The sequence below is a fragment of the Parus major genome, chromosome 3 (genome assembly GCF_001522545.3).
Source record: "Parus major isolate Abel chromosome 3, Parus_major1.1, whole genome shotgun sequence".
NCBI lineage: Eukaryota > Metazoa > Chordata > Aves > Passeriformes > Paridae > Parus > Parus major.
This window is the reverse complement of record NC_031770.1, coordinates 18,295,715-18,367,226: the sequence shown is the minus strand read 5'-3', so window position 1 is coordinate 18,367,226 and position 71,512 is coordinate 18,295,715. Positions and strand designations below refer to the sequence as shown.

At 38.7% G+C, this 71,512-nt stretch overlaps 3 protein-coding genes across 8 annotated transcripts in view; 1 reads left to right on the top strand and 2 right to left on the bottom strand.

Moving 5' to 3' along the window:
- Window positions 1–13,972: 13,972 nt before the first annotated feature.
- On the bottom strand, window positions 13,973–51,974 carry EPRS1 (glutamyl-prolyl-tRNA synthetase 1). 6 transcript variants are annotated; one of them, XM_015620744.2, is made up of 35 exons: window positions 51,868–51,974; window positions 49,484–49,568; window positions 44,907–45,006; window positions 43,018–43,174; window positions 41,721–41,860; window positions 40,997–41,097; window positions 39,566–39,692; window positions 39,174–39,366; window positions 38,630–38,801; window positions 37,890–38,123; window positions 36,781–36,865; window positions 36,373–36,432; window positions 36,067–36,087; window positions 33,844–33,954; window positions 32,194–32,330; window positions 31,287–31,494; window positions 30,692–30,804; window positions 29,949–30,066; window positions 29,476–29,847; window positions 28,409–28,639; window positions 27,487–27,735; window positions 26,681–26,911; window positions 26,066–26,331; window positions 25,017–25,068; window positions 23,975–24,184; window positions 23,765–23,837; window positions 22,928–23,007; window positions 22,500–22,601; window positions 21,693–21,848; window positions 21,376–21,573; window positions 20,846–21,019; window positions 18,468–18,628; window positions 16,964–17,042; window positions 14,621–14,685; window positions 13,973–14,343 (listed from the first exon to the last, which is right to left on the bottom strand). In XM_015620744.2, exons 1-35 carry the CDS (start codon window positions 51,911–51,913, stop codon window positions 14,193–14,195), a joined length of 5,058 nt encoding a protein of 1,685 aa, XP_015476230.1. In that variant the 5' UTR covers window positions 51,914–51,974; the 3' UTR covers window positions 13,973–14,192. The 6 variants fall into 6 exon arrangements, with proteins under 6 accessions (XP_015476230.1, XP_015476232.1, XP_015476231.1 ...); XM_015620746.2 differs by lacking the exon at window positions 28,409–28,639; XM_015620745.2 differs by lacking the exon at window positions 36,067–36,087.
- A 3,286-nt stretch (window positions 51,975–55,260) lies between these two features.
- On the bottom strand, window positions 55,261–65,415 carry BPNT1 (3'(2'), 5'-bisphosphate nucleotidase 1). Its single transcript, XM_015620757.3, has 9 exons — window positions 65,182–65,415; window positions 61,892–62,016; window positions 61,204–61,308; window positions 60,838–60,945; window positions 60,246–60,294; window positions 59,160–59,251; window positions 57,984–58,181; window positions 57,013–57,118; window positions 55,261–55,845 (listed from the first exon to the last, which is right to left on the bottom strand). The coding sequence occupies exons 2-9, from the start codon at window positions 62,006–62,008 to the stop codon at window positions 55,697–55,699; spliced, it is 924 nt and encodes a 307-aa protein (XP_015476243.1). The 5' UTR covers window positions 62,009–62,016; window positions 65,182–65,415; the 3' UTR covers window positions 55,261–55,696.
- Window positions 65,416–65,516: 101 nt separating this feature from the next.
- IARS2 (isoleucyl-tRNA synthetase 2, mitochondrial) overlaps window positions 65,517–71,512 on the top strand; it is a 26,550-nt gene continuing 20,554 nt past the window's right edge. The window contains exons 1-10 of the mRNA XM_015620755.2: window positions 65,517–65,735; window positions 66,231–66,353; window positions 67,188–67,344; window positions 68,320–68,468; window positions 68,556–68,605; window positions 68,702–68,811; window positions 68,897–68,987; window positions 69,321–69,436; window positions 70,498–70,667; window positions 71,429–71,512. The exon at window positions 71,429–71,512 is cut by the window's right edge and continues 7 nt beyond it. Of these exons, the coding sequence (XP_015476241.1) occupies window positions 65,532–65,735; window positions 66,231–66,353; window positions 67,188–67,344; window positions 68,320–68,468; window positions 68,556–68,605; window positions 68,702–68,811; window positions 68,897–68,987; window positions 69,321–69,436; window positions 70,498–70,667; window positions 71,429–71,512 (1,254 nt within the window). The 5' untranslated portion in view covers window positions 65,517–65,531. The remainder of the gene's footprint in view (window positions 65,736–66,230; window positions 66,354–67,187; window positions 67,345–68,319; window positions 68,469–68,555; window positions 68,606–68,701; window positions 68,812–68,896; window positions 68,988–69,320; window positions 69,437–70,497; window positions 70,668–71,428) is intronic.

Sequence of the window (71,512 nt, the reverse complement as noted above, 5' to 3'; positions counted from 1 at the left end):
CTCTGCAGTGTGCTTGGCATCCGCCTGTGTTTCACACTGACTGGACATTCAACAGTAGAATGTTATGATTTCACTTGCTCATCCACTCCTGAGATGGCCTGAACAAGCTACATATTATTAAACAAAGAAGAGGCTTAAATATCCCAGGCTCTCCATTTCTGACTATGCTGAGTTGGAACAAGTTCTTAGGAGGTACAGAAAAGATTGTCCAGCACCTCAGTTTTCTGAATGATTTGCCAACTCTACTTTCAGCTACAATGCTGCTAGAAAAGTTGCAGTTTCCTCATCCTAACCAGGAACAGAAATTAGAAAAATTCTTCAGATGTACTAAAATTATTAGAAATGAGGAAACTTCCCTCCTGAACCCCAAAGATGCAAAGCTGTAAACTTCAAGATCTCTGTGTACCAAGCTTTCAAAGTACTCAACAAAGCAATTTTTAACACATAGTCATGGGCAGCCAAGAGGCTGTCCCCACTTGTGGCCATAAGGGGATGCTTAGGTAAGAATAAAGCAGGGTAAGTATATATTATACTTTCCCTTAATACTCTTTTATTCTTCAAGTATTTTCAGTCCAAGTGAGTTTCTGAACTAGATATCTGTATCTAGTAGCCCTCAATGGATTTTTCTTTCATGTCCTAGTCCAGCCTCTCGCTCAGCAATGAAGACTTCAACATTGGAAAAAAGCTCCACACATCACCTCTCATGGTGTGAAGAAACAGGATGATTAGTTTGGAACCTCCCTGCCACAGGAAGAGACATGGACAGGTTGCTCAAAGCCCCATCCAACCTGCCCAGGAGCACTTCCAAGGATGGGGCATCCACAGTTTCTCTGGGTAATGTATTCCAGTGCCTCACCACCCTCAGAGTAAAGAATTCCTTCCTAATATCTAATCTAAACCTACCCTCTGCCAATTTGAAGCCATTCTCCCTTGTCCTGACTTGTAAAAAGTCCATCTCCTGCTCTCTTGTGGGCTCCTTTAGATAATGGAAGGTGCTTTAAGGTCTCCCCAGAGCCTTCCCTCCTCCAGGCTGAACAACCTCAATGCTCTCAGCCCATTGCCTTTCTTCTCCTTGTTTTGAATCTGAATCCTGCTAGTTTCACTTAACATTCTTGTTTCAGAAGACAGGACAAGCATTCAATGGTTACTGACTTGCCCTGTGCCACTCTTGGTTTTGCAGGGTTTTGCCACATCCTCCTTATTAATTTTCAAGGTGGTAGGTAAAAATGTACTTCATTCCTTCCAGAGAAGCCATCACCAGACTTTGAAAGTAGGGTATCTCTGTAATTATGAAATATGACAACAATAACAGCAGTAATGGTGGGAATTTTCTTCTACAGCTGAATGAAAATAAGGTCACTCATAGTCTTGTGCTTCTGTAGAATTTGGATAGCAAAAAGAATCATGAAAATAAGGAAGTATTAACATTAACGCTAAGAGAGATCTCTTTCCATTCTGCTTATCAAAGTCCTGTCAGACTTAACTTTTCAACCCATCATAAAAATTATTTACAAAAGACATTTCAGGAATGACCTGGAAGAAACTAGAGAATAAAAGAAGCCAATGCCCAGACACTGCTCTACAAATTGAAGGAGTTATGCTTCTTTAAGGCTGTGGGGAGGAAAATATCATATTTGTACTAAAAAGCTGAGGCTGATCCTGGGCACGTGACATTTAAAGGCAGCATCCCTAGCCTGAAACTAGGTGGACTAGTCCTAGGTGGACTTTAAATTTCATTCCAAGAAGACCTGGTGACAGCCTTGACTGTGAAGCTTATCAAGTTTGTTTCTCCAAATTAGGAATTATGGACCAAATTAATAGCAAATCTAAATGGAAACCATGTGGTTGGCTTCTGCCACAGATAAATTCAACTACAAAATGAAGAACAAAATAAACACCTGACAACAGACCTAGTTGTAGAAGGTAGTTTGTTCCTCATTTCTTGCTCATTTTATTTGTGTTTCCCTCTCACACCTGGAAGAGGAAGACGGGGTTTCTCGGCATAGACTGAAAGGTGGAGTGGCTGGGAAGTCGCTAGGTCTGCATCAATCCAGGGAGCAGAAGCCTAGACTGGCAAGACTTCAGTAGTGTTGGGAAAAGTTTTATCAGTGTCCTTGGCAGAATACAGAGGTGAATGTTCCTGGATTTTTAATCACAGCTGTGACTCTTCATGACAGTCCTGAAACTGTACTGGGGAGAAACTCTGTACTGGTATTTGGCCTGAGGATGTATTTTTCACACTGTCCAACATTTCACTTGAATATACTGGTGGGTCAATCTGAAATGATGAGACTTTGGGATTATTTAATTCCTAGGCTGGAATGTCTCTGTTATATTTTTTCTTATTTTAAGATAGTTGTTCAGTGTTTTCAGTTAAATATCACCATTCTCTGCACTTAATACCCAGCATAAAAAACTTTTTGCATACTTTAGGACATATCCAGTCAGTCTCTGCTCTGTCACGTCGATAAAGTTTCCCAAAACATTTCAAATACTTCACTTGTTTAAAAAGTGTAGTTCTGTTACATTTCTCATATAAATGTACATGTGTGTATATTTATATCTACATATGACCTTTTCCAGGTAGCATGGCACATTGCAAGAACATGATGATGAGAAAACCACTCATCACTGTAAATTGCATTGAGTCTTACTGCAAAAGCTTCATTTTCTGTATCAGCAGCATTTATAGACTGAAACTGATACCAGACTTATGCCTGTGTCAAACTGTCTGCAGAATGTCCAAATAAAGCAATTGCAGTTAATGTATAAAGCATGTCAGCCTTCAAAACTCTATTGTATTGAAACAGTTTATGACTTTGAACTCAGTCATCTTAGAGTCCTTTTATTTCCTTACAGCTCACCCCAGATATATCATTCCTGTGATGTAACTCAGAGTCTGTCCATGCCCTTACTAAGAAATTGGTTCAAGGTTGAGAGTGAATGTAGGCACCCAAAGTTCAGCAGCGCTAGCACTGTTGGAATCTAGGTTCAGAGAGTTTAATATCACCTTTATGGTGTTGCATAAAACATCCAGGTATGCTTTGCTTGCTTTACCCAAAGCCTTCAGTTTTTCATTCTACACTTTCCATTCTGGACACAACATAGCCCTAAAACATTTCATTTTACTCACTTTGATGCACATTTTTCTCATTGACAACTAATCTTCAGATCCTCTTCTTAAGTTTCTTTGAAGAGTACCCAAAATTCTGAAGGAAATTTAGTGAAGAACATTGCTAAATTAAATTTCACAGTGTGTTGCCTTTTCTTTTTTAAAAGACTTTTTTTAGAGCTCCACTGAATATAAGTTAACACAAATCTGGTTACCTTTGCAGTGGCTGCTCAGAAAAGCTTTGGAAAATTTTGGTGAGCACTATTTGCCACACTATTAAACTAAAGAAGATCTTCAGATAAATATGTGTCCAGTCTTAGGCATTTGATAAACACTTAAAAATATTTTGAGAGTGTCCTTTGGCCTTTTTATTCCATTTGAGAGGACTACATCCAGCAAATCCATAAAATCTAAATATTTTGTTACAGTAGGCTCTGTTTACCTGCATGCCAACACATTAACACCTGTGGGATTTATGGAAATAAATGCATAAAGAATACATTCCTTCATTTATGCATAAGATAAATTTAGGAGTTGGATGTCACAGTGCACTACAGAGACAACATAAATCCTGTGGAAGAGAATGCACTGTGTGACAGAACTGTCTTTTGGCAAATTCTGGTGCTGTGCATTCTGCAGTCATCTGTATGAATGCAGCCAGGGGATGAATTGGCATGAAGGGTTTCCTGAAGGGTTTCCTGAAGGCTTTCAGGGAAAAATAAAATAAACCTCATGAAAATACACTCAAAAGAGAGGAAGCACAGAATGATGTTGATCTTGAGGAAAGGATTTTAGGCTTTTCAGGTGTGAAAAGCAAAGCCAAAAAACAAAGAGGTTTGTTGTTACAAGTGTTGATTCTAATTCCTTTGAAGGTGTCTGAGTCACCATCACCTGGCAAAGCCTGTCACACTTTCAGCAGTGCATTTGAGAAAGAAAAGTTATTCCAAAGAGGGAGCTTACTTTGCTCTTTTAAATGGGGTTAAATTAAGTCATTAATTCTTCAGACTGACAACCTAAGAAACTGAAATCCTTTGCCCTGGAAATTTAATTCCCAGGCCATTTTTGCCACCTGCAGTATGCATTTTTGCAACCATTGAATCAGAGAGCACAGCTGCAAGTACAGTTGTTTTTTGATACCTGCACATTTTAGCTCGCCAGGTCTCCACTGGGAAGGTCTGTGACATCAAAATACAGATTAAGCAGCTATTTATTCACTTATTTTGTTCTATAAATGTTCTCATTTCCCCTGTGATCAGCATGTTTGCACCAACAGATGTGAATATTTAGTTCAGCAACAAAACCTTCCCAAATCACCCAGCCAGTAAAGGTGAGTGCCTCTCTTCATTCACACGTCTGTCCCCAAATCTTTCCTGCTTACAAAGCCTGGAAAAAAGATTTACCTCACAGCAAGCCTCAGAATAAACAAACTCACTCTGCATAGGTCTGGAAGGAGAAAAGAAGGGATGTTTTTCATTTATGTGACTGCTAGCTTACTCTCCAGCTCTTATCTGAGAGGCAGGCTGCTGGTGCACACTGAAAGAGGAAAATCAAGATCCAGCAGTGATGCCACACCAAAAGCTCACATACCTGCTAAATTGCACAAATAGGGACATTAAAAGCAAAAGGCACTTGGTTGCTAACACAGAACGTGATTTATTTAATGAGTTATGCAAAGGCCATGGGGTCTCTCATGAGAAGATGAGAGCTGTTTCTCCCCATCTGAGAGGTTTTGTGAGTGGCTCAGTGTCAGGTGGGTTAGGCTGGGTGACATCTTTATTTCCTACTTCCCTCCCCACCTCCCTGTACAGATCACAAGACAACAGAACAAATGTTTTCTCCAGGTTAAACCTTTATTCATTTTCTCAAGACAAACAAGAGAGAATTACTATGATCAGACTAATATGGTGTTTTTTCAAACTGTGATTCCTGTAACAGTTTAAAACTGTGTATAAATGAGTAGAAGAGACAATTGCACTGACCTAGATAGACTAATTGGGTCTCTGTGTGCAGTAAAACAGGCTTCTGTATTTTTATGACTGATTGTAAGGTGTATGGCCAGTATTAAAACTGTCTGGTATTTATTATGAGAGCATGATGGTTTTTTATTTTCATCTGTTTATTACTCAGTCACGTTCTTCATCTTTGTGCCAGAACTTTCTGCATAAGATACAAGACCTCAAAAGTGTCAGAAAACCCTAGCTGAAGGTGCTGTTGGTTGTCCAACAGCAACAGCAAGAAAAGTCTTCTGTGAATTTCAGTTTCTGGGAAAAGCTTTAATATTTCTGTGTTTTAACAAGTATTTCCTGGATTTTAAGCCAAAGTACCAATTAGTCCATGATATCCTTTGCCATGGGTGGTCCAGCTGGCTCAAGCTCCCTGACACAGCACTTCCTTTAGAGGGTATAGAAATACTTTTATACCTGTAGTAGCTGGTCTGGGCCAGCATCAAAAGAAAGAACAGGAGCACAGGGGCAGGACCTCCCTGTTCTCTTGCTGACCTCTAATCTTAGTCCTGACTTGGTGTGGGGAACTGCACTTGTGTGAATCAAGTGCAAGGATGGACCTAGAGGACAGAGAGACCTTAATTCAACCTGGTGGGAAGAGAGGGATGTTTACAGCTGGGTAGCTGTAATTTGAACAACTGAGAGAGAGAGAGGCAAAGGGGAAAGGGAGCAGAAGAAGACTTAGGGGGTAGGACACAGAGCAGAAGGGTAACAAAACACAGAAAAATGAAGGGTGAGGGATTGAAGAGTTAGGAGTGAGAAGCAAAACAAACCTAGAAAATGGGAGAAGGAGGAATATGGATCTGTCTGGGTAAGGAAGGATGGAAACTTGGAAAAAATAAATTTATACTTGCTCAACAAGAATATTCACAGTAAGATGAGCACTTGGGCGGTGGATGTTGCAATGAGTTAAATGAGGGGTACAGCTGTAGAGAAAGGGAAACCACGGAGAGCTGAGTTGGTGCCTGTAAACAACACCTCCCTCAGAGTCCACTGGGCTCATGTCGTGGTTTTAAACCAGTAACTAAAGAAATTACTTATTTCTTGTTGTGAGGAACTCCATAGATTGGCAGAAAGAGACTTCTGTTTCTCTACAAAGACTGATGAAAAGACTCTAACAAAAATTAAGACTGTTTTTTTTAGCCACCAGAGTTCTAAAGTTATTTGTCTCTATGTTATCATGTCATGTGTACAAAGAAATGGTCAAAAATGTAAAAGAAGGGGTTTTCTGGAAATTTACTCTAGTGTTCTTATTCTTGTAGTTTGTTAATAAACTGTCTTTATTCCTTTTAAGTTTTAAGCCTGTTTTGCTCTTGTTTTAATCCATATCTCACAACAAGAAATAAGTAATTTCTTTAGTTACTGGTTTAAAACCACGACAGCTCATTACAGACACATCTCACTCTGCCCCTGCTGTCAGCAGCATCCAGGAAACCCACCAGCTAATTTTTCCATCTCTGATGGTAGGCCTTGCAACAGAGGAATGAGATGAGCTGCTGCCTGTGGTGATGAATTGTGGCACTAATCCACACAGAAGAATTTACTTCAGCGGATTCAGATGCTCCCATTGCCCTCAGCACACACAGTTCAGCACTAGAGCATGGACCTGCTCTCCTCAATTTTTGCTTTGGTTTTTTCAAAGTGGTGCAAACAAAAGAGAAGAGGGTGGTTTAAATCCATTCCCTGCCTGGGGAAGAGAGGTGTGAAGGCAATTGTCCCCTTCCCCTAGAAAGCTTAAGAGGTAGAGAGCTACTCTACAAACCTTTACCTTCCAGCAAACCATCACTGGTGTCAGGAACCTGCCCAGGTGTCTCCAAAGGTGTTGCCTGTGGACAGCTGGAGAGCACCAGCACCATGTTTATCTGCTTGAATTTCTGCTAGTGGTGCTGACACACTGAAAAGTTCACCTTGCCTCCCAGCTCCAGAAAGAGCATATTTTCCTCATATGAAAGATGACAAGAGGCAGAGAGATGGAATACCTCTTTTTTCATAGTTTTTAATATATCCTTAAAATATATGTAAAACATACAAGTATACTTTTCAGACTACAGCTATCTGTTCTTTCTTTTGAAAGAAATGTAATAGAAATCCCACTCAGGTTGAATATAGAGAGGATTAGAGGAAATAAATGTGAAATTTTACCCAAGTGGGAATTGCAAAATTAAGTCCAGAAGAAAAGAACATCCCCTCTACTGTATAAAAGAGCATTATCTTGCCTGCAGGCACTACTGGAAGCAGAGAAGTTTCTCTGTACCAGAAACAGAGAGGCAAAACCACCAGCAAATCTACAAATTATATTTATGGGATAGTACAAAATTCACTCCTGGCTCATGCAACTTAAATTCAGTTGAAAACAAAGTCTGGTTGCCAGGTGTTTGGACATGAGTCTATTGGAGGGAGAGGAATGGTTGTATTGTCCCAGAAAATCATTAGGTGCAGGATCCTGGAAATTGTCAGATCATCATTTAGCTACACAATTGTCATTAATTTTAGTTAATTCCTTTGTAAGTGCTGATGTGCTCCTCCCCTCTGACTTCACTCGGAAACATAATTTCAGAAGCTGCCTCCCGAGAAGTCATCATAAATAGAGACTTAGTCAGGAGTTGCTGACAGTTCCCAGCACAAAAGCCAATCAAATCCCCCAGAAAATTGCATATCACCAGAAATTTAGACTAAGAGCAGCTCCAGTTTTAAACAGGGAGGCATATAAACAAGCAGGCACCAAAATCAGTTATGCATCTGGCTTTAATGTCAAACTGCAACGAAGTTAAAGCTTAAATATGATCTGGAGATGCTTTAATAATGAACAGAAATATTTTTCAATTTAAAAGTCCATCAGAAAATACATTAAACACTATAACAGAAACTAACAAAACTTTAATTTTTAGTTCCAAAGCCCTGTCCAGCCTGAAAGTCAAACACCAGACTTACCTCACCTAGAGCAGTACGTAACAGCAGCTGCTTTTTCAGACAGGCTCTCAGCTTTCCCCCCAGCACATTCAGTTAACACTTTGCAAATATCTGGCTCCTATCTCAACTGAAATGTTTCTGGTTTTAAGAAATGCATTTGTATGTGTGTATAAAAACATTCAGAGAGAGAAAAAGGCTTCATGTTATCTTACATCAAATGAAGAGAGTTTCTCCAGGAATAAAAAAATCAGTCCCCATCTCTCCTCCCAAATGTAGAAATTTTAAAATACTATGCTAAGAAAAATAATGTGAAAGGTAAAAACTCTATGCACTGAAGAGAACCTCCTGCAGAATGTTTCTGTGGTCAAGTATGCCTGTTTCTCCTCTGCATGCTCTCCCAGGCACGAGTTAACAAACATTAAAGAATCCTCCGCACTGTAGTCACAGTTTTTTTCAGTCAAATATTTTCACAACATATTCCCAAATCAAGAAAGGGTGAGACTCTCCATTTGCCCTTACCAATTCTTTTGTCTCCTGCAAACAGTGAAGATAACCTGCTCTAAAGATAACCACGTCTCTGATAAAAATTACAGCAGAATTACTCAAATATTGAGAGGTGGAGATTGGGGAAGACTGGTATTTCAGGATTAGGTATTTCGTAGCAAGTATCTCCTTAGGAAGGTAGCACACTTAGTCCTGTTTTTGGCCAGCCAGTGGATTAGGGAGGAAATTTCCCTTGCAGATCACTGTGTGCTTTTGGAAAGACAACACTTAAAATGCTTGGCAGTTACTTATTGATAAACATCTGTGGCCATAGCTGGAAACATGCATGGGCTCAGGCATAAAATCCATCACCCTTGCTGACAAAAGAGTGAAGAAAACTACATTTCCTCGCCCATGCCAGAGAAGCAGTAAAAAGTCTCTATAACCAAGCAGAGGTGCAGAGGGGCAGAGCAGCCACATGAGGTTATTTACCTGTTTCGGTGTCTCTGGGGGGTGCACGGCAATAGCAGCACTCCATGAAGATAACGTAGTTCAACAGGTTGAAGAACAGACCTGCAACCCCAATAATGAGGACGAGCAGCGCTTTCTCAGTCTTCTGAGGGTTGATGAACCTCTTGACGGCCTCCACGAAGATGCTGAACATCAGCGCGGTGGCAAAGACAGAGTTGCCGAAAGCCCCCAGCACGTCTGCCCGGCTGAAGCCGAAGGTGCTGGCCTTGTGCCACCTGACGCGGCTGAAGCGGACGCCGAACAGCCCGATGATCATGGACACCAAGTGGGAGAGAACGGCGAAGGCGTCTGAGGCCAAGGAGAGAGAATTGCCCACGTAGGCAACCGAGATCTCAACGGCGAAAATGGCGAGGCTCAGCACGCACATGAGGACGAGGCGGCTGCTGCGGCCCGAGTAGCGGCCCATTCCTGCGGCTCCCTGCTCCTCGCTCCCGGGATCTGCGGACACAGCGAGGAGCAGCTCCCTGCCCGCGATCCTGCCCTTCAGCTGTCACTGCTGCTCACATGTGGGAGCCACTTTTATAGGAAGCAGTAAAACAATAAATCAGTTTAAAGGGCAGTTCAGCGAGATTTGTCATGTGAAGACACTGTGAGGGCTCCAGTCCTGCAGGTGTCCCACCCTCAGGAGGCATTTTTTCCCACAAAACACACAAAAATAAACTGAGGAAGAGTACTGGGAGCAGCAGCACTTGCTACTCTACTCAGTGTCCTAAAAAACTGAATAAAGCCCAGACAGGAGAGCATAAGAAGGTTGCTCAGAATTTTAAGTGATTAGAAAAGACCTCTCTTTTGCAAAAAGCTCTCCTCTCATGCCTGTTCCTGCCATTTGTTGTCAGTAATTTTAATATTGAAAAAAATCTTACTATAAACCTGTGGAAAAAGACATTTGAAATCCATGGTGGACGTAATTTTTAAGAGCACAATCAACATGTACTGCCTGAAAGAGTCACTGAAGATGTTGTCCATAGAAAAAGCTGCAAAGATAATTGATCTTCCATTTTAGCAACTTCAAAACAACCGTACAACAACTTCTTGTAATTTTGGCACATTTTAACTCTGCTCATGGAAATGGAGAAAATTTGGAGGCCATTTTCTAAACAAACTGCCAGTAGACATGAAAGCTGAGGCTTAACAATAAACCCAAAGCACATTGTTTCTTTCCCATTTTGAAAACCCTGTCTCAAAATCTCAAAGTAATTCTTATATGCTCGCACATCAAAGTCAGAGTTGAGGAGACCACAACAGGAAGTTCAAGCTGCTGAAATCCTAGCTTGTACTTTGTGCCATTTCTGGAAAATGGATCCTGAAGCAGTAACACTTTTTGTCACTCACTGCAGCACCTGTTGAGCTCTGAGTGTCCCCATAGTTAACACAAACTCACAAAATACCGCTAATGGCACACCAGGCAGCATGGGTGTCTTCCTGGAAATATTGATGATCCAGCTTTTCATTTAAAGTGCCCATCTGTGTACATAGATGCACACAGTTAGTTATGAGATAGGACAGAAGGAAATTACATGAATTATGTGCAATACAGCAATGGAGAGATAAGATAATATTGATAACCCGAGCTGACCAATTGTCCCTGCTGGCCTTAGGCTTCCCAAGGTGAATTAACTTTAGGTTAAAAACAAACACCGACCCCAACATTTCATCTGGATTTTTGCTCACAGGGTTTCAACAGCCAAAATATTTATGTTTAAAGTCCAGTTTGCTAGAAGCCTTGCCTGCCAACATACGTAATCTTTAACATTTGGTCATTTGCCTACCTACACACTGCAGCTGCAACTCAAGGGTTCCTCTCCTCCTGCCATTTTAACAACACCATTTAGCCTGGAAGGGCGGATTGCTTCAACTAATTACAACACTGAAAACACTTCTATCTCAGCTATTTCTACAGTGCTTTTTTCCTTCCTGTATTTAAGTGATGTTGAACTACTTATTTTATTACCTGAACTATGGAGCATGAAAGATGAGAATTATTTTTCAAGTTATTCTCCTTTCAGTGGGTACAAACCAAGGTCAAACTTCAGCGGTCTCAAAAGCCCTGCCTTACACAAGGTTGTGATTACCAAAACAATGGTAGATAAATGAAGCACTCCCTTTGCAGCAGAGCTAAAATGTTCACCTGTGCTCTATTTCCAATAAGGAGCTGCTAGCATGATGTTAAGGCACTTCCCTTATACCCTCCTTCCTTACAATTTAACCCAAATCTATCAGTATACAAGAACTAAAGAACACCAGGAAGTTTGCAGTGCATTATTCCCATTCATATACCTATTTTTCTAACAGACAGAATCTACTCAGGGTCTGTAAGCTTTTTTCTATATTGCTCCACAGATAGCTCAGATTGTGCTTTTGGCAAAAGGATGACATGGATGCTGTCTCTCCCAGCAAACATTAGCCTCTTTGTGGAAGATCATCACAGGGATATCTGCATGTGAGGTATCAATATTTCAGACCCTTCAAGCCTTATTATGACCAGGAAGAAATATGTTCAGGAAAAGTACGAGATAAAAAAAAAGAAAAAATTACTGCTGGCCTTCTGTGAAATCTGTTTTCAAACAAACCCATTTACAGGCTCAGAGCAACTCATTTCTAAGAAGTGTGTCAACATATTTACTCGAGGATTTGATCCAGTCAACTGGTTGAAGGTTGGCTGTTTGTTCAAACTGATAAGGTCAGAGGCTGCATTTAGTTTTGCCTTTCCTTTGTTCTGAGTTACTAACAGCTTCCACATCTTATTTTTAAAATATAGGTGTTGTAAAGAATTTCAGTGGGAGCTGAGAGTGCTCATCTATTCTTAAAAATCTGGTTTGCTCTGCCAAAAAATCTGGGCACGTTTCTGCCTCTTATACCTGAGGACATTGAAGCTGCTGGTTGCTGCTTTTCCCCTTCCCCAGCACCAGAGAGGTGCCATGGCCAATCCCTCTCCAGACTACTCTTAGTCACCCACCATTTCAGGCTGTGAAAACATCACTCTGCTGTTATTGCTCACCCTCCTTCTCAAAGTATAATCCCAGCCAGCATTAGAAGCAGCACACCAGGACAGAGACCTTAGGGCTGCTCGTCTGGTTTGACAGCTGAATCTAAAGATAAATTCATGCACAGACACATCCTTCCCTAAATCCTTTGCTCATTACAGCACCTGAGAAAATACCTAAACAAATGCAAGATGGATGATTTTAAAATGCATTTGAAGCAATCCCTTCAGGACTAACCATAATCTAAAGAATATTACAGAGAATTTCCAAGTTTCAAGTATTCTGAGCATGCTGATCTGAAATATTTAATAATTTTTGCACTTTTCTGTGGAAAAACTGGGGTCTCATCACAAGGCACATGATCCTAAACTGGACAGGCCAGGTTCAAATTTTAATATTAAAAATCTTGACTAGGAAGGCTGACCATAGGAATCTGAGGAAAAGCAAACATTCTGCATGCCTTTGAAAAGCAGAGATCTGGCAATAGCACTCTAAGTCTTCTGCGTACTTAAGACTATGGCTGCTATATAAAACCAGATTTTTGGGAACAGGCAGACATGTAGTGTTGGCCCAGGAAAAGTTTGGAGAGGATCTTACTGGTCCAACTTTTTAATTGCCAAGTTTTTACTATACTTTTTTCAGAGAAAGGTGTTCATGCATAACATATAGGAGGAAAAAAATAAATAAATCAAGTGTATGTCATCTAACCACTGTTTTGTGCCAGGGCCACCTCTTTATTTTTTAAAGCCAATCTTGCACTCAGAGTGGAAGTAATGTTATTTTTAAAATGATTTCACAACTCTGTAACATCCATCCTCCTCTGCTAGAGCAACACTTGGTAAGTGTAGGAAAAGCAAAAAAGGTTTTATGAAACTTGCTGTAGATATAACCAGAGGCTAAAATCTCTAGCACTGAGCTTAACTCTCTTCAGATTGCCTTTGCATTACTCATTGCAATATCACTGCCAGACAGCCATAAAGGCCAGTTTGCAAAATATGGAAAACAGAACTTGGCAAAATATCTGCAAAAAATGACCACCACCTGCACCTTGCTACAATGTAGCATTTAATCTTTCAAACTTGCTTTACAAGGGGGTGAAAATCTGGGAAGTGATTCTTTCCCTCTACCTCTACTCCCTGAGACTGGAGTGCTGTGTCCAGCTCTGGGGCCATCACCATAAGAACAATGTAGAGCTATTGGAATGAGTCCAGAGAAGGGTGATAAAGAGGCTCAGGGGGCTGCAGCACCTCTCCTGTGCAGACAGGCTGAGAGTTGGGGTTGCTCAGCCTGGAGCAGAGAAGGCTTCAGGGAGACCTTGGAGCACTTTCCAGTACCTAAAGGAGCCTACGAGAAACCTTAGAGGGACTTACAAGGGCAGGCAGTGATAGGACAGGGGGGAATGGCTTTACAGTGGCAGAGGGCAGGTTCAGCTGAGATCTTACGAGGAAGCCCTTGACTGTGAGTGTGGTGAGGCACTGGAACAGGTTGTCCAGGGAAGTTGTGGATCCTCCATGCCTGGAAGAGTTTGAGGACAGGTTGGATGGGGCTCTGAGCAACCCAGTGTAGTGGAAGGTGTCCCTGTCATGGCAGGGGAGTTGGAACGAGACGATCTTTAAGGTCTCTTCCAACCCTTCCAAGCTATTTATGGTTTTATGTTTTTATGAAAATATTCCTCGAAAGAGTGGGCTTCAGAGGGGAGTTTTCTAAAGGTAGTAATTGCTACACCTACAGGTTAGCAGCAAGTTTCTACTGAAAAACTTGAAGGCAAAATAAAAAGCAGATGTTTTATCTAGAAAGTATATGTAGTTTTTATGACATTGTCTCCAACTTTTCAGGCATTTTCTCAATGTACAAGGAAATACATGCACCAAATCAGAAAAAAAAGACATATGCAAAGGATACCTACTCCTCCCTACTGAGCAATATGGAAAAAAACCCACCACAGCATGTTACAGCTCACAATACATCTTTATTATTGGAGATGTTTACAGAAAAGTCTGAATTACTGCTAGCCTAAGACTGACCATTGGGGAGCCAGGTTATGGTTTATGGCTTTGTCTTTGAATTATTTAAAAAGGTCACAAAACTGATTGAAATTTAAGGGGCTATTTCAGTCTTATTAAAAAAAGTTCAATTCACAGATAAGGAGAAGGTTCTTTCACTAGTGATTTAGTAGCTACGACCAAAGAGGGTGTAGAACTTGGCAGGGTTTTTGCCGCACACACATCTTGCTCCAGGCTGGAGTTCACAGAGAGGCTGGAAAGGTATGCAGAGGCTTTTTGCTCCCATGGATGGGGCACCAGGCTCAAGATCTTGATCCCTGAAATAAAAGGATATAAATAAATAAATATATTAATAAATAAATATTTCTATTAAAAAATAAAAGCACAATAAAGTGTAGTACACATGAAATTTCAAAACAGCATTAATTACTCTGAAAGTTCCAGAGCTAAGGGAAGTAAATATATTGAATTATGTAGGAGAGCAAGAGTCTGTAAGTAAGTGTTATACCCAAAGGCACATTGCATTCCTGTTTTATATTCAAAACATTTTGATTTTGATCTTGTTAAATACTCTCCAGTTCAGTTATATTTTACCTGGCAGTGGTCTTCTTGATCCAATCTTCACACTCAATTTCCCCACAGAAAGGGATTTGTACAATCTGAAGGGAGGGGAGATGGGGAGAGAGAAAAACCCAACAGTTACACACCTAAAAAAAAATCATCTTTGTCTTTGGAAGTTTTCTAAACCTTCAGATCTCATATATAGATCTCAAATTGGGAAAAGTTCCAATTGTTACAATTGAATTTCAATAGCTCTTTTTCATCAGATAAATACATAAGCACAGTCATTCCTCCACAGTGCAGTATGGAAAATCCTACACAAACCCAAAGCACCATTTAAATTTAAATATTTTTTTTTAACCAAATACAACTTTCTTCCGTGTGAAGTATAAACACTGTTTTCTCATTAAATGTTCTGTTCTTCAGGAAAAGTTTAAAATTTCCAAACTACTGAGCAAATGCTCACCTTACACACTGCAAGACAGTGCCCTAATTAAGTTCCCATTTTAATTTCACTACTATGAATTTTCATTTTTTCTTAGCATACATTATTTTAAGAAAACAGAACTGCCAACAGCACATTTTTTGGGGGTGTGGCGGTGGGTATGCAGCCTTCTGCTATTTCCTTAACTTAACTGAAGAAAATTGAGAGAACAAGGCTGAAAAGACAATGTCACACACTCCTCTCTGTACTACTCTTAGCTATTGCAGCAGATCTCTTGCCCCTAGTTTTATATTCAATTTAACTGACTTTTTTTTGTTTGTTTTTAACGGAGTTCCACAAAGAAAATCCAGTTTGATACCAAGAGGTAGCATTACTGTTAGAAAGACACCTCCTACACACATTAGAACACTCATGAAATGCTGATAGCTGAGGGCAACCTCACCTACTAAATTCAGCCTTCATTCATTTTAATTCTATCCAAACTGTGAATAAGGTTTACTCAGTGCATCTTTCATTCACCTAATTTACATTCTTACTGCAAAATTCTCCATTTTCCACTAACAGGAGCACACCTTTATTAGACTTCACTTCATAGCTGCACTTTCTTGCAACTGAATAAAGGAACTATTACCACTCTACTACACCATTCTTCCATTAATCTTTTGTAAGTGAAACGAAAAATATTCCACATTTTTAAACAGCTAAGAGTCTGCAAATCCATTAAGGGAAAAACAGCAGCAGGAATTAAACAGGAGCACTTACTTAATCTTAAAAATATTCTTCCTGAACAGTAGTCAGTGCTAGCAGAGTGTAATTTCAAGTAATCCAGAATACATATGCTATAAAATTATGTTAATACAACAAAAGTAGATAAAGAGTGAAGCAAACACAAAATGGCATATTTTTTCATTTTTTTTTCGATTCAGATATGCAGCTCATAATAAATTCATACAACCTAAGTACCAAAACACTGGAAGTATCCAATGTGGAATGTAAAATTACTTGTTCACATTTCCAACCTTCACAACATTTTGATTACATTAGAATTCTAAGCATTATAAAAACAGCCTAATTCTCTTTGTCATATCTAGAATCTAGCTGCACACAACAGTGAATACTGGACATTATTAAATCAGTCCCTCCTCAGAAGTTCATCATTATTCCTTTAAATTTTGTTCTAAATTGAATTTAAGTGCAATAGAAATACAAGAAAATAGCATAATGGAAGGTCAAGCCTAACCAGGAATAACTTAAAATTATTTTTGAAATTCAACAGAGTATTTATAGATTCTTGGCACTTGTACACTTTTTGTCAGGAATCTTGAAATATTTAGAGTGGATCTAATTGGTACACAACCCCCCTGTCTCTCTCTATAAAATACACAGCCTTACTAACTAATGTTGAGGATCTTATGTCTTGAACACACTAATCCAAACACATAAATGAGTTCTCAACCTGATCTGTGACAGAATTTCAGGGTTAAAAAATTCTGTCACCATTCTTTGTAAAAGAAACAGCAGCTCAATTCTGTGCTGAAGGCTTAATCTCTCATCTAAACTTCCATGTTTTTTCACAGATGTTCAGATCAGTAGAGCTCACTCATCCACACGATGGGTTATTGTTACTATAAATCCAGGGAGGTTTCTGACTTGCAGTAATTCTTAATGAACCCAATGGCTTCTACTCTGGTCATAAAGGTAAAACTTCCTTGACGTAAATAGCTTGTACTTTAAACTCTTACCTGGACCTTTATATGAGACTTAATAAGTGTTTTGTCACTGCTTGCATTAGAATAATGACAATGAGGTTATTGTAACCTGAATTAAATGTTTACATCACTCTCTCTTAAAAGCATTTCCTGATAAAACCATTATGTGTAAGGGATAAAAAGGGTGTGAAGCACAAGAATAGAAGTAGTAAATTCCCTCACCTTTCCTGAATCAAGCTCTTTTTGAAAGTCCTCCATATTACTGGCCACCACCATATGACTTTTTAGGTCCTTGGATGCTCTAAGAAAAGGAAAAAAAATCAGCCAGGGCAGATTTATTCACATAAACTCACTGGCTCAATGAGCTGAGTTTTCAGAGCCAGTCAAAACAAAACATTACCAAAAGAACTATATATTCATTAACATCTTCCTAATCAGGTTATGTCCTTCCACCACTGATCCTCATGGAGGTGAAACTTTGATTAATGGCTGAAGGGGTGTTCTCCAGGTTGCTGCACATTTCACCATGTTTGTTCACCCTGTTGTGCTAAACACTGACCCAAAGCAGACAGAAATAAATACTACAGATGTATACTCCTCTTTTTAAATTATCCTCTAAATCTAAATCACAAGATGCTGTTTAACTAAATATTCTGCCTGTAAACAATTTTGATCACCAGAGAAGGAAGTAGAAAAGCTCAGCTACCACAGGGCTGTGTCAACACCCTGTTCTTGTGGACTTATGAGCAACAATCTGCAGTGACCAACCTGTGAGGGATTTTGGCATTTGTAGTAAGGGCAAAAAACATTTTCAAAAGTATTTGATTGCTTACAAGAAAATCCTATGAAGGTCAATAGGGTCTTAAAATACACTTCTGAACACAGAACTTCAGCTGCTGAAGTTTCTTGGACAGCTTTGTGTCTTTTAAAATTCTGCACCAAAAGCATCTTTCACAAGTGAGTCCTGTACATAGGATCATGGAATTTTTTAGGCTGGGAAAGACCTCATAGACCATTGACTCCATCCACTAAGCCAACACTGCCAGGCCCACCACTAAACCATGTCCATAAGCACATTCATGTTTTCTGAACACTTCCATGGATGGGTATTCCACTACTGTGCTGGGCAGCTGGCAGTTTCAATGCTTGACCACACCTGCAGTGAAGAAATTCTTTCCCATGCTCAATCTAAACCTCCCCTGGCTCAACCTGAGATTATTTCCTCTTATCCTGTCACTTGTTGCATGAGAGAAGAGACCAACTCTCACCTGGCTACAGCCTCCTTTCAGGCAGTTGTAGAGTGATAAGGACTCCCCTGGGCTTCCTTTTGTCCAGGATAAATATCCCCTGCTCCCTCAGCCACTCCTCACAGGACTTGTGCTCTACACCCTTCACCAGCTCTACTGCCCTTCCTTGGGCAGTGTTAAGGTCATTGGGATTTATTTACGGTGTGTCTATGGTGTATTTATTTATTAATAATACATGTGAATTCACTGAAGTATTTTTTAAAATAAGTTCACAACCTTTTACTTTCCATTTCACAAGAACAGGCAGCTTCTATCGCTGTACGTGAAGGAGTTTAAGAGGCAGAAAATTACATGACACAAACAGGAAGATAAGCCTAACCTGTCTTTCTCCACAGATAAACCATTCATGTGAGAAGTTCTTCTGACAGGAAAAGGGCCTCTGTGATTAGCAGAGCCATTTACTGTAACTCTCAGTTTACCTGCTGTAAAGGTTTGCATGGATGTCCTCCAAGATCTGCTTAAGTTTCTCTTCTGCTTCATGTTCAGACAACGTCAGCTTCTGCCCTGTGTCTCTTCTAACAGCTACAAACTGTTGGCTCTTCATGTCTCGTGGTCCCACCTCAACCCTGATTGGGACACCCTGCATGGAAAAAAAGATTTAGAAGTTATGATGAAGAAGTAATTCTCAGAAGAGTTCATTTTCTCTCTCCCTCTCTCAGGCATTTTGTTTGTTTTCAAGTCCAGTCTTAATATAGATTCACTTTATACACTTAAGTTTCTTGGAAAAAAAAAAATCACCATATATTCCAAATCTTTTATGCATTTCTGTGTTTCCCATCCACATTCTCTTCACTTGTGCTTTCCACCTTCACCAGCTTGGAGACTGCATCAGTGCCCACATGCAAGTAGTACTGAAGCACCGCTGAAACTGCACTAAATTATCCCACATACTGCAAATCAGATTTTTTAAGTCTGAACAATTAAGACTTCTATAGCAATTGTAACATTCTAGTTCACCCAATAATCTATTTAATTCTGTTTTTACAGAATGTTTTCAATAGCATTCAACAGGTATTGTTTAAAAGTTCTGTTAAATACAATCCTAATATCAAATTAATTGCATAGGATATTTGACTACAAAGAGCTAATTGCTTTAGCAAAGCTTTTATGCTTTATAAACTTTGGTGATAAGATGTAATTTCTCATCCTCCCCATATACCATCAGACAAAAAGATTTTCCATGTTACTGAAAAGAGTCAGTTAAGAGTCTACCGTGTAACATATTTTCTCTCCATCCTAACATGTATCCCAGAGTGTACACATACACAGGAAATGAAATGAGTGAATGCAAATACATTTTGGAGGATTGCTTCCCCCCACTCCCAAGGAAATTGAATCAGTAACTTTATAAGCTAAAACCATTCCACAATGTGCAAGAGACAAAATTAAGAGAATTAAAACCTGTACCCAAGCTTTCTATGCATTGTGTTCTCTGGAATCTCCTCAAGTTCACAGCTTTCAAATGATTCCCTACACTCCCTCTGCCCCCACTACCTTAACTATGCTAAAAAGGTATAATAATACCTTTTAATAATACAGTAAAATCCACCTGATCAATGAACTATTACTGCTGCAAAGTTACATAAAAAGCTATTCAAAACTGTTATTAACAAGCAATTCAAACTGAACATTCTACTGTATGACCCACAAAACATTGTCTGATAATAAAAACTTGAGAGTATCCAGTACCTCTAGTTGTAATACTACTAAGTGAAAGAATACCTCATGGTCCCTCAGGAACATTTCCCAAGAAAGGAATGGAATTAATACCAGACAATACAAAAGAAGTACCAGTGACTTGGTTTTTTTTAGGAAATAACATCAGAAATCTGCTATGCTGCAAAAGTACATAAGGAAAAATATTTTCCAGCTAATTCTTGTACTTCTTATTCCAGCACCTTTGTATTTTTTACCCTATGAAATTCCATATATACTCAATAAAAGGAGTGTATTGCTCCTGCAATGAGCCTGAAGATGCAGCTTAGGTATTATGCTGGACACATTAGTAGATTTTATGGAAAACATCAAGTTTACCCCGTGCTGTGTGCCTCCTAGAAAAACCTAATTTTATTTAGGAAATTTTCCAACATGGCTTCATGTTACTAGAGCTCAATTAAAAAAAAAAAAAAAAAGTTACACATAGGGAAGAGAACTTTGAGACAATGGGAACTTTGAACAATCTGGGTCACTTCTATCATGTTACTTTGAAGATTAACATATTGAAACTGATTTTAAATTCAGACTAAAAATATGATTCCATAGCAACACTCAACAAATCATTCAATTTTTAATTACCATTATTACAATTGTTTCATTCTGCTCACTATTTTTGTTTTATAAAAGCCTCTTATACTAGAGGAAGCAGAACTGTTCCTCTCAAGTGCTATATGAGGAAAACATGGAAATTTTGAAACAATAAAATTGCTCCTTTCTTTACTGGCACTGCAGCTTTATCTTCTCTGTTCTGCTGTATGCACAGAAGGGTGTGTTGTGAGTCAGGACACACTGGAGTATTACTACACATTTTTAAAAATGCAAGTAATTTATGTTCCTAATTTAAATTTCTAGGTATAAGTAGAACCCTGTAGGTTTAAAAATCCCTAATGACATGCAAATCCTAGCTAACAGAGCTCTGAAAACATATTTTCTTCATTTATTCACGAAAGCAATCGCTGATTATCAGGCAGCAATTCTTAATTTACAGAACACATTTGCCTTCAGAACACAGGGCACACATAGTATACCTCATATATACCCCTCACCTAGGCTTCAAAAATCCTCCTGGAAAGAAAAGTACCTTAAGTTCCCAGTGGTTGAACTTCCAGCCAGGTGAGTAGTTGTCCCTTAAATCAGCCCGGACACGGATGCTGACAGCAAGCAGCCTGCTGCGATACTCATTGCATTTCTTCAGCAGAGCCTCTCTGTCCTCTTCAGAAAGGGAGTTTGTGATACCACAGGGAATAATTACAACCTGCAATAGAACAGGACATGTACTTTATGCTGCAAAAAAAATTACCTTATAGTTATAAAAAACTTAAAACCGATATTGTGGCCCTATATTCAGGTAATTTCTTTCATGCCCTCAGAAATGAAGGACACATTTCCCTTTTCATACTAATGACACAGGTAACATTACTTCAAATGGATGAAATACCAAAAGGATCTTGTCCACCACAAATATCCTAATGATTTGTATTAACTTCACACAGCTACGCTGTATCTAGACAGCTCCATCCTATATTAAGTCTTCCAGCTGCCTGATATGCAATGCTCATGAATTCCAAGACAAGAAAGGAAACTAAGGCAGCTTAAGGCATTTTTACACACCTGAATACAGGCCACACGAGGTGGGAGTACCAGTCCCATGTTATCTCCATGAATCATTGTCATTACACCAATAGTCCGAGTTGTAATGCCCCAGGAATTCTGATAAGCAAACTGTTTTTCTCCTGGCTTCTTGGGATCTTCAAACACAATTTCAAACATCTTTGAGAAATTCTGCCCCAGATGATGTGATGTTGCTGCCTGAAATAGATGCACACAGAAAATTCTATCAAATAGAAAGCTAATTCTACGAAGGATCAGTATAAATATTCCATCTTGCTACAGTCAATGAAAAAGTAATTATTTTAATAGGTAAATACCTGGATAGCTCTTCCACTGGCAGATATAAATGCCTCTAAAGTGGTTGTATAATCCCCCCCAGCAAACTTCTCCTTCTCTGTCTTCCTTCCTTTCACAACAGGTATTGCCAAGAGATCTTCATACACCCGAGCATAGAGATCAAGTATCTGCAGGACCTATGATGAACAAACTGCCTTCAGAATTACTCAGTATTTTTCATTTTTAACTGTCAGAGTCTGAAATCTTAAAAATTGAATACTTTCTCCAGATTTTGTTTAGAAACTAAGATTTCTTAAATTACTTGAAACTTTGTATGTTATTTTCCCTGAATCAAAAAGCAACAACTGTAAGTCACGAAAGAAAACAAGAGTTGTGGCAAAAATGACAGTCCAAGAGCTATATTGACTTCTAAATTCCACCTAAAAGTCTGAACATCTGCTACATAAATAAAGATATGCCACAACACTCAATGAAACATCTGCCTCATAGGCAAAGAAAGTTTTAAAACTTCTAGAAGTAAACACGTGTATGCATTATTTAAATTTTTAAGGAAAATTTATTTTTAAGCATTTTTAAGAAAAAAAATTTTAAGGAATGTACATCCTGTGTATCACACTCTGCAAACTCCACATATTGTTTGTAGAGACTGAAGCCTCAGAAATGGGTTACTGCTGAGAAAAAAGTGGGTTCTAATAAACTTGGCATTTTTCACAGAGGCTCCAAAAAAACCCACATTTTTACAAGGTTTCAGGACAAAGATTTGTTTGTGCTGCTATGGAGTAAGGTAACTTCCTGAAAGGAGAAACACCAGTGCATTTGTTTTTTACCTCCTCTGCTGCTTCTTCATATGTTGCAAATGCTGTGTGACCCTCTTGCCAAAGGAACTCACGAGTGCGAAGGAAAGGCTGGGGATGTTTGAACTCCCAGCGCTGGAGGGGCAGAAGTACAAAAATTTAACACTGTGAAGTGTCAAATTATTGTTAAAAATAATGTTTATAAGCAACTATAAGAAAATTCTCAATAAAGATAAAAAAGTCAACTATTCACAGATTTCTACTTCATATATTCAACCACATACGTTGATAAAGAAAGTTTTATTAGAAACACTGATAAAAATATACCATATAAACCATGGTAATAATTTTGCCTTGAAATATGTGCTGTGATCAGTATGATCATGCCAAGTCCACAGAGAGTAACTCTCTTACACTGCACTTGTGATAAGAAGAGGTACTTAGAAATTGTGTACACATACCACAACACTGCACCACTGATTAAGTTTGATAGGAAGATCCCTGTGTGACTGCACCCACTTTGCATAGGAAGGATACATGACTGTAAAAAGAAAGCAGCTTTGAGTCTCCACACAATAAAGACATTTATGACAAACTTTCTTTTTGGTACATATAAGCTTAACATTCTCTGCTGTGAGAATTATGTTTTTATGTTTAATTTCCTTTAAAATACATTTTTTGTCTTAACACATAATATTTTCACCAGAGTACTTCCACTTCATCCTGAGTCTCTGCAAAACAGCTTGGTTGCTGCTGGTCAAAATACAATCCAAAGCTTATTATTTAATGACACTGTGAGTCACTGGCTTACAGTATGGTAAATACACCTTGGAATAGGAAATCACTGACCTCAAGATTTCAGGATGCTGTACTAGACCTGACTCAATTAAAAACTCATCCAGCCTTAGGTCTTAAAATGATTGTTTAAATTACTCAGAGGAACAGCTACAGTCAAAACACATGCAAAACTGAAGTGAATTATGAGTTGAAAAAGATTTCTTATAAACACTATAACCAAATAAACAAATGTGTTTTCAGACAAAGTAAGTCAGTCTTCAGGATATTAATGAAAAAAAATTCCTAAAGTCTGCATTTCCTAAGTGTCTATTTAAGGAAATATATAATGTGAGATTTGCTATGAGCAGCAGCAAAATTAGGAAATTTTCCTAGGGAGTTACAGAAAACATTCTAAAAAATGAGGGCTTCCACTTTTCAGAAGGGACTCCTGCCTATCAGCTACACTGTATGTAAAACTTCACATAAAAGTTTACACCCAAACTACACGAAAAGAGGCCCACCTGTTTCACTTGTGGGACGTATAGCAATTGGTTCAGCCAGTTCTGTTTTCCCAGATCTTGTAACCCAAGCAACCTAAAAGAAGGAAAAAAGGGGAAAAAAAAATAGAACAAAACAAGTTTGGAAAAAAATCCTCCAACCCCAAACTTACTTTCACACCCAGCTGCAGTGGTTTTCTTACAGTCAGATTAAAATAAAGTTATGAAGTGTACCTCAGGAGCAAAGTCAGCAATATGAGACTTCTCTGTCTCTAGGGCAGCCTGGGAAACAAACATGGGGAAGTAGCAGTTTTCTACTCCAAGTTTCTTGATCTCTGCATCGAAGAAGTCTTTGATGGCTTCCCAAATAGCGTGAGCCCAAGGCCGAAGAATGTAACAGCCACTCACATCATAGTATTCAATCATCTCTGATTTTGTGATCACCTTGCAAAAGAGGAGTCAGATGCTGAAGTTTCAGTTTGATCACAGAGAACATTCAATAATTCAAGTGTGTGTCATGCAATTCAAGAGAAGTCTCCTACTTAAAACTGCTCAAATTGTTAGCAGCTAAGACGTACTTTAGGGTCACTTGTGTTACCTAGAGAAGGCTAAATGGGAACAGTAAGTTTAATAATAGTTCTGAATAACATAAACAGTTAACTAAAACTGTATTTCATGAACCCAAGTAAGAGACTATAGCTACTTTCCAGGAATAAAAAAACTGCACTTCTGTAAGAAATGTATCTAGATAATGTCAGAAGAGACTTATATTTCTTAGAGTACAGGCAAAAAATTATACTACTGACAGGAAATGTACACTGCTGAGAGCTACTTACAATCTCTCATAACAAGACTAATCTAAACTAATCACCTCTATTCGGATTGTTTGTAGTCTCACAAGCCAGAAAAATTGTTCAGTATCAAAAGATACTAACTTCTGTTATGCATCACCTTGAGGTGAAATAAAACTGTCAGGTCTGTGAAATTCCTATAATTTCAATTAAGTTTTGTACACAAACACAAAGAGTAACAAAAGAGGAATTATATATATGAGGTTGGGTGGTTGACACACATCCTTTTTACAGCTTCATAAATTTATTCAGCTCTTTACTCCAAGGCACTTCTATTTAAGACTATGATAACAACATAAGACATAAAAAGAGCCAATGCTTTGCTTTGTATCAACAAAAAAAGACTCAAACAAAAAATGTAAATCCCAAACAGACACTGATTTATAACAGAATGAAACAATTAAATCAAACTGATGTGCACTTACCTGAGAGAACCACTCTGACAGATTTTCCTCTCTTTTAGCTTCTAGACCCAGCCTATGGTATGACAAGAAAACACAGATTCGTGCTGTTCAGCATTTAGCAAAGAAACTTATCCTAACCCTTTTCTTCTCTTTTATTTTGGGGCAGGAGGCATGACATAATAAGGTGGAAGAGAATGTGTTTGTTTTCCATCAAAAGTCTAAGTCTTGGCTGGTGGGAGTTGTTAGTATTTCCTTACCTTAACAAGAATATTTGATAAGAACAGCTCCAATTTTTTAGTATGGTTTGAACCCTTCTAATTCTCATTATGGCTGTATGGAAGAGCCTCACAACAACATATTAAAAAACCCAACCAGTAACCAGTCCAGTAAGAACCTAAGATTAACCAGACCTGTGTGTAGGCCATTTTACTCCTTATTTTAAACATTTCCTACCTAGCCAGTAGCTTCAATTTCAGGAAAGACAAGCAACTCGAATTCACCATTCATGTGAATGTCAGTCACATTGTTGGAGACAGAAAACTGACCCTACCTTAAAATAAAGATAACCAATAAAATGACAAGATTCTAAAGAAGGTTAAACATACCAAACTCAAATGACAGAACCCAAAAGCAAAGGTTTTACCTCTACAAACAGAGAAGTTTTAAACGTGTAGGAAATACATTTTTTCTGGCAGTATTTCTATACAAAATAAACATATCTCTGTCTCTAATATATGATTTATGTATATGAAACAGGAAATACATAGTGCTGCATAATACAGGCTGTAAAAAAAACTCTAAACTTTCAGCAAGACACAGCAGCAGATTTGCAGAAGCAAATAATAAGCAAAAATTTCTCAGTGACAGTAATAATACAGGATGATGAAGTACAACTGACACTAAAACTCTGGTAACTTGCTTTTGGCTCAATCCTGAATATGAAAGTCAACACGGTTATTTTGCAAATGTCCACACTTTCAAGTGAAATGGGACACGTATCATACTCTAAATCTGAACAGAGGTAGACAGTTGACATTTCTATACAATAAGATTAAAGATTGCATCTTTACCTGGTTTGTTTCTTAGGGCCTTGGCCCTCTCCTGATCCATTTGAGGAGCGCTCATTACCACTCTGTCCTTGGAAGGGTTCTTTTTTGGGGCCATCATTTTGCTTCTGTTGCTTATTCTGCTTTTCAGACTTGTTCTCCTTCTCTTTCTTCTTTTTGTCTTTGTCATCTACACCACTATCAGACACTGGTTTATATTCAACTCCTGAAACAGACTTATACTGGGCCTTCAACTGAAGAAGTTCTTTAACAGCCACATCTATCTTTTCCTTGAAGAACACAAAGAGGGAAAAAAAAAAAAAAAGTAAATGTATAGAGAAATCACTGGAATAATGTGGCTCTATAAAAAAAAATATATCTATATGGCATTATGGACATTCACAGACTGCTGACAGAAAAATCTGCATAAGCCAGTATTTAACTTTAATGTGCTGACATTTTAAAGGACCATATCTGACAGTACATCTAATTTTAAAAGTATGTTTCAGATCTCAGAATTCAAATGCTGCCTATTCTATAGGGACATTTTTAATTTCCATAATCACATTGAATTTCAAAGAGATTTTTACATTTAAATACATATATTACATTTTTACACTACAGTGTATATGTAATTACCTTGTCTGCTTTTTCTGCTTTTAATTTCCTAACTTCATCTCCTTGAAGAGCAACTTTGCTAAAGAGGGCTTTAGCTTCAGGAGTGTCTGGACCGCTGGGTTCTGTGTTTGATGCCTGAGGCAAAGCCCCCTGAGCTGCTGGTGGGTGTCCTGGCTTGTACTCCTGCCCAGTCTTCTCCTTGTAGCCAGCTTTTAAAGAAAGGAGGAGTTTTACTGCTTCATCTATTTGATCCTGTGTGGAGGACAAATAGCAAAGATTTACTGGTGAGAATTAAAGAGAGAACTGGCCAAAAGCATTGATTATCAGGCTACAAAACCAACCTAACCAACCAACAAAAAGCCCCCAAGAAAACAACCCAACACAAAACCAATTTTGCAAGGTAGAAATACAGGCAGAAAAAAAACAACCCAGAAGAACCTAAAAAGCTGCAGGCATGTCTTGTGTTCTTTTCCACAACCATCACTGAATCTGTCTAGTTTTGAAAAAGTCTTGCTATTGCTGCAGCATACTAGATACTTACACAGTCACTTGCCCCAAATAGAGCAAGAGATAGTAAAATACATTAAACACTTCTGCAAGGTCGACATCTGTCATGCTCATGCCTATTCACCTAGATATGAGAGGTTAAGTTTAACTTCATATATCTGAGTCAAGAAAGTATCCAGCACCAGAATGGTTTTGTTTGGCATTATCAGAGCATGCATGACCTGGACATAGGGGAGTTTGATCACTACTTGGTAAAAGATTTTCCCCCAGTGGCAAAATGTGGTCAGATTTACAATTGCTCACTCTAATGTCTATTGTACCTTGGAAGCTTTCTCTGCCTTGAGTCTGCGTACCACTTCCCCTTGCTCAGCTACAGTATGATAAAGTGCTTTGCCATCCACTAAGCCACAGCTTGCCAAGTTGCTACAGCAGACAGGAGATGGAAGTGCAGTAGAAGATAGACAAGGAGGGATTGAGGGTGGATTTCCAGGCTTGTACTCTTGACCTGTCTTTTGTTTATATTCTGCTTTTAGGCTTAAAAGAATTTTCACAGCCTCATCTATTTGTTCCTGAAGCAAGAGAGAAAAAACAGCCATTGCAGATAAGGGTAGAAATAACAGAGGTGTAACACAATAGCTGAGATAACACAAGTTTTACTAGAATGACACTTACACACCTGTTGTAATAAAACTTCTAGAGCTATCCTGTTAGTGTAAGTTGTTATTATTATTGAGTTACGTGGTAAAACTTTTTAGCCAGAATATCTACAAGTTGTACAGCAAAGGACCAAATCAGGTAGTATAGGTAAGGGCTGATTTCTGTGCCATAAAAGCCTCCCATTTAGGTGGGCTTAGCCCCCTCCAGTAATAGCAGCCCATGAGTTGCATGCTGGAGAATAGCAGCAAATACATAGACTCTGAATAAATAATGGCTCTTTGGTTATGATCAGGTAACTCCCAAATTCATGACTGCCAACCTGGCTCCAAGTTAAAGCTCTTCTTTCAAGTTACTGCCTATACTCTGCTTTGCTTATCTTGTATGACTGAAAAAAGAACTTATTTATTTTCCATGCACTAACACAGAACTCATGCAGTCAGCCTATCATCAGCTCAAGAGAATCTGGGAAAGCACTTCATGGAACTTGCTCATGTTAGGCTGCTCAAATTTCACAAAAGCTGCCATTGGGTTTTAGCCTAAACTGAAGACAACCATTCCACTCAGAGGTATCCACAGGTAGAACACCTTTGAAGCTCTCTCCGATTTGAGCTTGCGGACCACTTCTCCTTGTTGAGCTACTTTGCTGTACAGAGCCTTGCTGTCTACTGGACATGGGGATGGAGGAGTGGCAACAGGAGAACACTGAGGAGGGACAAAGACCACAGGTGGGCTTCCAGGCTTGTACTCCTGGCCTGTCTGTCGCTTATATTCTGCCTTTAGGGATAAAAGGACTTCCACAGCAGCACCTATCTCATCCTGAAAGAAGAAAGGAAGGGACAGAAAGAGGGAGGAACAAAGATATAGAGACATAAGACTCTCAAGAGTACCATGAATACTTTCATAAAAAGACCCACAGTCGATGTGCACCTATTCAATTTTCCTAAGTACTTAGAAGAGTTATTCAGAGAAGTTTTCTCTCCTACTTTCCTATTTTAAGAAAGTAACTCCTCTTAAGGGATATACAACCCTAACTATCCTAAGTAAAATTATAATAATAAATTAATTTAGATCTTCCCATTTATTTTGATTTTATGATGCCATCAAGACACTATTACTATCAACATTATTTAACCACCAGGAAAACTATGTTATTTTGCCTCTCGTTCTGCATTAGAAAGAAAGGAAATAACACAGCTAATAGCTATGTTTGCTGTGTAGAGTTACAGAGAGGAAGAAGTCTCAGAAACATCTGTGGCTTTTGGATCTTTCCTTTCTGGTTTTAAGGTCTAAATAGCAGCAATTCAAGCCTATGAAGTCACATAATTAGACCATAATTTGTTAAACAAATGAAAAAATTGCCAGGGCATTTTAATCTCGACTTGATTTGGATACTTAATCAACTCTTGCTGTTGGGTTAATTCTGTTCATGTTTCAGAGAATCAGCCTAAGAAATACAGGAATTCACCAATACAAACTTGGTCATACAAATCTAACTAAAGAAGTATTGGAAAACACAAGTTTTGACAGAACAGAACCCAGTCCAAATGATGAGCATTATAAAAACCCTGCATCCATAAGCACTCATTCACCTCCACAGAGAACAATGGGCTATGCAAACCCACACAAAACCAAAGGATTATTTTAATTATCACCTTAGATGCTTTCTCAGCTTTCAGTTTTCGGACCACTTCTCCTTGTGCTGCTACTTTATCATACAGAGCTTTACTGTCCAGGGTACCAGAGGTCTCAAGCTTTGATGACTGTGCAGTTCCAGATACTGGAGGATTTCCTGGCTTATACTCCTGGCCTGTCTTCTCTTTGTATTCTGCTTTCAAGGCCAGCAGTTGTTTCACAGCTTTATCAATATCTTCCTTTGCTGCCTTCTTAGCCTTCAAGTCACGAACTACATCACCCTGTGCAGCCACCTTGTTGTAGATGGTCAGGTGACCTTCAGATACAGTACAGGCTGGAGTAGAGGCATGACCAACAACTGGAGCAGATTTTCCTTTTACAGCTGAACTAGCCTTAAAATAAAATTTAAAAAAAAAGCCAAGTATTCAACATGTAATCTTGGTACAGAAATAGATGCATACATTTTATGGTACTTCCCTAACCACCAGTTTACCTCTTTCTTTGCAGTTTCAGCTTTGGTCTTCTCTTTTGACCCAGATGTTGGCATTTCTTTAGTGTGTCCATCAGGGATGTAAATCAAAATGCATGGGGCATCTTTGCAGCTGTAAGGACTATAAAAAGATTTATAGAAAACACAACAGTAAAGGAAATACAAGATAAATATCAAACATATATTGAAACAAACAAGCTACTCTTCCTAAAAGATGCTCTCACACAACTGCAGGTTCATCTTTGTACACAGCTGAAATTACCTATTTTTACATAATTGGGGATCTGAAATTATTCCTTTTACATGCAAGTTTTACTTTTTTTATAATATTTATATGTTTATGTTAAATTGTACATAGATGTTTTGTTAGCTTGCTAAAGAAGCGTTACAAATAAGTAGTATGTGCACACCCTAATTGGAAAAATGCCTGTTTTATTCTGTAGCACTGCTCCTTAATTTCTATACTTCAAGTCACAATGAAACCATGGCCCCACTACCAAGTCCAGGTTAGCTGGAGTGCACTTCAAGTGCCATATACTTGGCTTAAGACAGTTTGAAAAGGCAGGAAACATGCAAAATAAAAGCCATGCCAGTCCACAGAGATATTCCTCAGAAAGATCATGGTAAGGGGGAAAATATTTGCAGATGACATTATTTGTGCCAATGTGTGTGTGTGAAAACACTAAAACACAGCAAGCTAGAGCAAATTCTGTGAAGTCTGTTTAGGCCATTCTTGGGTAACTTACCTCACTGGCTCATAGGGCTGATCACAAATAAAGAATCCTCTCCTCTGAAGTTGTATGATGTCTCCTTTTTTTAACTCCTTAAGGCACGGATCACCCAGCATCAGTTCTTCTTGCTGTAAGTGTTAAAAGAAATCATCCCATGTCTAACAGAGCAAAGGAACAGTAAGAAATAGAGCACAGATGTAGAAGGATAGTGGTGATTTTCTCCTTTTCAAAGTGTCAGAATGTTACTTAATTCCAGCACCAGCAGAACAAGTACGAGAAAGAAGATGCCATACCATAAGAATGTATCAAGACAAAATCTTAAACTATTGGTCTCAGACATGTAAAAGCCTGAAAACAACTGACAATAAACAAGACTAATATTTTAATTTTGAGACTATGACAGGTTACATGGAAATATGGAAGCTAGGTACACCAGCACAATTTATCTGTTTGACGAAAAAACAATTAAATTTTAAAAAGAGCAACTAGAAACAGTGAATATTAAAAAAAAAACAAAAAACCAAAACAAAACAAAAAAAAAATAAAACCTCAAACCAAACCAAGCAATACTAAGTTTTGTGAAATTAAAGGGGACAAAAATGTAACTCACCTTGCTGTTTCGGTTAATATATTGCTTGAAGTCTTCATCTTTACCTAGAACTGGCTTAGTGATCAGATGCTCATAATTAACACAGACAGTTGGGATGAGGGGTGCACGTGGAGTTTCTGCCAACCAAGTGATCTTAGTAGTTTTTTTGAAGTCCTTATTATCTAAGTTCAACTTGGCATTGATGGACACAATTTTTCCACTTGAACTTCTACAGGAAAACAGAAATTATAATGGTATAGCCTAAATGATCATTTCTGATTCAATACCACAAGAACAATGAAATGTTCAGAGTTCATTTTTGAATTATGAATCCTAGAAAACAAAAGAGTGCATTCACTCTCATTGAAGTTCTCCATTAATTTTGTTGTCTTAAATAAAAAGCATGAGGAAAAAATATTTGTATATTTATGTTCAATATCAGAGATCACCCCATTCTGGCACTACCTCAACACAACCACTTCAAAGATATCATGATGACATTAAATGGTCTCCTTCCCCACCTCAACAGCTGTGCAACTGAAACCGTGACAGGTTTAGTTTCTCAGTATGCAAAAGCAGTATTTTTTATGGGGTGAAACCTGTTAAAATTCCAGGTGATTTTTTTCTGTTTGAAAAAGCTGTTTTACAGTGGCAATATTACCAAAAAAACATGGAGAGCATTGGATGAGAGAGACATGCAGTATCAGGACTGAGTAATGATTTCAAACCTGAATATACAGTAAAATATACTCTATGCTAAGATGCAGTTCCATGGCATATTTCAAAGCAGATTAATAAATAAAGAATCATAGAAATTACATATATGGCCAACCATCAATTCTTTACAGTTACAAGCTTCCTGTTAAAAGAAAAAGCAACAAAAAGCTGAAAAGCAAAATTTTATCTCATCTGCCACTAAAAAGGTTACCTGTTTAATTTGGTTATGATGATATTGCCCCAATTTATGAAGGTAACCACCTCTCCCTCCGACAGGGTCTCTGCATCTGCGCCCTCGATGAGGACTCTGGAGCTGTACCACACAGGCTTCAACCCAACATCAGCATTCTGTGAATAATGGTTTACATTTCAAAGACAACAGATGAAGACAGAAGATGGACAATGCACAGAAATGCAAAGCTACAATTTTTCCTCATCTCTCTCTAGCTTCTTGTTCACAGGTGTTGCCCATATTCCGCTAACAGTACACTCAAAAAATCCACTGACAGCATATCCCATTTCCTTAAGGTCCATACATCTTTAAGATCCCACAGGTAAACATGAAGTTTTTCTCAAGTTTACATTTTACTATGCTAATTCTCTTCAAAACTAATTTCAGAACTCTCACTTTTGCTTTTTTATAAAACTGTTGTGGAAATATATATGGAGCTTCTTTCAGCTACATAGATATATAAAGATGGAAACCAGAACTACATCACTTAAAAAATACTCAGCTTTAAAGAATCTCAAAAATTGAGATAAACTTTTATTTTCTAAAAAAGGCTGACAGCTGCGAGTTCAGACTTTTTCAGCTGGTCAGGAGATTTCAATTTGTTTCTTTGGGTCAGTATTTATTTCATTAAATATTGGTGGCAGTATTTACTGGTACTACCAATGTTTTAATATGCTGGCTTGTATCTGACCCAATTTCAGACTTTTTGAGCCTTGAAGAGTCACAATTCTCACTTGCATCTGCTCAAAACCTGTTTACTCATCCTCAGCCAGGGGATTTCCACCTCTCCGTTACAAGAAACAGCTACAGAAACACTCAGAGCAACAAAATCAAAACAAAGAAATGAAGCAAAGTCTCAGCAATATTCACTTATTTGTCAGTGAAGTGTGTATAAGTGTAATTAAGGGACGCTTTCTGTGAAGTTTAAGAACAATTTTCGACATCATACTCAAAGGAAAGCATCTTTGTTAATTGTAAAACCAAGAAAAGAGTCGTATCAGTAAAACACTCCCCTTTAAGGGATATTGCTCTGTTTACTGGGTACTAAAAGTATCAAATCAGCAAGTTCTTAGCTTTTGATAAGAACTGTTTGCTGTACAAATTTAAAAGGTATATTAAAAATCCAGAGATTGACAGAATCAACAGGTTACTATTAGGGTTGAGGTTACCTCTCCACATAAAACCTGATTTTATAAACCACTTAAAAAAACACCTCACTGTTAATGGATAGAGTGTCTACTGTATTATAGCCATAAAGCTTGAATAAAATTTAATATTTAACTTCTCTGTCAAAGTTAGCATCAAACAATAGGAAAACCAGCTTGAGCAGGACTCCAGGCTTGTAATGCCTCACCTCTTCTGAACAATTGCAAAGAGGCCTTTTAGGGAACATTTTATATGCACTCTATATATTTAAAAAAACAGTTCCCTCTTAAAAAAACAAACATGTTCAGTAGTCGCACAGTTTTTGACAATTCTGAGGCAAAAAAAAAGTACCCCCTTGGATAGATCTCATGCTATCTTGTGTAAGCTAAAAGCAGAACTTTCCTTCTTGACTGTTTCATGCCAAGGTACTTCCCAACCTTACTGAGCTGCAGTACAAGAATATTAAGAGAGTAAAGCAAAAACCTTTGGATGTTTAGCCACTTCTTTCATCTCCTCTTGAGCTTCAGGAATATTTACTGGGACCACTGCATCTTTCAGTAAAGCAGTGTACCGAGGTGCTACTGGGTCTATAACCTACAGAAAATAAATGAGGTGAATCATGAATATATGCCACTGACAGACAAATAAGATGCTTTTACAAAACAATAACCACCAAAAAAAAAAAAAAAGGAATATTAACTGGTATTCTTTATGTTACTGCATTTTTTCAAAGTTTGCTTTAATGTCACTTTCATCCAAAGCTACAGGATAGAGAAAATAGTGGTAATACTTTACAATTTCCAATCTGTACTAAAATACTCTGAGTAAAAAGTGAATTGGGTACTACTGACAGCAGAAGTAACTAAATTATGACCCAATGCCTTGTAGGGAAGACACAAAAATGTGCTCTGATACAGTTTTACTGTGCACATAGGCTATTACATCTGAACCGCTTTTTCTCTAGTTAACTAAATTTAGAGCAATAATTTTAAAGTGGAATTTGTTCTTTTTCCAGCAGCACAAGACCTGATCTTATTTTCCAGGCCAGTTCTCCAGCAGAATCAGTGACAGAAGTGGCTGTAGAAGAGGCACCAGTAAGTCTGCAATTTTACTACAGACACATTAGATACTATAATAAGGCAATACCATAACATTGACTTCATTAGGATTTCTACAACATGAGTTTGGCAAGAAAAAGTTCTCTAATTTAAAAAAAAAATTCTCTAATCTAAAAAAACATCACTAGGATGTCTTCCTGTATTTTTATTGCCTATTATGAAACTAAGCTACTGTAGTTTTTCATAGCATTTTTTATACTTGAAATACTGGTTTGTCAAACTGTTCAAGAGACACTTAAATACATATTCCAAGTAAAGCAGTCATCTAAGGCCAAAAGGAATATCCAAGACCTACCAGGTTAAGTGGAAACTAACACAAAGGAAAACACCTGCTTTTATTAATATAGAGTGACTTTTGTTCTCCTGGGTTTGTTCCTGCTCAAGTGAAAAGCTACACACCTATATATGTCTCTGTATTTTTGAGAAAAGAATTTAGCTTCTAATTGCTTGACAATAGCTAATAAAGTGATATGATGATATACTTTTAAGAAGACACAGTTCTGAAAGTTAGTAGCCACTGAAGTCAGACTCCTAAATGTTAGACATACACTTTGAAAAAAGACTTGTGTATGTATCTCAAAATGTAGGGGTATTATATGATTTAATATCATAATTTCGTTAATTAAATGACCAGATTTTATAGTGTTGTTATAGTGTTATAGGCTCTTTATTTTATTCATTAAAACTCACAATCCCTCATCAGGTGCTAAAAGTTACAGGATCATGTGTAAAATATGAGTTGTAACACTGATAAAGTCTTTGAGCTCAGAACTACCTGTAAGCAGCCAATCGGTTTTGCTCATATTGCAGATAGCTTACAATCTGCACAGCCACACATAAACAAAATTGGCTAATAAATTTGGTGCTGTACAAGGAGCTGAGTCAGAAGTCTAAGAAATTCAGTTTAAAAGACAATTTTAAAAAATGAGCCTTGACAGCCTGTTGTGGATTCTTCCCCTCAAACCAGCTGTTAGTCATAAATATGTTTATGCAGCAACAGAAAGAACCAATTCATAAACCTACATGTATGTAGCAAATCAAATGCAAAATACATGAAGAAATACAAAACACATGCCAGACAAGCAAAAACTATTTAAATGAACAAATCTGGGTACTATCTAAGCAAAACCAAGCAGGAATCCCAATGCAAAATAACAGGTGTTTCCACAATCACACAAAATATGCAATCCTTATGAAAATAAATCGCCTTATTATAGTGTCCAAGCATCCGCTGCCAAAAAGCAACTCATCATGTCAAGATGCAATATTCCTGATTTGCCATTCAGTCAGAAACTCCAGCAGTGCTGGCTTGATCTCCCCAGGCAGAGCACGCAGTGCGTTCATCCTTTTGCCACAGAAAGGAAACGCGGCCAACATGAACCAAATTGGGGAAAATTTGTGTTTATGTTGACAAATCAGCCAAACCAGAGGTGGGCAGCCTTTGAAAACTAGGAATAATGCATTTTCAGTGGGTTTGTAGAGCTCCTGTTATACAAGCAAGTGTGACTGTGCTATGAAGCTGCAAAATGATAGCTTATGCTTACAGCACTGTAAGCTATATGCTAAGGTAAAAAGCATTAAGTAATACCTTCTTACAGATAGCTCGCAGCTTGAAAGCAGAAAAATGAAATGCAGTTTTCAGATCAGGCTTACAGCAAATACCATTATCTTTTCCTACTAAGGAAGGCAAGTAAGTACTGGTATAGGAGAATCAATAGGATTAGTGCTTCTTCAGGTTAGAAGGGGGGGACATTCCATTTTCCTGAGTGTGCCAAATGATGCAGCATACTGCAACTGCTACTTGTTGTGATAAGCACTCCAATGAACGCTGGATTCTCTACATATCCTAGAAAGAGGATATCAGGAGTAGCATCAAATCCCAGTAAGCACATACCTTTTTGTTAAAGGACCAGATTTTATCCCACTCCATATTCACAACAGATCGAGAGGAGCCCTGGGGGGGTGGAAAAAAAGAAAGCCTGAAGCAACACCACATTAATATAAATATTCTAGCTCTTAGACTAATTTCAAACGAAGTTCTTTAAACTGAAAACCCTCTATGGTTTGCTTTTATCAAAAACAGTTTTTGAGCTTGCAAAATAAATGCTTTTCAAGTAAGAAACCTGCAAGTCCATTTTGCCAATACCTACTCACAGGTGCTACCATTGTTGAAGCAATACACCTCCAAGTAGCAAAGCTTCAAAAGAAGAAACTTCCCAGTGACAAGTACATTAACTGAAGCTTCACAAAAACTTGTGAAACTTATCGAGGGAAATTCAGAGAATCAGAAGAAAACACCCACCTGAGCAGCAATGAACTGTTTTAGCCCTTCAACTGTCATGCCTCTTCTCAGGACACCACGCACAGTGGGAAATCTTGGGTCATCCCTAGTGGAAAAAGGTATTCCATTAGTGTCATATACACTAAATTTTCCAAATCCTACACAGATCAAGAACTTTACTAATACTGGTACACATGAAAGGCACAGACTCAGTGTATTTTTACCTGGTGAACTCACAGCTAGGTGAGAACATCTAACAGAGAAATCTGAGCTCTTATCCATACAAAATGTTTAGTGAAGGTTAGGTCCCTCCAAAACTAGAAAGGCAAAAATTATGTCTCTATCCATTATGTCCTTTCTAAGGGCCCCCAGAAAATGTTACTGGAAAGAAGTGACAATGCTACCTTTTGATATAAGCGATAGAATTCTATGATTTTTTTTTTCTTTTATGGAAGAAAGGCCTAATCTGCAATGTAACACTTGAGTTTGGAATACGAATCAAACCCTGCTGAGGACCTAACAGGAGGCTTAGGGAAGGGAAAGTCATCATAAGACCAGCTACACCTCTAGGGAAAAAAAACAGGCAGAGCAGGAAAGAATAAATTTGCCCCTAGCCAAGTGGCTCCATGCATAAACTAGGAATTTAAGCTTCCAACTCAATTGACAACTAGTCCACCAAACACTGTCTGCAGAAATCAAATTATCTGAAAAAAATTAACAGAAAGAAGGAGGGAGAGGGCAGGTGGGAGAGAAGTGGGATGGATTTGACTAGATGGACAGGACCAGAAATAATACTTCAATCCAGGCCCTCTTCTGGCACTGTTTAGGAATGACTCCAATGACAACAACCCATGACTCAAGAGCGGAAAATGTGTAAATGCCACCCACAGCAAGAGCCAAAGTCCAAAAATAAGCTGCCTCAAGTTTATTACAGGACATTAACATGTATGTACACAGCTACTGTAGAGCAGGAAAAAGACAAATTGTACATGCAGAAGCCAGTACAATTAATTAATTAATCTATATTCTTTAATATTGCTTAAATATTCATTCAAACTGTCCCGAAACAAAAAATGTGCCAGCTATGAGGATCTTAGGGAACAGTGCTGACCTACAGCCATGGAACATACCATCCATCCACAAGGCCTTCGTTGACAAACCATGTGAGTTTTCTCTTGGAGAGCACAGTGTTGTTGAGGTTTAGCCTGCTATACTCCCATATATAAGGTTTCCTTATGCCCAGAGCCTCAATGATCCAATAGAACTGTTCATCTCTGTCATGGTATTCAGTTGTTCTCAGTGCATGTGTGACACCTTCAATACTATCAACAATGGGGCAGGCAAAGTCATACGTGGGATAAACCCTGACAAAAAAGATCTTTAATTAGCAGGGCAGAACAAAACACTTTTCTCCCACCTAAACATTTAAACTCAGAGAAGTTTATATTCATCTATTATAAATATTTATAACTTATGATCCTGAAAACTTTCAGATCAAAACTGAAATAAAACATGCACAACAAATTGTATAAAGCTCCAGAGGGCAACATATTTTTAAGACAAAGAAAACCTTCAAGAAATTAACTGATCACAGCCTTAATATTCAAGTCTAAAAAAACAACCCTACACTGCTAATGTTTTTTCAAACACATATAAGGACCAAAACTGAAATAATATTCACTTTTGACCATGATGGCCATATCACAGGTTTTAAAAGCCATTTGCACAAGTTTCAGAAAGTCAAGAGACTCATTACATAATCTTGAAAAATGCTAGCAGGTTCCAAGTACTAGAAGAAATTTATCAAGGAATTGTGAAAGCCCTGAAAAGAGGAAAAGCTACAGGCCACACAAGAAGAAAGTGGACATACTTGTAGGTACTTCCAGTCCGAGGATGAGGCTGGTTTTTACAACGATAAAGAGTTGGATCCCTCATACATCCATTATTACTATTCATATCTATTTTTGCTCGTAGACAACAAGTTTGTCCATATTCCGTTCCCTTTTTCATTTCTTCCCACATTTGTAGATTCTTATTAACACCTAAGAACAATAAAGATAAACCATTTTCTAAGGTGTTACGAAGCTGATACAGAATCATGTTTTATTACTGCAGTAAGAAAAACCAGTGTCACTCCCCTCTTGACACTGGAATTCATTTTCACACATTTTACATTTTGAATTTTTTAAGTGGTAATGAATGGTGACGAATTCATACCTACACAAGTTCCCTGCCCTGGTCTAAATGTATACTTAATCCATCGAACCTTGTAGAAAAAAGCATTAAACACTTTCAAGTCCCTATAAGGACCTTGAACAGATGGAATTTAGTAATCTCACTCATATTCATTGACAAAAATCAAGTTTTGATGCCAAATCAAAAAGAAAGCAAGACAAAAGCTTATAACATCTTACAGTTATTTCTGTGCTTAGATTCCACTCTTTGCTCACGCTCTGCTTTCATTTGTTCCGCAGGAGTATCATCCACATACGCCTTCCCTTCTTGAATAAGCTTCTCAGCATATTTCATTATTGTTTCAAAGTGATCTGAGGTATATGTAAATTGATCTGGTTTGATGTGCAGCATGGCAACGTCTTCAAGAATAACCTGCAAAGTGTGAAAACGTACACTCTAATATTCAGGAAACGTAGTTTTCTTACATCTTTATCCTCTTCACGTCAGATGTGGTGTCTTTAATGCTCCATTGTCCAGGAAGGTTAAGCCATAAGAATAGGCATGAAAGAAAAGAGAGGCATGCACTTACCATTCCTTCACAGCCTATAATCACTCTGCTATCTTATCATACCTTTTCAAAGTCCTCTTTCTCTTTTTCTGGATTTGTGTCATCAAATCTCATAATAAGTTTTCCTTTGAAGTTAACTTGGTAGTGCTGATTTAGCAGGGCAGCTTTGGCATGACCAATATGCAAATATCTAAAAAGGAAATTAAAAAATAAATATATACACCAGAACTACTTCAGCTAGACTTATTTGTGAGGGAAGGAGAAAGAATGGAAAGCAATACCTAAGTGTAACAAACAAACAAACCTATTTTGTTTGAAATACTGTATATATAATACTATATATAAAACCTATATTCGTTGAAATACTATATGTTTATTAAATTTGATTATGTTTCTTCTACTACAAATTTAGAAGTTAACTGTTAAAAATATCTAAATCTGTAAATTAGAGTGTTGCTATGAATATAATGATTAGACTGCAATTATCTCCATTTTTACAGACTAACTTAAACCAACTGTTGATGATATCCAGTAGCTGCTACCAGATAATCTGAACCTACCACATTTACAAGAGTGGAATATACTGATTGCTGTGTATTTTTTAATATAAGCTATAAAGGTACTGACATTTTAAACTAAATATAAATCCCCAAATCCACAGAATTAAATTCTCTTACAAAAAGAGTGTAACATGTCCCTGAAGAATGGTGTTTTAAAACACCAGGATTAAGACACTAAAAACTACTAAAGTAAGTTGAGAATCTATGCCAGAGACATACATGTACATAATACATTATTTACAATATTTGAGTAACAGTTTATATTGGACCAATAGAGTAAAAAAACAACTACAGAAGTCCTGTGATGCTGAACAGCCAGTTTAATGAACAAATGCAATCATGGATATTTTATAGGTCATCAGGCAATTCAAAAAAGCCACCAGAAAATGAAAAGCAGGGTGAAAATTGTGTTCATTATACTGCCTCATCACATCTCCTCTGTGTGGTCTTTAAGGAGTTTGTGCCTTGGTACTCCACACAATCTGGACCCTCGAGCCTCCATCATACATCTGGTGTCAGGCTTCCCCAAGGAAGGCTATGCCATACATCTTTTCTTTGTCAAACCTAAGCTTCCTTGGGAAGCACCAAGTCCCTTGACCCAATTCATAAGGACTGCATGTCCACACTATAGCCCCTGGCATGGCACACAACATCCATTATCCATGCAAATCCATCCTCCTGCTTCTCATCCCACTGCTGAGCAGTAACAACATCACCTCACAAGTGAACTCCCTATTCCAAGTTCAGGCAACAGTGCAATGAAATACAGAGGAGAAATGAACAAACAGCTCTAGTGGAGACAAAACTTTAAACACTCATTTGGTTCAACAGCCTTGTCTCATAAGCTGATCAACATCCTCATCAAAGCACTCTTTTTTTTTTTTTTAAGACAAAACACAAATATAATCTTTCTCAAAGTATTCATGTTTCTTACCCACTTGCTTCAGGAGGAAACCTCACAATGACCTTTCCCATCTCTGCGCCAGGAAGTTCAACAAACTTCCCAACATCCGCTTTCTTTTCTTTTTCTGTTGCCTTGAAAAGAGACATAATTACAGATTGTATGAGCTGTAAAATCTGATCTAAAACTCTGGATAATAACTGTTGTATCAAAGTCTCCTTTCAAACCTACAAGCTGCCATACTGGACCCCAAATTCATCTTTTCACAACTTTCATATTACTCAAGGCACTCCAAATCAAGATTAATTCTAAAGTTTTAAGTTATTTTGTCTTCAATTCTGGTCCAAGACTGAAAAGTCCCACCAAGTTGTCTAATTTATTCCACAGAAGAAAATAATTTCTAGTTAAGGTTTTGTATCTTACTGTTCTTAACCCAAACATGATTAATAAATTCAGTAAACTGAATAGAGCAATCTTTGCAGGTCTATCAGGATCTCAAACTCTCTTTAGAAAAAGGAAACAATATATCTAAAGCGCAGTGCTGATTAAAAGAGGTGCCATATGTCCATGAAACAACTCATGCCTCTGTAAACTTGAAAGCAACAGCTTTAGCTGTAAACAAGAGTTTACAAAAGTTTAGTTCACTGTACAACTTCTTACTTTTAGTTTTTAACTCTCTAATTAAAAAAAAAAAAAATCCTTGCAGTGTATTCTCAGAAAAAACCTACTCTCTCCAGAAGATCTGAGTAAATCTTACCATTTTAACTTTTGGTGTACCGGCAGCCCACTTGGCTCCCACTGACTGGAAAGCACGTTGTACCCCAAGGAAGCTGTACCATCGCTTTGCATGCACAGGAGCTTTGTTTTGTTCTAGCTGCTCTTGCCAAGAGCTATTACCTGTTAGAAAAAAAAAGAAGTTTTAAAAACTTAAGAAACTATTAAATTATAAAAATAAAATTATCAACGGCAGCTTTTTAAGACTAAGAAAAGTTTATTTTAAAAATCTACTCTCTCTTCTAAAGAGATTTATTCATGGGGACACAAGCCATTCAAAAGCAAATTTAATAAACAAATTCCCTTCAAACCCAAAACATACTGCATTCCTTCTTGGATTTATCAAGGCAGAAGGTAAGGGGGAACAGTCAACATACATATTTTCTGGTATCATCCACCTCAAAATTAGTAGCAACTTTATTTCAAGACAGAAATATAGGATATCCTTTTATTGTGTTTACATTTTATGTTTTCTGAGATTTATCTTAAGTGAAACTTGTTTCAATATCCCCCTTTATTTCTGAGGGGGTGTATTCCCACAATCTAATTTCCAAGGAACTCAACTCCACTAGAAGGATTCCGATGGAGAAAAGGAGAAAAAAACAACCAAAAAAGGACACTCCCTTCAGATTGCTCTTAAGAGCAACAACTTTGAAAAAATACCAAAAACTGCTAGCTTTTAATCTTAATTCATGCTTATGAAATTCTTTCAAGTAGAATTGGATTATACTGAATGGTAGATTGCCACATATCACTTTTAGATATAGAGCTAGGAGAAAATAAAAACCAAATCCATAAAAACAGATCATCAAATCTTCTTTAACTTCTAAAGGGTATTTTGCAGAGTAACATCTACCTCTTTTAGTAATTCAAAATAAACACTGAAGAAATTTCCTCTGCTAAGATAATGTCACAGAAAGATCTGTGCATATAATATTACATTGCACATTTTCATACTGAGGTAGCATGTAATAAAAGATGTTCTTACAATTATTAATACAAAAGAAGTCAGAAAAAAACTCCACCTAGGGATTAAAGCTCATAAATTTCCAAATGCAACAATTTAAAAAAAAAAAACAAACCTAGGATTTCCTAAGTTATACTGTTGCCATCACAAGTGATGCACAGGTCACAGCAGTGCGCATGACAGTACTCAGTCTGTCATACAGCTAGGAGTCACTACTAGCATCCACAAAAAAGAAAAACCGGGGCTTCCTGTTGTATACTGGTTGCAAGCCAATGAAATAGAGAAATAAACCAATAGAGACATAAACCAATACCTTTTAGTACAGCCCAGACACACAAGTCTGCAAGACTCAGAGAGTTTCCAACCAAGTAGGTCCTTAGAGACAGGCAGTGGTTGAGTTCTTGGATGGCTGAAGGGAACTGGCTGGCAGTGGATAACTTCGTAGCACTAAACTCCAGCCAATGATCAATCTTGTTTGAAGGGACAAAAGACAGTTAAAGTTACTAAAGGAATGAGAATAAAACTTGTTAAATAACTGAATAATACACAATCGATCTATTAGCTGAACAGAAAATATTAACAGGAACATTAGAATTAAATATATCAGATCGAAATATATCTTGAAGGAATATTTAAAATAAATCATTCTGAAAAATTCACCCAGAACTACACTAAATGATGAAATTTAATTTCTTCCTTCAGCAAGAACTCAAACTGCAGAAAACACCAACTTTAATGAAGTTATTCCCATTGGTAAAATAATAAGCAATTCTTAGATACTTATCACATACTCTTCCTGGGGCTGATACTGGTTAGTATGCCATTTTCCCCTCAGTCCCTATCTTTTCTTCCTCATCTCCTTTTAGATTTGAAGAAATCAAACCGCTGCCCTTCACAAGTCCTATTCCCCTCTCCTGCAAAAGTCTCTTCCTGCAACTTGGCACATAAACATACCAAAAAAAATGTTAAGAATTAGGCTGGTTAATAATGTAGCCCTGTCTATTAACAGAATCCTTCAACCCTGCGAGAGACTAAGTGTCTCTTCTACTCCTCTGGTCCTATTCCATGTGTAAGTGTTCTGCTGACTGCAGTGGGAATCCTTCCAACATTCAAGCCAACGTGGCAGGCACAGATGTAATTACAACTACTGCAGAATTCAGTTCAGTCATTTGCAGTTGCACGCCAAAATATGTGCACCACAAATGCAGCTGTCCCTGTGCTTCTCCAAGTACAGTACTATTTCTGAAAGAAGCAGGAGAGAAAAGAAGTATTGTACCAGAAATACCAGCCTTGAAAGTGTGTTTGCTGAGGTCTGGGCTTAACTTAAAAACAAGGAATTTGGACAGAAATTTTTAGATAGCCACAAGATAACTTACAGCTTTTTAATGCCTCACAGGTAAAGTACTAAGCCAACACTTCCCTTGAGACCAGCTATGAGGGTTGTAGAGTGATTGAAGAGTGATAACCACTGGCTTCAAGAAGAAAAGACCTGAATCAAGTCCTTCAGTCCCTCCCCAGATCTCAGAGGAAATAAATTTCAATTTGTCTGCTAGTTTCAGTTATCAATTTAAAATTCATCATATGATTGATTACTCTGGCCTAGACCCAGGAAGAAACCAGGGTCAGGCTTTTGCCTATAAAATACAGGAAAAACTACTGCAGGATTTCAATGCCACACAGTATTCCTTAGTGTTATACTGAATTGTTACAAGATAGCAGCTGATGGCAACAGAGCTGAGGAAAGCGAGGAGGGAAAATCCCAGGTGTATCACCTTCCAACCTGAATTATTTTATATTAGTGAGGCACCAGCTTATGAGTTGCTGCTGCAGGGGTGGACAAGGGCAACCCTTTCAAAGCTCAGACTTCTTAGTCTTCTTTATATGAAGGAGGAAGCTTAGCAAAACAAAACCCTCAGCATCACACAGAGCTGGAACCTCAGTCTAACAGTAAAATGCAGAACAATAGGCACAAGGTAAAAAAAAAACCCAAACCCCCTCCCCACCCCAAACTTAGAACAGGCCAAAAGAGAAAAAGGGAAAAGAAAAAAAACAAACCAAGAGACAAGAATGTGATTCAAGGCCAAGGTGGATGGGGCTTTGCGCAACCTTGTCTAGTGGAAAGTATTCCTACCCATGGGAAATAGATGATCTTTATAAGGTCCCTTCCCACCCAATCCATTTTATGATTCTGTGATTCCTCACCTCAGTGTGTTCCAACAGATTTGAGCCATACAACCCAGCAGAGGCAGCAACTCGAGCCAGGTACCGAGCTATTGTATTCACATCGGTAAATGAAACTTGCCTAAAAACAGAAAGAGGCAAGACAAAGGTATAGTAAATTACTACCTCCAGTCAGTTCGACTTTAATTGCACACACATAGTTGACACATGTGCAAAGCAAACACAAAATAGATTCCGGGTGAACCAACAGATACTATGTCACCAGAGGGAAAAAAATACCCCAACAAACCAAAAACAAAACAAACAAAAAACCCCAACAACTAGCACAAGAATAAATAAGTCCTCGCTTTTCTATCACCAGATGGAATAATAAGCTTCTAAATGTTAAAGAATTTTGTTTAGGCTGAAAATAAGAAAATAAGACTCTGATTATTCTTTCAAACACTAAAACTCTCTCTACTTCTGACAGAATTCATAAGTATAACCCAAGCTACAGATTTTCCAGATTATAAGGAGCTAATCAATATTTGTTTTCTTTTCATAAAAGAAGGATGACTTTGAAGAGGATTCCCAGTGAATCAACAGAAGAATTGAGAGGTCTTCACCACAGTTTTAAGGGCTAGCATCAGGGGAAAAATCCTATTCATTTGTTAGTCACTTTATTCAATTCACACTTCACAGAGACCATCCCCAGTGAACAAACTTGCCTGCCTGTATTTGTTTTTTCACCCAGTCTTCTCCACATAACACTAATTTGAATTTGTTGTCCCCATTCCGCTTATGAAAGTTCTCAATAGAAATGCAGAAGAAAGGCTCTCCAAAGGGAGTATTTCTTTTTGTTTTTGTGTCCTTTTTCTACAGTATATACAGTATCAAAAAAAGCTGCACACTGTCAGAAATCTCACTTCCAGTTCATCTAAGATAAACTAATATTTACCAAAGAGCTTTGGAAGGAACGTGCATCAGAAGCATCAGTTCTCCAGGTAATAGTCTTCCTACTCTGCAGTCCCACATAGATGCAGATTGCAAAAACAGAGCTCCAAATGCTTCTAAATCAAGCATTGATATCAACAAAAAGAGTCCCTGTAAGTGCTCTTTTTATCATTTATTCACTTTAATGGACTGAATGCTACACTCCAACTTGTCCAACCAAGGCTCCACTTCTGTCCTGTCATTGTTCTCTATTTCTTTTTTTACCTACTGTGTCCTCTATAAAATTAAAAGAATTCTGATAGCCCTCAAGCCTTGCAAACATCAACAAAAGATCTGAAAATTATACGGAATGCACTTGATATATCAACAATTAGAATGTGTCCCATTTTTAGAACAAATGGACCAGCCAGTCTCATTAGCTTAATTGCAGTAAAACCTAAGGAATATAGTTCACTGGGAGGAGTTTTTTTGTTAGCTGGTTCTTAATTTTGCTTGCTTTCCAAGCATCTAAGGTCCAGTATATATATAGAAGATCCATAAAATATAACTAAAATCAAAAGTCACAGTAGGGTGTTTGAATTACACAAAGTAGAATTCTATTCTAATTTTCCACTATCAGGTTTTAAGGAAGCTATTTTAAACTGAGAGAAAAAATCAAAACATATACAATACATTTTAAATTGAAAAATCTGTGAAATGCACTTTTATTGTTTTCACTAGTTCATACCAAAACAAATACCCCTTGATTACTCAAGCAAATGCTGGGGAAAATTGGAAAATGTTACTCTGAGTACTATCTTACTTCAGGCTTTAAAAGTTGTTATTTTCTTCAGGAAAAGCAAAATACTCCCACCCAAACATCACTAATTGAGCTCTTTGGAGAAGTTATAAAAGGCTCTTTGCAGTCAGTGCTTGCTAACTCCAGAGCTAAGGAAGGAAGAATCAAGAGAGACAATGCAATGTTACAGGCAAAAAGTGGCTATTAAAAGTGAAATTAAATGACACATAATTAAACACCAGGGCAAATACTCAAGAAGACAAGATGGGAAAAAGGGACAAAAAAAAAGCAGCAAATACAAAATACAAAAAAAGCCCCAAAATGAAAATTATTTCCAATCATAATAAATCTATATTTAATTGATTTGTAAAAAGCTTTGCAGAATGGTTGGATTGATCTGCCTAGGAGGAATAAGTACTCTGAAATGTGCATGTGCTCACCACACAAAATGCCAGTTGTACTGCAGGTTGTTTTCTGACAAGACACAGGTACACCAAAACTCTCCATATGCCATCAGCACTTGGCAGAGTGGTTTGCTTAGGAGCTATTACTGTGTGAAGTTTTGAAGCTAAGGCTTCAAAAATAACCTCTAAAATGAAATTCATCATCTCAAATGAGCGATAAACCTTTCAGATAGCTAGCTGACAGCTCAGTTTCAGCTAGTTAGCTGAAAATTTTGTCACCAGATTTTAACTGAGCTTCAAAACAGAACCTAGAAGAATCATAAATAAAATGTTCTTTCCTATTCAACTGAAGTCATTAGAACTAATGCATTTCAAAAAAAAAAAAAAAAAATCTAAATCTGAGACATCCCAAGTGATTTTCACATCATGCCAATACAAGATGCTTCAGCAGAACTGATGCCATGAAATCCATTTACCAAAAGCATTAGTTGAGATACGAGTTCAGCTGATGCCTCTCACATTGCAGATATACTTTTAACAGACTTTAAGACAGAGAATCAATTTTTTAAATGATTGTACAACAAAGCAAGGGAAAATTAATGCAATACTGAGGTCTGGAATAACTTCTTGAACATAAGCCAATGCCAGGGATGAGAGGACACTAACACAAAAATTTCCATCTGATGGGACCATGATTCTAGATACTATCTACCTGGGGCCAAAGTGCAGGAGAAGAGTGCTTGCTCAGCAGTTCTGACAAGCTGTATTACAACCAAAATGAGTGGTGGTTTTGCAACATAGTAGGAAGAAGGCATGGTAACATTAAATTATTTAATGAAATAAATATTATTTCAAAGCCAACTATATACATTTAAAATATTCCAAGATTGTTTCCATGTGTGTTCACACACAATCACAGGAGTATATTAATATATTTTAATATATACATCCATACACTGCCTAAACTGTCAAAGTACAACAAAAACTAAATCTGGCTAAGGCTACTTAAGGGGAATACTTTCTCCTGCAACTAAAAAATATTCAATTAACTTTCTGTTATATAAGCTGTATCCCACATGTGCAAAACGCACTGAAGATTATTAAAGCTGTACCAATTAAATCCCAATACAACATGTCACATTTCCCTTGTTTTAATTCAAAACCAAAAACTCAATGCCATCACCAGGCAAAGCAAAAGACAACATGCAATATCAAATTATGCAAGAACTCCTGAGTTCAGGTCTAACATTTTAAGCAGAAAGCAATGTTTGCAACCAGTAGAACATCCATAACTGAAGACTATGAATTTTCCTGTGCTTTGATTTTCTGCAAATATATGTACATAGTGACAAACCCTTTACCTAAGGTTAGAAGACATGGAAATGCTCAGTTGGTGTTAATTTATGAGGAGCAGGTCAGTAACTGCAATGCAAGATGAAATATGTTGCTTCTATAGCCATTCTACAGACTAGCAGGTATTCCAGTTTATGATGCACTGGTGACTTTAATAGCATCTTCTACTGAATTAGCTCACAAATTGAGCTTGTCAGCAAGTCTGTGAACAATAGACTTCCCCTGATCTTCAAAAAAAAAAAAAATTCAAAAAAACTACAGTTATAATCAGTAATTCCAAATTCATCATGGTGTTACTATACTTTAAGTTACAATTGCAATGCTCATGTGTACAAATATGCTCCTTACTGTAGATACTAAATGCCAGAATTTCCACTGATATGTCAGACAGAAGGATCTCTCCTCTTGATATATCCAGATGTCTTAACTGATATGGAATCGAAGACGACAATGCAGCTTCCCAAACTAACAGTGTTAGTCCTGCATTTCTGATAGGCATTTGAACTTTCTCAGATTATAAAAACCATCTTCATGCTCCAAACTTGAAATTATCCATTCCAACGGCAGAGTATTTTTAGAAGGACAGACAATAGATTACTACAAAAAATTCCAATATTCTTTTTACGGTGTGCAGATGGATACACTGGATAGCACAGCACATTTAATTAGCACTATCCTGAGATAACATCATGCCTTTGCTTATACACACACAGGAGGGAGCCTAAAATAATGTCATCTAAACATTCAAATTTCAGCCCACCACACATGTACAAGCTCAAGGAATCTTAAAAATTAAACCTCTCTAATAAAGAAAGGCCTTGCTGGTTGGTGATCACCAATGGTTGGTGATCCACGGCACCACAAAAAGTCCTAAACATTAAAGTGACTGCTATAGCATAAGTGAGTACACATAGGTACACATAAATAAATAGTTTTTTCCATAAAGATCTAGTTCAGAATATACTGTAAATGTTTTGCCTGTGCTACAGAGGCATCAGTAATGCAGTGATAAATAAAACTGTATTTTTTTTCTCTCCCTCCTACCTCAAAAGGTTACTGTCAATGTTACAACCATGTGATTTTTAAAACTGCTGACCCAAAGGTAGAAGGAGAGATGCAAAGTCACTTACTCAGACACAGAGAGGATGGTTTCTTTGCCTTCTTGCACTGAAATTTCAACATCATTCTTCACATGCTCCAGCGTCAGCAGAGCTCCTTGAAAAAACAAGAGAAAAAGATACTGAACTTCCTTCCAGGAGAGACACCTTCCACAGTTACAACCAACCAGTTACATCTTCTATCCACTAGGACCAGGTGATTGAACCAGCTCCTTCAAGTAAGAAAGCCCAGGGAAGCAAAAAATCAATGTTCAGTCTCACATGCAAGATTCTTGGCAATCCTTACAACTTCAAGTTGATAATGTCCAGCACACAGTGATCTGCAGTCAGCTCAGCAAGTGTCAGCTGTAATGCATTTTTGCTTCCTAAGGGTATGGTAGAAATTAGTCCTGTCCCCCAGTATGTGAGGAGAATGTAATCAAAAAGCTCTTAATTATTGAACAGTATTACTAATGTACTTCATCCCAGCCCTGACACATGCATCAAAGGAGATCAATTACTGAATATACCAGCACTTTCTGAACAAGGATGAAACTATTTTTAACCTGATGTAAAGTTTATGAAAAGATTAGCCACTCAAAACCAAGGAACTTTATCCATGTAAAAGCACAGGAAGCTTACACTGGGTTTTCAAAATTGTTCACCAGTGACAGTGAAAAATGGTCTCCAGAAAGAAAAGAATTATTGAAATTTTTAGGCTACACCATTGACTGGAGGACAGCTCTGCCCACATTCAAAGAGGCTAGATGCAAACCTGCTCTGATCTCAAGGCTCTACAGCACAACACAGCAGCTCAAACAAAGCACCGAGCTCACTTGGCTGCGTTTCTGCACTGGCTCTGCTCCAGAGTCAGCCTGCTGAGCATTAGCAGAGGAGCTTGTGTTCTTCAACTTTGCTCAGAAGCACGTACAAAGGCAGCAAGGTTTTGCATAGGCAAACCAGCCAAAGAACTGTACTCTAGGTCTGGAAAGGCACCTAACCTGTTACAGCCTCCATAGCGTGCTGTGCACTTTATCTTCCCTAGGACAACGCTCCAGCTACTGAGGCAGATGATACTATAGGCTATTAATACACTGGCCTAAATACAAACCACTGGAGCTAGGAATTCCCTAGCTCTCACCTCTGCTCAGCTGAAAACCCTTCTGTGGAATTAAGAATAAGTCAAGGTTCTTCTTCTCATCCCTCAGCTATCCATCTGTGAAATTCAGCATGACATCCCTAATGCAATACGTTAGTAAGACACTTAAGTATTTTAATAACATGCATGGAAATGCTTTGAAAATGACAAGTATTACGTGCAACAAGCTATGTAATTAATACTGATGACATTAAAAACTACTAGCCTTTTCCCACTGCACAGCAGACATGATGAAGAGTATGAAGTAGGGATGAGTAAGACGAGTGGAATTGTCTCCTTGATATAAATGTTTCATCTCTGTAATATGCAATGTTTCCAACACAATCATGCACTCTCCTGAAATAAACCTCCAGTGCCACTCACCAGCTGTCAAAGAAAATAAGCCTCCAAAGCCCCTAAACCTGATGTTAATCATGATTCATATTGCATCATATTTTTTTTTTTGGCAAGTCAGTATAAACAAGTATCAGGAGAAATTTTACTTAAAACTTTTATGTTTTTATACCTTGAATCAGTAGTCATACAAGTGGTATTCAACTCTGAAATGCATTCGGGAATAACAGCGAGAAAAAGAAATCAATAAAGTACGATGAAAAATAGGAAGAAAATTTATTTTGAATAGCTATAACGAAATAGAAAAATTCTATGGAACGCATACAAAAGATTGGTTCCAGATGGGTGAAAGTGCAGTGAAGGAGGTTCTCACATTTCTAAAAGCAAAATAACATCGAAGGGCAGCGAGCAACTGAGAAAGCAAGATTTCACATCGCAACTTCGAGCCAGATCCCCCCAGAGAGGAATTTTAGCAGCAGATTAGAACTGAAAATGAAAGATAGCAACACAGCGGCAGAGCTCACGAACAGGCAGTGTGAACTAGGGCTGCCTTGAACACTCAGCCTCAGCGTGCCAAGTCACCCGAGGCTGCACCCGTGCCCGAGTCCCTGCAGCCCGAGTTATGCCCAGCGCCGGCCGCTCCGCCACGGCCCCAGCAGCTGCCCAGAGGGCCCCGCAGCGGGCACACGGCCCCGGGAAGGGCGGCAGGGATGGGAAGGGCGGCAGGAACGGGAAGGACGGCAGGAACGGGAAGGACGGGCACGGGCCCCGGTGCTGCCTCGCCCGGCCCCGCACGCGGGCACGGCCGGAGCCGCATGATGCAACACGGGCAGGAGGGCTGGAGGGAGAGAGGCAGGGAGGGCACAGAACCCCGCCGGCAGAGAGGGAGCGGGGCGGCGCGGGGCCAGGCCCGGCCCGCACTTACCGAGCGGAGGACTGCCCGCGTCCACGGTGAGGCTCAGCGCCGCCATTCCCGCCGCCAGCGCCGGAACCGAGGGAGGCAGCGGGGCGGGGCGCGGGGCGCTGCCAGCTCGGCAGGGGCCGGCGCGGCCCGGGCGGCCCGGCAGGACCCGCCCCGGGGCGGGGGAAGCGTTCGTCACTTCCGCGGGAGAAGCCGAAGAGGCGGCGGAGCGGGAGGTGAGGGTGCTCGGTGGGTCTCTTCGCCGCCGCTCAGTGCCGCTGCCGCCGCCCAGAGCTGCCCGGAGGAGGCGGCGGGGCCGTCCCGGCCACGCCGGTGGAGCCCTGGGGAGCCGGCCGGGATGAGGGCCGGGTGCTGGCTGAGGGCTGCCCTGCCCCTCAGCAAACCGGGCACCGGTGCTTCCCTTCTCACGGCTCCTCCGGCTGAGCCTGGCCCCGGGCTTTGGGGGCACTGCCTGCCAAAGGCCTCAGCTGGATGTGTAGCAGCAGCCGTGGAGATGCCTCCAGCCCCTTTTCTAAGGGTGATGATCCAGACAAATCCGGCAGCGCAACATGCACAGACACGTTTGAGTACGGTGGTTTCACTCCTGGTTTTGTAGGATGTCGCTTGTTAAACTCCTGACAGACGTGTGGGTCAGCGTGCAGAGGGTCAAATGAGTCCTAGAATATCCCGAGTGGGAAGGGACTCGCAAGGATCACCGAGTCCAGCTCCTGGCCCTGCACAAAGTGGTCCAAATGCTTCTGAACTCTGGCAGTCTTGGCACTGTGACCACTTCACTGGAGAGCCTGTCCCAGTGCCCAGCCACCTTCTGGAGCCTTGGTATGAATTACAAAATGCTGCGTCACCGAGTTTTTCACAGGAGACTGGCTCAAATTCACTTTGTTGCAAGGACAATGCAGTGTCACTGTGATTTTTATTTTTTTTCCCCCATCTATTTTATGGCTGTTAGTGTAGCACCTAATGTGCTAACAGAGACATTAGCAAATGCTTGATTGGTGAACCAGTGCTTTTTATGCAGTGGAGGTAGTGGTATAGCCAGAGCATGACTGCACATTACATGCTGGTTTTTATGCTTGATTCTTGCTGCTGGCTTTAATCTCAGCTTTCCTTACTCTTCTCCTGTGTTAGCAGTTCGACAGTTTCTGTAAGAATGGAAAGTATTTTCACATGTTTCCATACATAAGTATCTTTACACATCGTGCAGAAGCTGATCCATGCTGTGTGTTCTACTCCCATTCAAATAACTAAATGAGCAGACAGAAATTACAGTAGAATTAGAGATTTATGCTGAAGAGACTTTCAAACCTATTTCAAGTTTCAGATGAAAGTAAGGTTATAGAGTATAGTATAATATTACTAACAGTGATTACTGTCCTTTGTTTTTTAATGATTGCATGGAAAGAATGATTAAAGCAGGCCTTTGTGTTGCCTGAGTTGTTTTACATTTTATCTTAGCATGTTTTGTAAATTCACATGCAGATTTTCATGGGAATGCTACAGCATGTATATCAAAGACTTCTGTATAAGATAAAAGTGAAAATTATGTCTAGCAAGCAGTGAAATCACTGTACTTCATATGTGGTTCAAAGTTCAGTCACAATCAGTATGTGGAGTGACTAAACTTATAATGGGCCAAAATATGAAGAAGGTTCTAATTAAAGCAGGCTGAATCTGCCTTGCATGCTCTTACCAGTTATGCAATTGAGGAAAGAGAAGAAAGGTAGGCTTTAGATCAAAGGATTAGAAGCACACATTGTTCCTATATATGCAGCTCTAATCCAGTGTCATGATAGAATGAGGTAAATGCTAATCTTGCTAATTTATCTGTAAATGTTAGGCAATGACCTCACTAAGGAAGAGATTCCTTAGATTCTGTTCCACGTGTGCACATGGAGAGACAGGAACACTTTTGCAAGAGTTGCCTTTTTCATATCTTTTGGTAGCAAGATGTTCCTGCTTGTGGGAAATAGCTTTAAGCCAGTGAAGTCATATTGGTGCTACTCTACTGTGAGGAAAGAATCTATTCTAAGGACTCTAAATGAAGTAGAGTTGTTGAATATCTTGTGTGATGATAGGAGAAAGAAGTTACTTGAACACACTTCACAAAACTGAATTTCAAAACTTTCTTCTGTATGGAAAACAATTTTTTGTACTTCAAGGCACTCATTTAAAGATAATTTGTGTGGAGGAAGAATGTAGTTATTTAGAAGACCTAATCTTGTGGGCAGAGAGGAGATGAGAAAGGGTGCAGTTCATCCTCTTGCAGGCTACTTTGGCATTCTTGGTGCCAGCAGAGGGTAAGGAAAAAAAATCATGTGGGAGAGCTTAGGGATTCAGTCTTTATGTAAGCAAGCAGCTATGTTCAGACACCCTCCCTGCCACCACCTGAGAACCTGACATATGCCACTCTTTAGTCCACATGAAGAACAGAAAGAAAAGCAAATCTGTGTTGTCTGTTGAAACTGGCATCTCTCCATGGCATGCCTCAGTAGTGTCACATTGTTAGGGAAAAGGAGGACCTAGGACTCCTTCATTTGAGAATAAGGGGCTCGAGTCACTACATCTGGAGAAAAGAAGGGGTACAGATGCCTCACTTGTTCAAGAGTGTAATTCCAAAATCCTAAATTCACCTTGAAGAGACTTGAAGAGACTTCAAAAGAGTGTGGCTAAGTTTCCAGTTTTATCTAGTCATATGTAATTTACTGCTGGTTCTCTTTTGTATTCAAGTGGACTGGGAAGTTGAATCCTGCTTTCCTAACAGCCACACCTATGGGAAAGCTGATTGAACCTGGATCTCCAATTTCAAAGTCAATTTTAGGTGATCTTGGCCCCTAATTTTAGGTTAATTTTAATAATTTTAGGTGATCTGTTCTCTCCCCTCCTCTAACATGCCTGTGTTCCACAGGAGGGGGAAGTGCTACTGTCAACATCCTCAACTCTGGGGCTGTTGGAAAGGTACCTGGTTTATCTCAGAATTTGGACATGGAAAATTTCAAGGTCTGGCATTTCTGTTATTCCCAAGTATGCCAAAGTGACCTTGACTTTGGATGCCCAAAGTGCTCCAAGACTGCAGTGGCATAAACCCTGACAAAGGCATTTCAAATCATCATAGAGGTGCTAGGAACTCCTGCCCTTGTCATGCTTCCTTGGGTTCCCAACTGAGCTGTCCTGAACCCTGCTGTACGTACACTTTGCTGATTCTCAATGAATCCAGTGATCCATGAACCCTTATTTGAGATTTCCAGGCCCAGCTGCATTGTGTCCTGCCTCTTGCAAAACTCAGACAATCCAACAAATAGCAGTCTTGGCCATCCCAAAACTCAGTGCAGACCCAAAAAAAATCATATGCTCTTCTAAGAATCAAAACTGGCAACTTTATAACAAAAAGGCTCATCCACCCAGGCAAATCCTTAGTCCATTTGTATTTAACACAATAACCCTTATTGAAAATAAAAACCATTGAGCAAGATCAGGTACATGACTAAACATGATTTTGTGCCCAGAATATGAAGATGATTTTTGGTCTGTACTGTTATGATTAGCAATATATGACACACAGTCATGAGGAAAGAAAACTCCCAAAGAATATAGAAAACAACTACTGAAGAAACGTGACTGCTTTGATGTCAAACACTCAACTGCTCAACACAGCCAAATAATCTGATCCAACAGATACTTGAAGATTCCGTATAATTTTGAAATTATTGAACACCTTACTGAAAGAATTCAGTTCAGATTCTATGAAACAGAATTTCAAGCTCAGTCATCTTCTTCCTTTTTTTTTTCCAAGCTCATTTTCTCAGCCTTCTAGGCCAAGTGAAGATTCTTCCCTGCTTTAAGGCACAAGAGATTCTTTCACAGTGTTTGGAATACGACTGGCATAGTAGTCATAATTTCTCAAAGTTGCAAGGACTCCAGCTGAATTCATGTGTTTCACCTCCTTGTTATACTGAAATGAATTTCCACGGATATCAGTTATCTTGCCTGCAAAACAAAGAAGAAAAGAAAAAAAATATTGCAGCAAAAAGGAGTTGGAATGTATTAGTTCAAGTGAAATAACTAAAAGCAGTCTTCACATGCCTGTCTTCAGATGTGAAGTATCTTTGCTTCCAGTTTAAGTACAACAGGTTTTATATTGACTGAAATCAAAAAGCTAGTGAGTTTATTTCTTTGTTTTCAACAATACTTAGATTCTTTGTGTCTCAGAAAAAGGAAAACATCTCTCATGGATTACTTAAAATACTTCTTGAGTAGCTTTTACATTGGCCATTGACAAGCAGCAAAGAAAAATCCTCAGTTCAAGTGAAAACCAGGGTATGTCTATACCACAAGCTCTAACATAATGTAGAAACACACCAGCTGGTTTTAAATGAGATTTTAGAAATCACTTAGCAAGAGCAACACTGATCTTTACTCAAGCTAATTTAACTAGGAGATTCCTACCTACCAAAGAGGCTAAATACAGCACTGTGCTGCCCCAGATTGGTTGGGCTGCTTTGTGCTTGAGCTAACCCTGTTCAAAATTATCCCAGTTATGAACACTACAGGCTGCAAAGGAATTCAATAGTGTCATTATGAAGCCTGTTATCCTTGCTTGACAAAATTTAGGAATCAAATCCCATAATTCTAGTGTATGGTGGTAAAAGGCCAATTAATGTGAAAAGAAGAATTTAAAAAATTAATACTACTGCAAATCCTTGGTAGTGAGTCTTTTCATAACTTTTCAACCCCTTAGCCCCTACAAAAGTGAAATGTCTCATGTTGGCTGGAGACCACTAATTCTATTGAATTACATGAATTACTCAATTTTGGAGTTTGTACACCCAGAGAACAAGTGCATGATTTGACCTGTTTGTGTTTGTTTAGAATTCAATGTCCACATATTACATAACATGTTACTAATAATAAACTACTATACTCAGTTAGTAGGACAGCAGATTTTACTGTGAGATAGTAGGCACCAGAAAAAAAAAAAGAGCACTGTTTTGAAAATATTAAAATGGATATACCCCAAATTTGGGGATTTGGCTTTTTTAATTATGTGACAATTATTGACACATGTATTGTCATTTTTCTTTCAATGGAAAGCATAACAAACTTCAAATTAATGCAGTTTGACTTATCCTGGAACTTTGAATGCTATGAACTTACCTCCCACAGCATGTAGGATAGCTTCAGGTGCACATGTATCCCACTTCTTGCACCCAGGACTGGCAAATACATAAGCAGATGCTTTTCCTTCTATGAGTTGAATGATCTGTTAAGAATAGAGTTGCAATCATTGTAAAGGATCTAGAGATTTAGAAATGGGTAGAAATAACACCAGGAAGTGGGGATTAAATCTGTTTATTTAAGTACTGATAGTCAGGAAAGGAACACCAGCCATTTCCTAATTGATATTACAAGTAATGTTATTAAGATTTAGAAGCTATACTGTATCACCATTCCCAATTCACTATTTTTGATTGTTATAAATACAGTCTATAAGATGAAAATCTGCTCACAGTTTCAGAAACAAGAATCCTTGTGCAAAAATTTCTTGTGCAAGTACTAAAAGAATAAAGTGGAAATTATATACATATTGTGTTAGTGCCATTTTGCGCCTTGCCTATATTGGAGAAAAGAGATGAGAGGGTGTGGTTATGAGAAAACTAAGATTTAAAACCTATGTCAAATGAGTGTTCCCTGTACACAGAGAAATTTCACAAAGGAAATATCACTGTGTGCTTATATTTTTGTCCTTTCAAATGTTCTGCTGGATAATTGGAAAAAAAGCTGTATTACAAACAGGAGGACATGTCTAATAATTGAGATTAAACTGAATTTCCATTTAGTCTTTCTGGTCTTACAACTTTTTATTTTCACCCCTGAAAACAGAATACTGGGCAAGACAGACCTCAGCCATGATCAGCATGGCCACTGGTACAAATACACCTGTGCCAAATTCTCTCAACCTCACAGTAGACTGAATGCTAGGAAGAGAAGTTCTGCTGGAGAAGGTGGAGGAAGTCACTCCTGTATATTCATGCAAGTAAGCAAATGATTTCTTTAAAAAGACTTTTTGGGTTTTTTTCCAAAGGTGCCACCTCCCAGTAAAAACAGAAGATTTGGGGTTTTCATACCTTGTTTCCTGCTCCTCCAACTCTGATGACATGGTCTGGGTTCAAGGCAGTGATGCACTCATTCACCAGGGCACTGCTGTGGGAGCGGGTGGTAATGACGATGTGTTTGTCAGCAGGTGCTTCTGTCAGCTGAAAGCCAAAGGCACCCATGCCCAGCACTCCCCAGATTGTCCTGCCCAGCACAGCATTAGCTCCTGCCTACAAAAAAGGTACAGAGTGATGGTTAATCACACTGATCAGCAGTTAAAGCATAAAGGGATAAGGGTACCTAGAAGCATATTGGCATATCAGGGAGTATACTATTAATATTGGGCTGTGCATTTAAACAGTAGCACTTAAAAAGAACTACTTGAGAGCCCAGAGTGAGAAATTGGCTCTCTTTCTCTCTAAGGCAATGACATCATTGACCCTTTTCTTATCTGTGACATTGTGGCGGTGCATTACATCCTGCTTCCAGTGACTGGCAGATTAATATTTGTATATTTCTGTACTCAGGGCACAATCTGTAATTGAATGTATCTTGTAATTTGAAATATTTTGTGATACATGTCACACAGAACACAATAGCATTACACCAGCTCAAGGGCTTTTTCTTTAAACTCCAATAAGTTTAATTAATCAGGCTGTATCATGAGTTCCCCCAATAATACTGAGATAATCTCCAAATGTGTTAATGCCTGTAGGTTTGCCATCCTGACTTTTACCTGCAGCCTGGCATGATACACTCTAACCCAGCTGTCAGTGACAATTTATGCTTGGTTTATTTAGGGCTGCAGATTTATGGCAGTTACCATGCATTGTAAATGCACCCACTGCATAGATTTACTAAAGAATTTCCAGCAAAGACTGCAGCACCACTGATCTGTACTTGTTTTGAAGTAGGCACTTTATAAGGACTGTAGTAATTTGCACAGTGTATATGTAATATATCCTGTATTAGTGAAGTACACAAGGCTCAGGATTCAGTATGGTTGTTAGTATGTTCCTGATATCCAGTCCCTGGAATCCACTGTTTAAAATTATATATATTTAATTTAAAAAGCCCAGTACCTTACATTACAACATTAACTCCACTACACATCACTTTTCAGTTTAAAGTGTGCTAACTGAAATGGCTTAGGAGTCTTAGGATTTAGAAATCACACAATGCTTCTAAATAAATGAATGATTTAATACCTCGTAGTTGTAATATGGCTGGTTAATAACTCCTGCTATTGCTTTGCCTCCATAGGCAATTCCAATAAGAACCGTTACGTGGTCAAGGAGACCTGGACAGAAAAATCAGGAATGTAGTTATGCTTGAAAAAGAGAAAGATCTTAATAAAAACATAAATCCTCAGTAAAAGTCCACAAATCAATATGCAGGGTTCTGTCTTAAAAATGCAAATACTAATCAGGATTTTCAGATGTTGATACAATCTTTTAGTCATTTAGCCTTGAGGTCTGCTAAAAAATGCCCCAGATAGAGTTCTTTTTATAGAGCTATGTTATAATTAACACATTATAAGGAAGTTTAAAGATAAAACCACACAGCAGTATATAGTGACATTCTTCTGTAATTGTGGTGGGAGTTCTTTAACACCACACAAAACTAGCGGTTTGTTGACAGTTGTACATCTCTTTCCCCAAAAAGGGGGAAAAATCTGCCTAAAAGATTTTACATTGATCAACAAAAAGATGCATTAGAAGGCAAAAGTGAGGTTTCAGCATATTGTTTCTTGGAGGCTTATCTTTTTCTTTTTTTCTTTTCTTTCATTTTAGGGTCTATTTCTATGGATAAAAATTAGGCTTTGCTGAAAACAGTTTCTTCCCATAACTGAGGAATTGTGGTTTGTGGGAGGATGTTTGTTTTATTTTGAAAGGGCTACAAGTACAGCTGTGGTATTTGGGTTGTTTGAGAGGAGTATGTAAACATAATCAAGCATATTCCTGTGTGAAGGGCAGATTTAGTCATTTAATTCAAAGACATGCAAAACTGTAAATTTTACTAAACTTAAGACAACCTGCCAGCAGTCAAAGGCAACTTTTTGTGCTCTGAAATGATAAAAACTGGTCAACACTCAGTAGCCCATCAGGAATATTCAGTACTGGTAAGAACCGAATGGAATGAACAAATACATTCCAAGCACTCAAAAAGTACAGAAATATCAGCCTTATGAAACCTTATTGTAAGTAGCTTTTATGATAAAACTATCTATATGTATATGCTACTTTATTACATTGCTATATTTTTTTATCAACAGAATTAAAAGAAAATCCAACCTTCAGTGTACTCCTTGGTTCCATCCAAGGGATCAACCCATATTACAAGCTTTAAGAATAAAAAAAATAAGAAAAATTAACAAATACAAATCATGTAAATTACCACACAAAGTATATATTTTACTTTAGTGCTTTTATTTCATTGCGGCAGTAAGGAAACACAGAGATCCAAAGTTTTAACATTATTCTATGACTGAAGCCTATAGTAGTATTTTACACATACAGACACAAAAAAAAAACAACCAAAAAACTGACTGAAATGTCTCAGTAAATCTCTTAATAGAAGTACCAAGGATTAAACTCAACATGGAAATGAGATTACTTTCTTATGTCCAAGCTAGATTCCTGCCAAAGTAATTTGAATCACGAATTGTAAGAAGCCAATTTCCATTTCCCATTACTGGACACAGGAGCATGTAGTGTTTTCAGCTCTGGAGGTGTGATTCTCATGACTACACTTCAGTTTTCAAACAGAAAATAAAAGTTGGCAACATTGAGAAAACCTCTCTCCCTTATATACTCTTAACTAAAATCAGAAAGTAGTACAGATATTGTAAAATATGAAGACATAGGCCTAACGTTACCACATTACCTCTTCCTCTTTGATTCCTGTGTACTGAGCAGGACAAGGTTTCTTCAGTATTTCTTCACAGTGACCATCTTCAATTAAATCCTCAGTTACATCATTAGCGGGCAGTTCCTAACAAACAAAATCATAAAATTGTTAGAAAAATGTTTTGAGCTTACCTCAGTTTGCCTTAGAGCTGTGTAATTGATAGCAGCTTGATAAAGCTAATTAAATGAAAATGTGAAATGGGATGGAAATACCTTTGTTTGTTGCTTTTTGGGTTGTTTTTTTAACTAAAACCAATGTTTTCTTCAACCCAGCCAAAGTAAATTCTAGCACAAGCTACAGCAAGATAATTTCATGTTAGCATGAAATTGAGCAGGTACTTACTTCTTCTCCTATGATTGTCACCTTGGGAAACTTCCGTGCCAGGGAAGCACAAATGCTCATTTGTACCAGTCGGTCAGCTTTGGTCTGCAAGTCATTGGGTCCAGCCTGTCCAGGAGTGGATAGGAATTTGTGTAATAAAAAAATACACCAGCACAGTGGCACATACAGCACTCTGAATATATCTACTTGTAATGAAAGGGAAGTCTAATTTGGTAAATCTTCAACCCAGTAAGTGACCTTGTGAGAGGCAAGCTAAAAACTGCAAGAAGTTGCAGTTTTTTGTTTTAGGAAATCAAACACTGATTTATTGTAATCCAAAATTCATCAAGAGCACAGTATTTTAAGCTGTACTAAAAAAGTTAGAACATAGGTATAGAAATTAACAGGAATTATACCTTATTATGAATTCTGAGGTGCTATGCAAACCTTGTGTTTTGTGAGGGAAATCAGGACAAAATGATGGTGTTTCTTTTCAATGTACAAATATTGTTTAGAAGTACTGGTCAAAAGACACTTCCCTAGGGCTATTTTAATCCCTTAAAAAGGAATATTTTAGGTAGGTGGTGGTGAGGAAGGTGAGGGCTGGATTTCATCCCACAGTGGCTGATTTTTAAGAATATCACTTTGACTTGTATCTAACTCAAGATTAACAAGTGAAATTAAACTGGAACAAAGTAAAAGGTAATACCTTCTCCACTATGCCCAGATCTCCTGCAGACATCACATTTCTAACAATTGTGGCAGCTTTTTCTGCAACAGAGTATGCCGAGGCCACCACACGCATGAGAAGAGCTGGAGAAGCCATGCTAAATGCTGAAAAGAAACAAAAAGCAAACTTGAACATTTCTTTCTTCAAGAGAAGAAAAAAGCCGAAGTATTTTAGCTAAGATTTCAAACAGATACAATTTAAACTGAGCAGAAAGGGGAAAGTGGGTTACTGCCAGTGAGTGATAATGAGGTGAGCTTTGGCTTTTTTTAAAAATACAATTAACAAACACAAAGATGTAAAGCAATTGTAGACAAGACCTTGCAAATATGCATGTTCTGTCTTACAGTGAATCTGGTCCTCACTGAAATAGAATGACATTAAAAAAGAACAAAGGCAGCAGCAGAAACTCTTATCAGAAGTATTAGGAAAAAGAAGAGTCTACACACAGTACTCATTTTTTGCACACTTTGAACATAAGTTCATTTTTTCAGAACTGAACCTGCAGTTGGTTTGTACCCAGAACTCAAGCACAAGCATAAGACTACCAGACAGGATGACATCAGCAACTTCACTTATTATTCCCCTTCGTTTAACTATAAAATGGGGGTTTGTAGCTGGCCAATTGTGTACACAAAGTAGGTTAATGATACACAGATACTGCAAACTTGTATGCAGAAGTTAAATTTGACCATTTGAATTTAGCCTTTCTGTATTTGTTTAATTTCTCCTTATTTCTTTAAGGAAATCAATTTACATCTTCCTGCCTCTCCTCACCACTCCATCTCCTGTCATTCTTCTTATTGCATTGTCTTTCTCATCTGTTCCCCAGCACAAACCAGTGCAATTCACCGGGTCTTCAGTTACCAAGTAGAATAACTATCACCCTTGGAAAGGCTGACACTCCTCCCAGCTTTTCTTTAACTCAGGAAAAAGAACTATTGATAACCACATTGCATTTTTAAAATGAAAAGCTAATTGCTTTTTATGTTTTCCTATCAGTTGTTTCTGTCTGTGTAGATGACACACTTTTTGGCTTGGCCTCACATGTATGGCACACTTCCAAGGAAACACTTGAGCACAGAGTCAAAACAAAACACAGAGGAACTCACTGATCACTACACAGAAGAAGATATATTATGGGGGAAGTGTAATATGACAATCATATAATAAATATGGCAATTGCAGCAAGTACTGCTTAAGTAGCAATAGGTCATTATACAACACCTTTCATTTCTTCCTTGACAAATCAAGTTCATGGCTGTTCACAAAACAGCAATGTCAGAGGTATCAGAATCTCCAGTTTATTGATTTCTTGATTTAAGAGCTTTTTCAGCACTTTACTGACACCATACCTGTACCAGTAAAGTCAGAAGCACTCTAAGGCTGAAAGAGTAGAGTGACTGTGCAAGCGTATTCAAAAAGCACCGTTGCTAAGGTTAATTAAGGTTAATTATTATTTCCAGCTGCTGGACGGGAACAAAGTGCTCTGGAGTTCTGTGGAACAGCCAAGGTCCATACCCAAAGTAACCCTGGACAGGCAGCAATGGCTACAGAGGAAATTTTGGAAATGCTACCTGTGAAAAAAAGCAGCTCTCAAACAATTGAAAGTTGCAGAGCAAATATGTATAACACATGGAAAGCCACACACTATTTTAAGTCTATGCCATTGTGTGAAACAAATTAACAGGAAGGAATATAGTTAATTCCATAATAAAAATATCTGGAATATGAGAATTTCTGAGAAATGGTTAAAAAGTAGCATATTAGATGGGAAGCTTGGATTAAAGAATTGAATTATCAGATGAACATAATTAACATTTTTTGTTCAGCTTTTCATAAAAAAGTCATTGACCTTTTACTGTACAGTTGATCCTGCTTCATAAAATGAGATGAAAACTTAATTGTTTTAAAGTCTTGACTTACTTTATGTTTGCATAAAGTTTCAAAATACTCAGAAAACAATACAGAAATACTATCTTGCATTCTTGAAGCCTGGCTCAAGGTGTTTCTTAGGTATATTTTTCTTGGCTATACTTAAGGCAAACAAATATACTTGCTGTGGGATACCCAGAGCCTCCTGGCAAACCTTAAAATTAAAATATTTTTATGAAAAAATAAGGTTTATTTAAGGAAACTGAAATGAGAGGTTCAACACCCCCCCTCCTCATGACCTGATGAAATGCAAAGTATTTCATTAGTGCAGAGGTACCTTAAATTTCTACAGGGCTGGATTTCCTGTGTGGCACATCTTCTGGTGTATTGGACCTTTTTGATTCAATAAGTGAATGCAATAGTTGCCTCTGAGTTATTCACCTCTGTAACCTTTCAATCTCAAATTAACTTATTTATACATTTATGGCACATTCTTTCTGCTGAGGGCAATGTCTAATGTATACTTCCATAAGGCACTTAAGAATATCTTGCTTGTGTTAGATAAAAATAGTTTGACTCCTAGAAAACTGCGCAGTTTACAAATGCTGTTCAGCAATTATCCCTCAAGTTAAATTGGTATAATTTTCAAAACACACTTTGTCCTCTAAAGACTTTCCCTCCTTTCTTTTAGCCTAGCAACCAAACTGTTGAATGGTCTTGACAAATCAGCCTATTTTGGTACCTACTAAAATTGATGAGTTCTCCAGTTCTTGTTCTACTTTTTAATTCTGATGTACATAAGTACTACAGGCTGACAACAATTAGTTTGTCAAAGCACACATGACAGATTTGTTGACCGTTCCCATTCAGTCTTTTTTTACGCAAACTTCCAGTTTCCAAATTTATGATTCTGCCTGATGAAAGGAGAAAGCGGACATCACATAGAGCATGTCATTAAAACCAAGTGCTAAGCCATGACTTCTTTCTTGGAGCTCTTCTAAGACATCTTGGAATGTCTAAGCGACCAGAGCTCCTCATTTCTTTACAATAAACTTCGGCCCACACTTATTAAAAGATAAAGTTTCCATTATGTAAAGGAGCAATATTCACCCAGCAGAAAACAGGTTAGGGTTCGGGGTTGGGAATCCCACTGCTGTTCACCTACAGACTTCCAAGTGGGACAGGGCTGTGCTACCTCATTTCACCAAAGAGAAAGAAAAGGGAAGCCTGGTCCCGATTCTCTTGCCGTGAATATTCCGGGAGGCAAAGTGCCTGCAGGGCAGCACAGGCGGATTTAGGAGCAGTGCCTGCCAATGCACCCAGCGGAGCGTGGCCAGGCCCACCGCGGGCTATCGGCGATGGCAGGAGCAGCTCTGCCGGCCCGGCAGCCAACTCACCGTGTCCAGCCTCGCTTTTCCCCGGATCTCCGCCGGCCCCCGCGGCCCGGCACCGATGTCCGGCAGCGTGCGGTGTGCTCCGAGCCCTCCGCGCCCGTCCCCTTGCCAAGGAGGGACCCGCGCCCCAGCACCGCCGCTCACCGAGGCCTCGGGGCCGGCTCCTTTAGGGAGGATTCGCCACCCCTATAAAACCACCTCGGAACGCCCCGAATCCTTCCGGCTCCGGGCGGGGCCCGAGCTCTCGCCCGGCCCGCCGGGAGCGCGGAGCAGCCTCCGTGCCGCCGTCCGGCGCGGCGTGTCCCCTGCCGCGGCCCGTCGCGCCGGCGGAAGCGCTGCCGCAGCCCGCGAGGATGCTTCGGGCCTGGCGGGCGCCGCCGCTGGCGCGGGCCCGGGCCGGCGCCGCCCGGGGATGGGCGCGCTCCGCCGCCTCGGAGGCCGCGGCCGAGAGCCGGGAGGATTCCCGGTACAGGCACACGGTGCTGCTGCCGCGCAGCCGCTTCCCCGCGCAGCTCCCGGGGCGGCTGCAGCCCGAGACAGAGCTGGAGACGCAGCAGGTGCGGCCGGGGCCGGGCCGGTTTCCCCGGGGCGCGAGTCCCGGGAGGGACGTGGGGCTGCCCCGGGCGCTGCAGGCCCCGGGCCGCGAGGAGGGCAGGGGTGGTGGGCGCCTGGGTTTGTGTTCGGTCCCGCCGCGCAGGGAGAACTTCTGGCGAATCTGGGCTCTCTCCTGGCCCGGCTGTCCGGGGTCTTTTTTAGAAAAGCTCGGGCTCTTGAGGTACTGACAGTTTGGATAGTCATAACTTTGATAGAGTTGGTTTTGGAGGGGTGTAACGACCGCCGGGATAGCGTAGTGCTAGCGCTAATAATCTCAGGACTAATATTTCACCCTCTTCCGGCTTTTACGTACTTAAAACCCGCTGAATGCCTTCTCTTGCAGAGTTAGAAAAGTGTGTTTGTTTGTCTGTCTGCTTTATTTGTTAATTTTAAATCCAGACTTTTTGGAAGTGCAAAGACTTGTGATAGTTTTGGTCTTTTTTTTGTCTCTTCTACAGAAATGTGGTTTTTCAGAACTGTACTCATGGCAAAGGCAAAGGAAGACAAAACAGGAATTTTGTCTGCATGACGGACCACCCTATGCTAACGGAGACCCTCATGTTGGCCATGCATTAAACAAAGTATATATTTACTTATTCCTATTTTATTCTTGTGAAGTGGTAAAAACTTTACTGTCATGTGCTCTCCATTCCCATTTAAATCAATAACACTTTAAAGTGTTTGGGGTTTTGGTAGTTGGGGCTTTTAAAAACCAGTGTTAGGGTTATGTGGATGCCATATTTTGCCATGTTGATATAGATACCATACTCCAATATAAATATTGTGTACTGAATGGTCAGTGTTCATTTTGATTCAGCCCTAAGATTTACAACATTACACTGGCCACAAAGTGAGAAAGACTCAAATTGTGAGCTGTCATCCACAGCTTCTCACAGTCCTAGTGCCAGAGCTTGGGGTGCAGCAATGTGCTCTAGGCCAGTGCTGTAGGTCTAGCTCAGTGTTTTAAAAGTGAGAGCAAGTCAAACTTGTTGACTTCAAGTCTTGTATCTCTCAGCTGCACTGGTTATGAACTCCTTGGATCAGAGGTCCTCTAATGCTCTGCCAATGTATAGAATTACAGGAAAAAAAAAATAAAAAAAAAAAATAAAAAAAAAAAAGCAGGGTCTTTGGCTCACAGAGTGGCTTGAGTTGGAAGGGACCCTAAAGATGATGTAGTTCCAAACCCTCTGCCATGGGCAGAGACACTTTCCATTAGACTAGGTTGCTCAAAGCCTCATCCAGCCTGGCCTTGAACACTTCCAAGGATGAGGCACCCAGAGCTTCTCTGGTCTTAAGTATAAATTTATCCTGCAGCTTTTTATATTTGCATTTTTTAAACAGGAGGAACTTAATTACAAATGTGTCTGTTCCACATGGGGGAGCTAAAGTGATAACAGACCCTTGTGGCTTTTCAGATTTTGAAAGACATCACCAATCGCTTCCATGTGATGAGAGGTTATAAAGTGCATTATGTGCCAGGGTGGGATTGCCATGGACTGCCAATTGAGTTGAAGGCACTGTCAGAAGTCAAAGGAGGTGAAAATCTTTCACCGATGGAAATTCGGCAGAGAGGTAAATAAAGGCTTTTAGGCTTTATTGTGGCCTTTTCTATTAGTTATTGGTGACATTTTCTATGATCACTGGGTGTCTTTGGCAAGCAGAGTAGGATGGAATCTGATGAAATGGGATAATTTCACATAGGCTTAATTTGTTGTTGTAATGGGGATGCAGAGCATTGATCCTCGGTTTAAAAAAAAACAAAAGGAGGACAGGGGATTTAGATGTCTGCTTTGATTAACTGTATGGTGGCAGGAAGCTACCATTTATCAGATCAGCATCCTTTTGCTTTTTAAAGGCTGAATTTGATTAGGAACTGAAAACATACTTGTAGAAGTCAGGCTCCTTCAGGACAGCTTGGCTCGGTATCACAAGTAATAATGTGTTTGTTGACTGTTTTTATCAGCCCTACAAAACTATAGGGGGAATCCTTTTGAAGAAAGTCTGCATTATATGGAAACTTTTTTTATGAAATAATTTCAGATACAATATGTGTTGAAAGGCGTCGTTGTTCAGCTGCAAAGCTTTTTGTAATGAGCAATTGAAACTGCTTTAATTTGAAATTGTGGTAATGAAATGGACTAACATTTTCAGATGTATTTACTTTGAAAATTTTGGATCAGCATCAATAGAGGGAGTTAACTTTCACTGTTATTAGTTTTATATTGAGAACTTACTTTGAGAGATTTTTCTACCTAACAAAATGCATTTCTCCCTCTTTCTTAAAAAGAAAGTTTGCAGTCTAAAGACTTGTGTCTGATGTTCCTGTGTTAGTGAAAAAGTGCTACTCCTGGATCTGTTCACTCTTTGCAGTCAGTTTTTGTAGCAACCAATCTGAAATATATGTATTTTGAACCATAATAGTTAGGGCATAGGTTCACTACATTCAGCTCTGGCTTTTACAAAAAAAAAAATCAATAGTGCATTTAAGTGGTATTTTATTGATCTCAGTGTGCTAAACCATGTGCTTAATGGAACCTTTCCCTTCAGCCAGAGCATTTGCAGAAAGAGCAATTGAGAAACAGAAATCCGCCTTCATTCGTTGGGGTGTAATGGCAGATTGGGCTAACTGCTACCTTACATTTGATCCAAAGTATGAAGCAAACCAGCTGAGAGTCTTCTTCAAGATGTATGATAAGGTACTGTATTTCTGTGGATATCTGTATTGATTTTTCATGAGTTTTGTTTCTCCTAACTTTCTCTTTTCTCCTCACTGTCTTCTCTAGGGTTTAATTTATCGTGACTATAAACCTGTGTTCTGGTCCCCTTCAACAAAGTAAGAACCAGCCTACTATTTTGTCTTCAAAATTTTAGCAAGGATGCTAATAGCTTTTGATGTTGCAGCGTGTAACTTGTGTTTGATGTGTACCAGGACAGCCTTGGCTGAGGCAGAACTTGAGTACAACGAGCACCACGTCAGTCGCTCTGTGTATGTGAAATTTCCACTGCTGAAGTCGCCGCCTAAGCTGGCTTCTGTGATAGGTACGACTTTTCTGTAGCTTTAGAGACTGACAGCTTTGATTTTTGCTATGATTGTGAGTAAAGTACTTCTAATTTACATCTGTAGATGGATCATCCCCTGCTAATGTGCTAGTCTGGACCACGCAACCTTGGACTGTACCAGCGAATCAAGCAGTTTGTTACATGCCAGACTCAGCGTAGGTGTCATTCACTTGGTTCAGTTGTCTGTGTTAGCCCTTACTGGTATTTAGCAGCAAAATTACAACATTCTGGACTGCCATTACAGTTTACTTAAGGCATCTTTTTTGGGTTTTGTAAGCTTTGTTCTGTATCTACTAATACATTAATTTCTGCCTAAATTTTTATTGAATTATTTCATGAGGCAAGGTTACCTTGAAACTTTTGAGATTTATGAGTGAATTGGGCATGTAAAACGTACTTGTCTGTCTTAGAGATGAAGCATTTCACAGATTGATAGCTTTGTGGTGTTTGTTATTATTTAGTATCACAAATGCACATTTCCATTGCAGATACTCAATTGTAAAATGTGCAACGACTGGACAACACTTCATCCTTGCAGCAGATAGAGTTGAATCTACAGCTGCTGTTCTGGACACACAGTTTGAGGTTATATCAACATGTAAAGGTACATTTGAATATTGTTAATCTTAAATTGCTTAGAAATCTGATGGTAGGTGTCTGAAAACCAGTTTTTATGGATTAAATGTGTTCATAATCTGAGAATTTGATTCACTAGAATAATACAAAGAGGAGGAGGTGTCTGTCAGATTTACTGTTGGTGTACTGGAGCTCAAATTATCATCCAGAGATTTCAAATGAATTTTTAAAATCTGGATATACGCTTGGAAAAATGAAATGTAGAGTGCAAGTCTGTTCAGTATCAAAACCTTAATTACACTGAGTGCAGGTTTTTTTCCATCTATTGTTGATGACAAGAGGTGGCTAATTACAAGTGAGACTGTTGAGTCATTGCAGGTGGCTGTTGTCTGTCTGGACAAACTAAAGCAGTTGAGTTGCCATCCTAACAAACTGCATAGTGGCATTTCCTAACAAGCAGGCTTGGAATTCAGAGTCATGAGTTGGGATTTAGTGTGTCATTTGTGAGCTTTATTCATTTGCCTCTATCAGTGATTCAGTGCTGGAAATAGGCATTTGTGATAGAGATGAGGAATCTGTTACTATGACTTTTTGTTTTTTTGGGTTTTTTATGTCTTTCCATGCCTTCTCTTTCGGAGGAAGTCTTGGTTTTACCTAATGGTGAATTACTGTGTTTTTTCTCACATCTTCCACCTTTTTGAATCATGTGATATATAGATAACATCCAAGAGTAGTAGAATTGAACCTTCTTAAAAAGATATTTTGTATGGAATGTGTTCTTTCTTCCATATATTCATAAACTTCCCATATATTCAGTAATTAATTGTATTTGTTACTATTGTGTTTGTGTACATAACTGTGTGATGGCAGTTCTTAAACATGTTCCTTCTAGGAGAAAATCATTCTGTGAACACCATTTTGTCATATGGCATATTTCTCAAGCTCTGTGATTCTTGACTTTCAGCAAGGCTTTAATAATAATATTTCTTCTGTGGTTTTTTTAACCATTTGTTCTTTTTCTGCTCTCTGGTAAAAGAAGCTGAATGCATGAATTGTTTTTCTATTTTATCTTTTGTTTGTATTTTTCAGGTGCAGATTTGGCAGATGGTTTTTGTGCTCATCCCACCATTCCTGGCAGAGTCTCTCCCTTGTTACCTGCAAATCATGTGGCAATGACAAAAGGGACAGGATTAGTTCACACAGCCCCAGCTCATGGTATGGAAGATTACGGCATAGCTTCCCACCATCAGCTACCCACGGTACTTTATCTTTTCAGCTGTTGCTCTTGATTGCCTGCAACTGATTGACTGTGTGCCCCTAAAATGATTTGTTTTAATTTATGCATAAAACTTGAAAATGTTTTGAAGCATTCACAGAAGGGTGAGTATCACTAATGGCCTGCAGGAATGCAAAATTAATCTTAAAGAAATGTGTATCAGGATAAAAGAATGAAGATTCCTTCTGCTAATTAAAACTTACAGGGAGGTGTTAGAATCAGATTTTTCTGTTCGTTGTGTGGCTTTGTTTTTTAAGGGAGAGCACAGAGAATATTTGTCAGATACAGACTCTTGCTACTCAGAATTGTCTTAGATGCAGATCTGTAAGTCACCAGTTATGTAGGCTTTTCAGCAAAACTTGTTTCAAAACATACATAAATACAACTCATTTATGCATGGGCAGTTTGTGATTGATGGGAGTGAAGATTCAAGATACGGGGCATAGAGAGGGTTAGGTTTTGCACTGTTTATTTGAAAACTCACTGACATACCTGTGACTGTGATGTATGATAGTTGTGGTATGTGTGCAAATGCAATGGTGCCCATTTCTTCTGATACCTAAAATTCACTTACCTGGTAGATTACTAAACTGCAGTTCACTAAATCTGAAGTGTACTTAAATATTTTGTTACTCATCAGAAAATGAGTCACCTGGTGGAGTATTTAACTCACTTTTGAATACCAAAAAGTTAATTAATTGTCACATGGTATTTTGTTGACATGACTAATTTATTTACTTTCAGGATTGCCTTGTGGATGAAAGTGGGTGTTTTACAGAAGCAGCAGGTCCTGAGCTTAAAAACAAGAATGTCCTTGAAGAAGGGAAT

Coding starts and splice junctions, on each gene's coding strand:
- BPNT1 (XM_015620757.3), bottom strand. CDS start 62,008: ATGGCTTCTCCAGCTCTTCTCATGCGTGTGGTGGCCTCGGCATACTCT. Junction 59,252..60,245: donor AACCAAGGAGTACACTGAAG/GTTGGATTTTCT, acceptor TTTTCTGTCCAG/GTCTCCTTGACCACGTAACG. Junction 58,182..59,159: donor AGCCATATTACAACTACGAG/GTATTAAATCAT, acceptor CCTTTTTTGTAG/GCAGGAGCTAATGCTGTGCT.
- EPRS1 (XM_015620744.2), bottom strand. CDS start 51,913: ATGGCGGCGCTGAGCCTCACCGTGGACGCGGGCAGTCCTCCGCTCG. Junction 45,007..49,483: donor ACCATCCTCTCTGTGTCTGA/GTAAGTGACTTT, acceptor TTCTGTTTTTAG/GCAAGTTTCATTTACCGATG. Junction 36,866..37,889: donor GAAGGCCTTGTGGATGGATG/GTATGTTCCATG, acceptor TTTTTCCACTAG/GGATGACCCAAGATTTCCCA.